Source organism: Equus przewalskii, chromosome 14, assembly GCF_037783145.1.
Source record: "Equus przewalskii isolate Varuska chromosome 14, EquPr2, whole genome shotgun sequence".
NCBI classification, from domain to species: Eukaryota; Metazoa; Chordata; class Mammalia; order Perissodactyla; family Equidae; genus Equus; species Equus przewalskii.
In genome coordinates this window covers 40,224,424-40,296,512 of record NC_091844.1, presented here as the reverse complement: position 1 = coordinate 40,296,512, position 72,089 = coordinate 40,224,424, and the positions used below count along the sequence as shown (strand labels likewise).

The 72,089-nt window shown below is 44.3% G+C and overlaps 2 long non-coding RNA genes across 3 annotated transcripts; both read right to left on the bottom strand.

The window, feature by feature from the left end:
* Nucleotides 1–8,882: 8,882 nt before the first annotated feature.
* LOC103565743 (uncharacterized) lies at nucleotides 8,883–16,660 on the bottom strand. Its single transcript, XR_548361.2, has 5 exons — nucleotides 16,302–16,660; nucleotides 14,236–14,302; nucleotides 12,478–12,568; nucleotides 10,485–10,577; nucleotides 8,883–9,552 (listed from the first exon to the last, which is right to left on the bottom strand). It is a non-coding gene; the product is annotated as an uncharacterized lncRNA (long non-coding RNA).
* Nucleotides 16,661–25,789: 9,129 nt separating this feature from the next.
* On the bottom strand, nucleotides 25,790–61,006 carry LOC139075756 (uncharacterized). 2 transcript variants are annotated; one of them, XR_011526517.1, is made up of 5 exons: nucleotides 60,536–61,006; nucleotides 58,373–59,612; nucleotides 55,256–55,339; nucleotides 29,105–29,279; nucleotides 25,790–27,465 (listed from the first exon to the last, which is right to left on the bottom strand). It is a non-coding gene; the product is annotated as an uncharacterized lncRNA (long non-coding RNA). The 2 variants fall into 2 exon arrangements; XR_011526518.1 differs by having other exon boundaries at nucleotides 25,790–27,433.
* Nucleotides 61,007–72,089: the final 11,083 nt, after the last annotated feature.

Here is a 72,089-nt window from a genome sequence, read left to right as displayed (position 1 = left end):
TCCACTCCCATCCAGGGCAATAGGCACCTACTACGTTTCAACCTTCATCCTGTATCTCCAGATTCTGTGGGGCTGGTTCAGGAGTGATGCCAGTTCATTCGCCATTTGGTTTTTCAGATTGACTTTAAGCTTTGATTTTCATTTTGTTTAGGCCTGCCGTAACAGAGTCTTAAAGAGATCAAGCACTTTATATCTGTTGATCTGACAGAAAGGAAAGTGGTGGATCTCAAAGACTATTTTAAAATGCATATGTACAGTACACATGTACGGCTGTGCAGATTATTTTTGTGAATGACGCCCTCTGGATTTGCAGAATGAACAACCTGTGCAGCTGGACATGGTGGTGCTGTTAAAATATTTTCTGGGGGCCTGCCCGGTGGCCCAGCGGTTAAGTTCACACATTCCGCTTCGGCGGCCCGGGGTCCTCCAGTTCAGATCCCGGGTGTGGACAAGGCACCGCTTGGCAAGCCATGCTGTGGCAGGCGTCCCAAATATAAAGCAGAGGAAGATGGGCACGGATGTTAGCTCAGGGCCGGTCTTCCTCTGCAAAAAGAGGAGGATTGGTGGCAGATGTTAGCTCAGGGCTAACCTTCCTCAAAAAAAAAAACAAATAAAATAAAATAAATTTCTGAAATCACACTATTGATATTGTTATTCTTGTGGTAATATTGATAACTTTTTTTATTTTAGTATTTTTTTATCTAAAGGTAATATAAGCTTGTTATAAGCAAAACTAAGAGTGCAGAAAGGTATAAAGTCAAAAGTTAAAACACCCCTCTTCCCTCACCAGCACCCCTCCATCCCTCTGCCACAGGTGAGCGCTGTTAACTCTTCCTCGTATGTATATCCTTCCAAAACTGTGTTACACACGTGCAAGAATATATTACACACAAATATTTTTACACAAATGAGATACTACTATATACACTGTTTTACTACTTGTTTCTTTCTCTTAACAACATATTTTGGACAGGTTTCTATAAAAATATAGAAACATATCTCATTCTTTTTAGGAGCTGTACAAAATTCCATTGCATCAAAGTACCATTACTTATTTAACCATTCCCCTACTGATGGAAGTTTAGATTATTTCCAATTTTTGCTTTATAAGCAACGTTGAACATTAAGCATTCATTTATATACATGTGGAGATATATATGTATACGCACAAGTGTATTTATGATAAATTACTAGAAATGGTATGTCTATGTCAACATCTTGAATTTTGATAGATATTATCAAACTGCCTTTTTAAAAAATAGTGCCAATTTACATGCTCACCAATATTGTTTCAGTACATTACCTCACAACCTAGAAACACTAGGCATTATGAGACTCTTGAAACTACCATTTAGCTAAATGAAAATGACATATGGTTTAATCTGCTCTTCAAAAACTACAAGATAATCTCTTGTATATTTATTGGCCACTTATGTGCCTTTTTCTTTGAAAGAACTATTCATGATTTTTGCCTATTTTCCTATTGGAATATTTGTCTTTTCATTGATTTGGAAGAGCTGTTCGTATATTAAGGAACTATATGTTAGAAAGATATTCCCCAGTTAGTCTTTTTGTTTGTTTGTTTATGGTATTTTTGCTATGGAGAATCAGTTAGCCATGCTTTATTTCCTTTTTTAATTCTACTTTTTTTTTTGTAAGGAAGATTAGCCCTGAGCTAACGTCTTTTGTCAATCTTCCTCTTTTTTTTCGCTTGAGGAAGATTAGCCTTGAGCTAATATCCATGCCAATCTTCCTCCACTTATATGTGAGTTGCCACCACAACATGGCTCAGAAGTGGTGTAGGTCCGCATCCAGGATCCAAATGCACGAACCCAGGCTGCTGAAGCAAAGTGCCCCCAACTTAACCACTATGCCACAGGCCCAGCCCTTCCTATTTTTATGATATTCTGCTATATGGAAGTTTAAGATTTTATCTTATCAAACTAATCAGTTTTTTCATAGCTCCCAGGATTTCATGTCATACTCAGAAATGTTTGGTCTACTCAAAAATCATTAAAAATTTCATTCTTTTTTTGTGATTGTACTTTTATGGCTTACTTTTTCTTTTTACATTTAGAGGTCCAGATTTATTTATTTTTCCAAATGATTTGCCAGTTGTCCCAACACCATTTACTGAATAATATATCAAATACCCACTGCTTTGTAATGCCCCCTTTATAATTTAATAAAGTCTCATATATTTCTGGACTTTCTATTCTGTTCCATTGCTTTGTCTTTTTCCTGAACTAGTACCATACTGTTTTTTTACTCTAGCTTTACAACGTATTTTTGGTCTGGTAGAATTTTTTTTTTAAACTAGAGTTTATAAAATGCTCAAAACCGTCATGACCTTATCTGACTTTTCCTTTCATGAAGGATAATCATACAAAGCATTTGTGTTTATTTTTTTTGTGTGCAATCTATCAGCCAAAAATATATATATATTTTATAAGAATTTGCTATAGCAGTATCTTAGAAAAGTGATAGAAAAAGATAAGGCAGAGACCCTAATCTAAAGGAATTATTTAGATAAGAAGGTACCAGAGCAGTTAAAACAAAGGACAACCCCTGTGGGTTTAAGTGATCAGAAAAGGCTTCTCAGGGATGATGACCGATGGACACAAATACCACTCACAGAGCCCTTGAGTTGTCCCAATGGGAAGGGTCACTTTTCCCTAGAGATCTGCTTACAGGCTGTGTATTTTTTGCTAACAATAAAAACTGAAATTTACTGAGTGGTTACTGTTTACCAGGCACTGCTCTAAGTGTGTTACATGCATCAACTCATTCAAACATACCCCAATGCTCTGAAATAAGTATACATTCTTATTAGGCCTATTTTATAGATGAACAAACTGATAAACTTGCCCAAAATCACCAGGCTACTAAGTCAAGCAGAATTTGAACGCAGGTTGCCCGGCTCCAGAAGGTTCATCCCTAATTACACTTCACTGCCTTCAGAGCTAGAGAGAGGGCGTGATCCAACACAGTCCCTCTGCCTGAAGCACTCCCCCAGGTGATAAAACTATTAATGGTAAGAGGCTGCCCCCCGCCCCAGCACAGCCTGGACTGCCCCTGTGTTCAGGTTGCAGACGCACAAGCTCAATGGAGAGCCTGAACTGCCTGAAAGGATGGAGGCACCTGGAATGCCGGCCCCCTGGCCAGAGTCTGCAGTTCATTCCCATCAGCTCTTGCAGCTCCTCTCCCACAGAAGAGGCCAACAGTTCATGCTCCTGCACACTCTTTGGGCCTCCGGTGCAGTCTGGTCACCTGAGTGACCCCTGCCCACCTGGGACCAAGATGGCCTCTGTCTGACCTCGTCCCAGGCTGACAGCTGGCGTCGCACTCATCCAGACGGCCAGCGCTCTGGGCTGGACAGAGTATTGTCTCCGGTCCTGCTTTACAAACGGGGGAGAGAGAGAGCAGGCCACTCCTGTTCAGCCACGGCCTCAGGGGGGGCAGGTCCTTGGAATTAAGGAGAGAGGATGAAAACAAAATGCCAGCTGCAAGTATTTCTGACTTTAAGAGAGAAACAGTGCTGATGGCCTCCTGAAGTCCAGTGCCAGGAATTGTTGGAAACAAAAGGCCCTCTGGGAGGCAGGGTCAGGCGACAGCACAAAGCCCCATTGTGAGCCTACTCTAGTGGTTCCCAACTTTTCTTTTTAAGCTGTGGAACCGTTTTTAATCCCTGAGCCATGCCCTCAACGTCTGGAAGGGCTTTCAGGTAGAGCCCATTACAGGAAGAAAACAATGGCACTCTGAACCCATCGCCAGCAGACGTGGCATTGAGACAATGGTGCAAAATGTCAATTTTCCCATCCAGTAGCCTTTCGTTCTTCACAGAGGCTGTCTCAGATGGGTGTCTGGGAGTCCCTTTTCTCTGATGTCCCTCCCTCCTCTCACTGGCCCCCTAGACTGCAAACTGGTGAGGTCCAGATGACCCTTGCTCCTGGCTCCCTTCTGGAAGGGAGAGGCTGGGTCCTCACCCTGCCCACTGCAGTCTCTCAGCTTCTACACAGCCACACATCCTCCTCTCCCCGATGCTAGCAAACCTCTGCCCCTTATCCATCATTCTCTCCCCGCTAGAGGGGAGGAAGAAAAGGAAAGACAGAGATAAGGGGACAGAAATCCTGACCCTGGCTCATCGTTTTTTCCAGAGAATATTAGATGCAGGAAGCAGGTACTGTAATACTACTCTGGTCCAACCAGGGGAGTGACTTCAGTTCCCTCCGGCTTTGAGAATAGGATAAAAGTGAAAAAGCTCGTCCACACATTTTGCATCCACCTCCAAGTGGTGCACGAACCCTCCAGAAACTCAAGGATCTCAGGTTAGGAACCTCAGGCCCAGCTTTTGAGTTATCCTGTACCGTTTTGGAGTCTATTCCAGAGACAGCTAGGTTCTCATCAAGCCTGTTTTCTCCTCTGGGCTGACAGCTAAACTACATTTCCCAGTCCCCTTGCACGTGAGTGGGGATGGGACCAATTCCTGCCGATGGACGTGAGCAGAGGTGATGTGTGTCTCTTGGCCGGAGGCAGTTAAGAGCCAGCGCACCTCATCCACTCCCTCTCCTCTGTGGGCTGCAGTTGGATGACTCCAGGGACACTTTGAAGCCACATGTTGAAGACTATGGAGCCTTTACATAGAAGGAGTTTGGGTCTCTGAACGACAGCATGGAACAGAAAGGCCTCCTCCCCCCAGCCAATCTACATAGGATTGTGACGTGAGCGAAAAATAAAGCTCTACTGTGGTAGGTCACTAAGACCTGGGGGTCATCTGTTACAATAACCAGCACAGTGACCCCAACGCAGGGCTCCTGCATACAAATATCTAGCCCAAGCACAGCCTCCGCATGCTGCCTTTCCCCTACACGAGTGGCTTCCAGCTCAGGCTGAACATCAGAATCACCTACAGACCTTGCAACCAGAGGAGGAGCTTTCGTTTCCTCAGGCGCTGTTAGGAACTCGCCCGGGGCAAGGTGCCTTCTCCACTCAGGCACCGCTAGGAGGTCAGAAAGAGCGCCAAGCCCACCCACGCCTCTCTCTGCCATTGGTGGCCATGCTCAGGGAACCCCAGACATGCAACACCGGCTGACATTACTGAACACTTCCCCTGCTACGGGCTTTGCGCTGAGCAGTTTATACCCAGGCTTTCCTTCGAGCCTCTCATGACAACTCAGAAGGTACCAGCCATATTTCCGTTTTAACTTTGACCCAGAAAGGTTACGTTGCGTCTCCAGATCACACAGCTAGAAAGAGCACCCAGTCCTAATACTTCTAATTTGTCTGACCTTCCCAACTTCTCAAATGACCTTTTCAAAGGCAGATCCTCCTGAATGGAGTCCCGTCTGAAGGCTTGACCAGATGGCACCTTGGTCATCAGCTAACCGTGCATGTGGAATTGGTTGGCACTCACCTGAGAACAAGAGGCCTTGGGGACCCCGGTGGGAAGAAAGGGCTGCCAGTTGCAGAGATGGAAGACCAGAAGGCAGACTCAGCCTACCCAACCCTTGACTGAGAGCTGGCCTGGCCCTGAGCTCAGAATCCTGTCGCAGACCACCTGTGGCCCAGGGAATGCAGGCCACAACCCCACCTGACCACACGGCTACAGTAGCCCCCCCACGACTACCCGGCGGGGAGCGCGGCCTCCGCGCAGAAGCCAGAGCCCGAGTCACGCAGCTTCTCCCAGCCTTCCCGTGCCCTGGCCACAGCTCAGAATGCCCAGTTGGCAGAACTGGGGGCGCAGGTTGCAGTGGGGAGAGAGAAGTGGCACCTCCCCCTTTCTTAAGGTCTTTGTTGAGGGAGTCTCCAGGCGTCCAAACACCGACAGCAAGCAGATACCACAGGGCATCCCCAAGTCCACGCCCGGAGATGGGATGGGGGAGGGGCTTGCGGGGGTGGGGGTTGCCCTGGGAGAGGGCTTCCCGCCAAGGATCGCTTGGACCCTCTCACATCAGACCTCCCTGTCCCCTGCTTTGCTCAGATGCTTTGGGCAGTTTTCGTCTTTAAATCCATTTCGCACGTTGTTACACATTCCTTTGTGCAATTTTTAAAAATCTATAATTTATCAAAGCTGTCATTCGGTAGGGTCTTTACTCTCCCTGGCTGGAACTTCTTCTAAAGTACCTCTCAGTGGGCAGCGAATCACTCCCCTTTGATTACCATGTGATTAGTTTGTTCAACTGATGGCCTTCTTCTCTAGGATACTCATTGTGTCTTCTGCCTCCTATGCAGTTCTTAAGAATTTAAATGAGCCGTTTTATTTCTTCCTCCAAGCCCGGAACCCACACCCCCGGCCCCACCCTCCGGCCTCCCCTTTGAGCGCACCCAATAAACAGCGGCACGGTTTCCGAGGGCCGCCTCTAATGGGGAATTTTATGTTGTTTCTGATATTATTTGTTGTGCTTCCCACAAGACCGAATGCTGGTGAAGATTGAGAGACAGTGACATAAATGTCAGGGAAACGCCTTGGCAGTGTCAATCCTAATTAGACGTTTGCACTTGGGGGACAACTACAGGTACCATAAAACTCAGAGCTCATCCTCTTCCAGAGCACGCCTGGAGTCTGGCAGATGCAGCAGCGCAGGAGAGAAGGTCCAGGAACAGGGTAAAAGGGGACCGAGAACAGTTTCTCTGGGATGCTGAACTCGATCTTAATGCATCCTCTTATTCCTTCAGGTCACTCTTGTCCTGGAAGTACCCACAGGCAAAGCCACCGCATCAAGCACTGTGTCTGGGGCCTGTGGGCTTGCCAAGGGCCAAGAAAATGTTTGAGGTGAAAAGCAAATTGGGGGCTCCAAATTACAGAACAGAAAGTGTGAAATCAAAATGATAAGTGAAGTAATAATTAACAAAGCAAATTACAAAAATTATTTTACATTTTACAGCAAAATTATGTGTGTACACACACAAACACACACACATATATAGTGAAATGTACATGTATTTTAAAGATGAATATAATGTGGAGTGAGGTTTCCAAAAGTAAGAGTGCCTTCAGGCCACGAAGGTCCTAAGGCAGCCACATCTACCCACCCAAAACACACGTCCTTGCGCATTTGTGGGTCATTTACACATAACTGGTATCACTAATGTTCAAGTTCTTCAGCACCATGACGGTACACTGAGGGCACAATAGAAATGAACATACAGTCCCTACCCTCACAGATGTTAGAATCTATTTGAGAAGATATGACTAAGCTATGAAAAACAATTCACTTCTTCATTCAATAAATATTTCTTGGGCACCTGTTACATGGAATATTCTCGATACTAAGAATAAAGCAATAAACAAAAAATACAAAAATTCCTGCCCTCATGGAGCTTACAGTACCACAGTCCTGTGGGTAATAATATAAGAAAGTACTAAGTTCAATGTAAGTACCAATAATAAAAACGCTAGGGGAGCATTTTTAATAGGGCAGAGCGAGGATCGAGGGAAATTGGCGTTGCCCAGATTGCTGATGCCCAGATTGCCGAGGATGACTGCGTGCAGCAGGGAGGATGTGAGCTGGGTCTGGTTGCTCACTCCCCTATTCTGCAGCCTGGGCTCCTCCCCAAATGTGTACAGAGAAGCAGAAGGCCTGGTTTTGCCCACAGGGAGATAACATACACATGGATGAGATACTGTGTGTGAAAAGGCACATTGTAAACCCTCAAGTGCCATGTGAATTCTATATCTTATTATGTATGTGACGTATTCTGTTTATTCACCTGAGTGTAGATACTGAAGTCACTGTGGAGAAATCCATGTTCAGTCATTTTCTACTCTCAATTTCTTCTCTCAATTTCTACTCTCAAGCACATGCGCAGGGGCTCAGCAAAGCTGTGGCGACAACGAGAGAGAGAGAAAGCCTTCTGAAAGAATTTTGTATTGGGCTTTTCTCCAAAACATGCAAAACAGAGAAAAATCAGAATTTTGTTAAACTTCTTTGCAGTACATGGTTAAGAACATAGATTCTGGAGCAATTCTGCTGTATTTGAAACCCAGCTCTGCTATTTACTAGCTTTGTGACCTTGGACAATATACTTAAATATTCTGGGCCTCAATTTCCTCATCTATAAAATGGGGATAGCAAAGAGCATATTATGTGACTATTAGTTATTATAAAAATTAAGTGAATTTTAAGTTAGTTTGGTCTATAACAAGCACTCAATAAGTGTCAGCTATTATTATTATGACATGTATAGTTTAGTATTGTTTTTATTTTAGATTGCATATCAAACGAAGATGGCTTAATCCATTCCAGGTTTAGAGTCTCTAAAACAATCTTAATATGGCCTGATGATAAACACTATGGCAGATGTATGCCTGGGGCAGTTTAGTTAAGACACCCATAGAAAGAACTCCTCACTCAGACAGCAAGACTGGAGCAGCAGGGCCACTGAGAGACAGCTGGCCAAGCCCAGACGAGAGGCTCTGGCTAGACAGCAGGTAATATAGGGCTGAGAGAGAAGTATATCCAGCTCCAGGAGAGGGTCTCCCTACTTGGGAGAATTGACAGGACTTAGTAATTGATTGGTTATGAAGGTGAGGTGGAAATTGACTTCTTCCCTACTGTTGGTTTGGACAACTGCAAAGATGTTGACACCATTCGCTGAAACAGGAAATACAGGAAGAGGAGATGAGTTCGGGGCAGAAAGGGTGAAGGAGGTGGGGAGAGCACTGGAAATGAGCTAAGGTCATGACTTCCATTTGGAGCCATTTACCTTTGGTATTTTTGTAAAACAGCTAAGTGTGAATGCTAGTAGGTAATTGGATACACAGAGAAAATAATTAAAAATTCAATAGCCATCCCTTATATTATATAGAATTCTTCTGTAGAATGAGTTGTTCCATATGGTTTTTACGATTCCTGTGAAATAAGAACAAGTATGACTATATATATATATATCTCAAGCATTTATTATACTAAGCATTTTGCATACATTTACTCACATAATCCTTACCTCAACCCGGAGAGGTACATACTGTTAGTAACCCATTTTACAGTTAAAGACTCTGAAGCTTAGAGTTGAAGGTTAAGTAGCTGGACCAAAGTCACAGGGCTGGTAAGCAGCAAATCCACAGGGTCTGTTTTCCTTTTTGACAGATGCAGAAACCGAAGGTCAAATAAGACAAGGGACGTGTCCAAGGTTACAGAACCAGGAAGCTGTAGAACCAAATCTAGCACCCAAATCTGCTACTTCAGGAGTCCAGTGATCTTTGCATCACCCCGTGAATTCAGGCTGTAGAAGTATATTATTTGCACAGGGCAAGAGTGAGACGATTATAGGGGTAGGACCAGCCAGTAGCCATGTTCAAACCATGTTCAAACAAGGCAAGAACTGCTCATTTCCCTGTGTAGCTTCGTAAGAGTAAGGCGCTTCATACCCGCCTGCTGCTGGTGCTGATGATGATGTTGGTGACGATGATGATGACGATGATGACCACGACAGAGGCTGGATGCTGCTGAGGTGGAGCTTCACTGTGCTAACACTTCAATTAAGACCCAAAAACCTCATGGCCCTAGAGTTCTTGAGGACAAACTTGAGACTGAGTATTATCTTTTCTTCCTAGATTATTCAAGAGAAGGGAACTTGGGCTGGAGTTGTATACATGTTGATTCAGCTCCGGTCAGCACTGTGCTGACATACAGAATACAGTGATGAACAAGATAGACATACTCCCTGCTCTCGTGCAGCTCACTGTCTTAAAAACCCCAGCTAGTCACCCTGGATGGCGAGTAGGAACAGTGTCCCTACCTGAAAGCTGCCCTGAGAAGCCGACCTCCGTGGTTTTTGTTGGGTCCCTCCCACTGAAACAGGGGACACTAAGACACTAGCTGTGGGTTAGGCCTGGGTTTCCAGTCCTGGCCATGCCATTGGCCATCTGGGGGATCTTGGGAAACTTACCCAGCTTCTCTGGACTTGATGTAAAATGAATGGAAGGGGAGGGTGAAAGGATTAGATCCATAGTTTTCAAACTCCTTTTAAGCTACATTATTCATTCTTTATTCACTTAACAAATATTTACCTAGAGCCGACTTTATGCAAATAACATGAACAACACAAATGTGGCCCAGGCCTCATGGAGGTTGAGGTCTGGTGGAAATCTTATGCCAAACTACACCATAGGAAACAGACACAAATGGGGATAATCCTGAAGTCGTCTGGGGCTTTACAAAACACAGTAAAAAAAAAAAAAAAAAAAGAAAAGAAAAAAAGATTCTTGGGTTCTTGTCTCCCAGGCTGGGGCACTATCAGCAGCAGAAACTCATGCTCTGCACACCTATCTCCAGTCCTACGTCAACTGAATATTTTCCGTAATTTTGTCCAACAAGCCCCAAGCGCTGAAGCTTGTCAAGGAACTGCTGCTTTGCTCCATTGGTCTGTTCCGGGGAAGCCAGCCATTTGCATGAGACTCTCTAAGGGTCTAGTTCAAACTGGACCAGGAAGGGAAGGCCATATTTTCAACTGGAGGCAGAGGATTCTCATGCGTTACTCACCAAGCACAGAGCGAGCCCTGGAGAAGCTGCAAGGGATGTTAGCAAAAGCCAGACGAAGGGGCACAGTTGTGAGTTGCCTCTTCTCAGAGAATCCTTTTTTTAAAAAAAAAAAAGAAAGAGAATGAAAGCCCACCTCCCTTATTCCCTCGCTGATTTTGCAAAACAAACAGGAGCAAATTTTCATTCATTGACTTTGTTTTTTCCTTCCAAAGAAATCCCTCCGTCCTCTCTGAGGAAGACCATGTGAGGGGTACTGCACACCGTCTGTCCACTTGGTGAGAAGGGATTTGATTTATTTTTCTTTCTCTCACCATTCTGTGCCAATGTGAGCCTGACCATTTCCAGATGAAATGCTGCCTTTACCAGAACGAAATGTTTGCAAAAAGGTCTTTAACTAACTAAAAACGTTAATTTGAAAAGTCTCCTCCGTGGAAAGAGTGAGGCTTGGAGAGGAGAGGAAATGACACACAGCCTATGGACTGGCAGACGGCTGGTTTCTCTCAAGTTTTTCGAAGAGGAGAGATGGAGAATGGGCTACATTGGGTTGGGATCCAAAATGGACCCTCACTTGGAGGGCAGCAAGGATACGGCAAGTTTGAGCTTTGTTCACACACTCGGCTTTGTTTTGCTATTTTAAATGTCTATATACACAGGATTCCCCCTAGTGAAAAACCATACACAGTCCCAGGCTCCTTCCCCAGCACCAGAAATTCCAGCCAATGCCCCACTGGCGTTACATCAAAGGTAATCTCGATGAAATTGATGTTCATGTTAACAGCAACAACCACCCGTAACGCCACCACTTTTTTTTTAATCGAGGTGTTCTTCTCCCCCCACCCCCACCATCAGTGCCACCCATATCGTACACAGGAGGAGAAAACATGAAAGTTACAGACTCTGCTTAGAGTGCTGATTATAAGTCATCGGGCAGATATAATTACAGGAATTGCTCTCCCTAGCCCAGCTGCTATTTATTTCAGCAGCTCTGACCCTTCACAAGGATCTTGCTGCCACCCCCCACCCCCAACTCATCCCCCCCGAAAAGGGCTTTTCTAACTGAAAGCAAACCCAAGCCAAGTCCTGCTCATACTCTCGGCCAGGTGCCAGGAAAAGTGTAAATTTTCGTGAGCTCCGACTATTTTGCCAGAAGTCTGCAATGTGTCTGGACACGAAAGGCTGTTCCCTTTTGTGAGGCCAGGCCTGAGCACCAGGAAGTTCTAAAAGCAGCACATGGAGAGAGATCGAGTGACCAGGAAAAGGGGCCAAAACAGCCTGTCTGCAGTATCCAAGCTCTGCTGGGGTGTCCTGCCTGAGCCCAGACAGTCATCTTATTGCCCTGAAAAAAATGTAGTCGTTCTCAGACTCAGTATTCCAGTTGTGTGCTGTTAACTGTGTTCCCAGGGGCAATCCTCTAACCCCCTCCCAGGACTTCACCTTTCCTAATGGAAATTAAGCCAGTTAAGTGTGGAGAGTGTGTATACGCACACGGGTCTGGGTGTGATTGAAAGAGACAGAAAGACTGAGCAAGGAAGGGTCTTCATTAACCTGTCTTTCAAGAGCGAGTCATTCTTGCTGTTCCGGGGCATATAGGCTTTCTACACTCTGAACCCCAAGACCTCATGGGTAAGCAGGGGTGCTGCCCAGCCCCGTGTGAGTCCCCTCCACGCTGGTGCTCTGCATCCCCACAGAATCATGCCCGGGTGAATTTCACTGCTCAGTGGAAGCCTGTGGTCTGTCTCTAGATTCCCCAGTTTTCATTCTATCCCTATTGAAAAGGGCAATAAACTTTAATGTGGAGGATGCAATGATTTGGGGGCCAAGTGTAACTTAACAAGCTTAAAAACCTCTGAATAAAAGCAAAGCCAAAGGGAAAGATACGTTTTCCAAGGGATTAAAAAGCCGTGTTATTCCCTTCGCACCCATCCTGCCCCCCCATCTTGCCCTGACAAAGCAAGGGGAGGAGACCAATCAAAGGGTTCAGGACCTTACTCACCAGATGAAGGTATTGAAGTGCCCTTGCTGCTAAGTTTCTATCAAACTGGCAAACTGGCAATGGCGAGGATGGCGCAGGGAAGAGCTGACAGCTGGAGTGACAAAAATGATGTGACCAAAACCCATAAAGGAAAACAGCTTTGCCTCAAATTACACAACAGACATATTTCATAAAAGTGAAATATAAATCGTTTTAATAAGTGGATCCACTGTCAGTGTACCAGCTATTGTTCCTAGAGGGGAAATCTTTTGTAATTTGAAAAAGAAAAAGTAGCTGCTATTTATCTTTCAGGCCAATTTGGGTTGCTAGGTATGATACAGAATGTGTATAAAGTAACGACATCAAAATAGAAGGTTTTTCTGAATTCTTTTAAATATGGAACTCCAGTTAGAAATGTAGCTGCAAGGTACATGAACTGAAATAAACTAAGAGAGGGAAAGAGAAGGAAGAAGAAAAAAGAGGAAAAGGAGACCAAGAGAGAGACAATACCCCCTTGGGTTCGGTGAATGAAGGTGTCTGTGCTTCATCTTAAAAGGGACCGAGATGAGCAAATAACATGCAGAGAAATGAACTGCCAGGCTGGAGAACCAAAGAGAGGGGGGTGTTCCTGCACAGAGAACAAGGAGGAGAAAAGGAGTGAGGTCAGGAAACATGCACGCAGGCTAGGGGTACTGGGGGAAATCAGAGACCCCAGCCAAGTGTTTGAAATAGCTCTGGGCTGGGCGGGAGACGGTGTGTGTAAAGAGGAAGGTAGGAAAAGAGGATTAGAGATACACAGGCCCCCCAACCCCCCCCCCGGCTTGTTCTCCAGCAAAGAAGATTCCAAAATAAACTGTGCCTTCGCTACCCTGGGATCTCATGGACCAGAGGTCCACACGCCATTCTAAGAGCCACAGCACCCTTCCCTGAGGAAAAAGGTCAAGTCCGTTTCCAGTCATAAAACATACCCGAGTCTTCTCTGCCTCGGGGAGGGTAACTCCAGAGACAGAGGCAGAGGAGGGAAAGTTACCCAAGAGACGCAAGAAGTGACAGCAGCACAGGAAAACTTTCAAGTCACTAATTCCTAATAAAATAAAGTTCATTTCAAACTTGCGGAGTTTTTGAATGTGTTTATTCTTTATGTGTTTTGTTTAATTTGTATAAGAGGGAAGTTCAAAGAGACTGGTACTTTTTCAGGTTATTTTAAGAAATCTGCCTCGCTGATTCTGTTATTCTTGGTTACTTGTTTAGCCCACACAGATTGTAAGGGGCCCCCTGGTATCTAGCACCCAAGGAGCTCCTCAGGTATGCAAGGCCCAGCCCCACCCCACGGGAGATTACTATCTGGTGGCACAGGCAAGTGGGAAGATCAGGCCACAGGAAGAGCCAGCACCCTTTCTTAGGGGCAGGACATTGTTCCAAGAACTTTCCCCACTGGATCTTAAAGAATCTCACAAGACTCATGGAAGTAGATAGGATTCCTGTCAGGAGGAAACTGAGGCTCGGGGAGGTTAAGTCCCTTGCCCGAGGTTGCACAGCTAGTAAGCAACTGAGTCTGGATTTGAAGGCACCTGCCGAGTACTGAGTGATGTAGAACGCACTGCGTGTGCTGTCGGTGGTCAGAGGAGAGCAGAACCCAGGCTGTCTTCACGGGCCACCTCAGCGCTGTCATGGGGGATGCGACACAGCCGGAAGGGTAGGCTGGACTCCTACCTGCCAGGTCAGGGGCTCTGCAAGGCACTGGTCCATCACACACGCAGCATTCAAGAGAAAACTCACCCGTCACAAGGCACGTAAAGGAAGCCCGTTTTTCTATCTTTAGGTCATTCTGTGCCTCCACAGCCATCTGCAGAGATGGGACTTGGTTTCATTAAACATGATATTTTTGTCAGCTCTCTGATGCTTTTTTGTTTTGTTTTCTCTTGCTTTCAATTAAAGGATTTTTTTTTCCCCTCCCAGAAATTCTTTGGGGATTTGAAACCCACTTCAAGGAAGGAAAAAAAAAAAAGGAAATCCATCTTACAGTATTAGTCACCGAGATGGGTGTGAAGACAACAGGCTATAAACTGAAATCAGCTCCATCTCCAAAAGCGAAGACCAATCTCTAACAAACTGCTTTGAATTTTAAGAACTAGAAATAATGCTGGCAAACTGGTTTGCCTTTCTTAAAATGCAATAAAAAAAAAAAAAGCTTCCAAATTAACTCCCAGTGGTTAACAACCAAATAAAAAGCATAGGCTAGGACTTCAAGCAAAAGCTAGGATGCTCCATTAGAGAAAAATACTTAGCTATGAAGAAATAAAAATATGAGCTAGAAATAAAATTTATGTCTCACAAGAGCAAATATGGCGGGCACTGGAAGTCTGGCATTCAACCAGCGGATCAAACCAGTACAGAATCGGCCAGTGGGGTGGGGAGTCGGGGAAGGGGCCCAGGCTGTTCATGGTTGGATTGAGTGTTTCCCACTTTGAAATCAGAGAAACGAGCATGTGTAGGGTGTGTGCCCTGCATGTATGACTGTCCCTCTCCTCGGCAGAGTCATGATGAAATAATCTCCCTCTTATCACAGCCCTTGATCTCACAATCCCCTTTTCCCACGCTATTAAGATATCCCATGTCTCAGCAATTCAACTTTGCGTGTTGAAACCGTTTTTTTTTGGCTCACACCTGCCCACACATCAGTGGCTCTGCTTTGCTTTATGCCTTGTCCATCTTGCAATGTTTTTATTAAGCCGGAACCTTCACTGTGGCAGAGGCCAGCTGCCACCCCGACGTGGCAAGCTCGAGCCAGCATCCCTCCTCCATGGGGCTGGAGAGGGGTCACAGGAGCAGGAGAGCTCCCAAGGGCTCCAGGCCTCCCTGAGAGAGGAGGCACTGACCCAAGAGAAGGGAAAGGTCACATTTGCTTAGCAAAGCTCCCAGGGTTCTCAGGGCCTCGCTCTCTCTGGCATTCCTGGGCAAAGGCTGCTCTCAGGAGCTTATCTGAGAGTTTGGCTCAAGAAGAGACCGCCTACCTGTATCTTGTCTTTAGCAACCATTTCCATTGGGTTTGCCTCATTGCCTTCTCACCCCCAACCTTTTGGATCCCTTCTAAGGTATCTGAAGGGACAGTCTACGATGCAGGGCCCTGGCCTGGAAATCGCCTGGCAATCCCCACCAGCCACCTTTCTTTCATCTGCCCCCTAAGGAAAAGAGAGCAAGATTCCGGAGTCAGGCTCACTCAGATTCAAATCCACCTCACTGGGGCCCCTTAACCTCCTTGAGTCTCAGTTTCCTCATCTCTAAAATGAAAATCACAGTATCTTCCTCATACATCTTCCGTGGTGATGACATTTAATCGTATGTGTAAGGTACCTACATAGTCCGGTGTCAGGCACATGATAGGCACTGAACCACAATGGTTTCTGCTCCAACTGCCCACACTTAGTTTATCTTTCCTTACAATAATAATTACAGCTGTTTATTGAGGCTTTACAACTTGCCAAGTACTGTCCCAAGTATTTTACATAGATAATCTGTTGCATCCTCAAAAATAAAATCCTGTGAAGTAAGTACCATCCTTATTCCCTTTTTCTAGGCTAGGAAATGAAGGCTCAGTGCCTGAGGTCATGCCCCTTAGTAAATGGCAGAGGTAGAATTTGAATCCAGATCTTCTGGACTTTAAAAATCCCATTCTTTCCTGTACATCTGCAGCTTTCTGTATCCTTGCAATCTTCACAAAAACTTTTGCCTGACTTGCCAACTGTGGTCTTCTCTAAAACTTTTCTCTCAACATTTCCCACTCATTCATTCATAAACAAGTCCTAGCTTGTTTGCACTAAGAAGTATAAGTGATTTTCACTTACATGATCCATGGCTGAGCACCTCCTGGAGTATTAGTAAAGCAGAGATCTCCATAGAAAGCAATTTGCCTTTTGCCAAAACTCAAGTTTTAGCCTGGGAACAAACATATTTCTTCATATTCCTTGGGACACGAAACCTGGGTCCTCATCCTAAGGCAGTATCCACTCTGGCTGCATCCTTCATAAAATCTAATTTTCATTTATCTATCCTAAGGCACAATAAAAATTTTAAAACCTTCATTATTTGCGAGTTTAGCCTCCTACACTCACCCTGCACTTTGTTCTCCAAGCCCCAGCTCAAATTCCTCTAGGCAGCCTTCCCCTGTCTTTCAGCCCAAGGCTTGATCCCCACGCCCTGATGTGTCACAGAGCTCAGAGCCTGCTCTACAGACACCATCTGGCACTTCCCTAAAATGTTTCCTAAATGTTTCACTTGTGGACATCTTGGCCACCTAAGAAGGCTAGGATCTTGTCTTCTGTTGTTTATGAAACTCCTAAAGTGCTTAACACTTTACTAGGCATCAAGTAAACACCTAGTAGAATGTCTGTGGATGTAATTACCTCCCAAAATGCTAAAAACATCAGTTGCCCCACAAGCCACAAGCATACCCCTGCTTTTCCTTTGGAAGTTATCACCAGGCCTATCTCAGTGCCCCAGCTAAGCCAAAATGATGTGTGGTCTTCCAGAGACCCAAAGAGAGATCAATAATCCCATCTCTGTGACCCAGGTGACCTCTCATCTCCTCCTCATGAAGATCCTCTGACCAGTCCCACTCAACCCAGCCTCTCCTTGCCCTGAACTCTTCATTTATAAGGAGGCACAAGCATCAACCCTTCCTTCTTCTGATAATAACACTTCCTCCATCCCAACTCTTTGGAAACCACTCTCCTTCCAACATGGCCAATGGTTCTGATGAGAGCTGAGTATCTCATCCCTCTGGCTACAATAATTGGCCTAGGAATAACCACAAGGATGAACATTCCATCTCTCTGGTAGCAACGATTGGTCCAGGAATGAGCACATGACCCAAGCTGGACCAACAGGATCTTTCCCCAAGATTTTTCAAACTGAAACTGGCAGAGAAGAACCTCCTTTCTCTCTGATTGTGTGGTTGTAAGCATGAAACTCAGGAGCTGCCTGTCTCCTTTTGGAAGAGGGGATCTGTGGTTAGAGCAAATGAAGCAGACAAACAGAAGGCAGAACCCGAGAGAGTATTGACAATGTTCAAACCCCGGCTGCAGTGATTCCTAAGGCAGCCATCTGCTGCTCTGCCTGAGATTGGGTTATGGGAGCCCAGATCTCCCTTTTGCTTAAGTCAAGTATCTATCACTTGTACCCGGAGTGTCCTCTTGACATACATACTTCCCAGGAGCGGTGTGTAAGTTAGTGCCAAGAACAGCGTGGATTAGGCCATCCTGCAGATGAAGACAAGTGAGATGAAGCAAGATTTGTGCCATGGACTCCTCATGGGCAGGGCCTTTGCTGGTCTGCAGATGGGACCAGGAAGGGTGTGGCAGGAAAAGCTTCTCAGCCCACTGTGGCCTGGGTCTTCATCTGTAGAATCAAAGGGCTTATGACCGAAACACCCCTTCCTTCCCTGCTGGCCACAATTGCTGCTGGGCAAAGGGACTCACAAACTTCCTGGTTGGACCTATGAGGGAGGGGCTCACTCTCCCTGAACTCGGAAGACAAGTAGCACTGAGAGGTTTCTCAGCAGAGGCTGCTTTTCCGTATCAAAACTGCAGCAAAACAAAACCCTAGTACTACCAACCTAGTACAAAAACTGAACTGGGAGTCAAAGCCTGAGACCTGGAGCTTCTCTGAGTCTCAGTTTCCTGTTCCGTTACTTGAGTAAAGAAATGCCTGATTGCCTCCTTCCAGGCCTGAGCAAGTGTAGGATGAGAGAATAACAATGACTGCAACTTTCTTAACAGTCACTATGTGCTGAATCTATACATGCATTAGCTCATGAAGTCTTCACAGCACCACCTGGTGCACACAAGAAAACTCTGGTTGGACTTTAAAAAAGAAACCTTACCCGAAGACACAAAGCCAGTAAGTTGCAGAGCCTGCAGTGCAAACCACATCTATAGTAACAGTGTCTGTGCTTTAACCATTATGCCAGCCCTCCATCCAGAGACAGGATCGCCAGAGTTAACAGAAAAAAAATACAGGATACTCAACTACATTTGAATTTCAGATAAACAAAAAAAATTTTTTAGTCTAAGGATGTCTCATGCAATATTTTGGGCATACATATCCTAAAAGAGTATTTGTTGTTTGTCTGAAATTCAAATATAACTGGTATTTTGTCCTTTACCCAGCAACTCTACCTGGAGATCAGCTCTACGAATGCACTTTGAAAACGGTGGAGAGCTACACAAAGAAAAGCTCTTCTGTTATCAGTCCTAACCCCCGGTCTAACTGGAGACCTGCAGCACTATTCCAGGACATCCGTGTCCCCAGAAAAAATATCCAGACAATCACCCAACCCTAGACACTTTCCATGGCCCTTTTGGAGGTCAGATAAACTCTAAGCATAACAGGTACTTGGATAAAGTTCATTGGAATTCAGAAAAAATTATATTAACCACCCATATGCCCTCCCTCACCATCACACACTCCCTTTGCTAATGGCTGGGGGTCTTTTCTAGGGCTTCTTCTCCTCCTTCCTCCACCACTTAAATACCTAGATGGCAAGGTCATCCCACTCGCTGAGTTTCTGGTCGCAGCATGCCAATCTAGTACTAGATTCTGGGGAATTTTCCTATGGAGATATGAGCCCTGCCTTCAAGGTATTACACTGTAATTGAAGAGATAGTGTACAATTAAGTGTAGAAGCGTAATGAGACAGTTCCCACTTATTGGGCACCCTGTACACATCAGGCACTGTGCTAGCTACATTCGCAGAGGTGATCTCACATAATGCTCCCGGCACCTCGTCCAGGAATCATGGGCATCCTGCAACCTGTCCGAGCATCTGGACACTACCAGGGAGCTCCCGCCCTGCTGTCAGAGGTGCCAAGCAAGGCACTGGCTTCTCATTTGATGAATAATTAAAATCACCAATTTGAGGATATTAAGATGAGAGGCTCTGCTATTTTCCATTTCTTACTTTCCTCATAAATATCACCTTATGACTGATCGAGATGTTCATGCCTTAAGGACATTTAGAGAGCCAAACTGGACTGGGTCCTAAAACATGACCCCTGTTGGAACACATGGTATGGCCAGGAGAATAGCAGAAAATGGATCCATTGTCCCTCCCTTGTTGACAGAGGGAGAAAGATAGTGTCCAAGTTTCCTTTCCTTAATGAAGGTCTGTGGTCCTACCAGCACTGTTGGCCACCACCTCCCAGATCACTTTCACCCAGACTTTCACTTCCATCCGGCTAATGGCTGCCCTGCCCTAGGTGACTAATGCCCTGCTTTTGTCTCATTATGAATTCCTAATCTCTTCTCATTCTTCTCCATAATTCCAGTTGATAATAGTAATCAACTTTCTCTCACTGTAGAAGAGGCCTTTTGAGATAATGTAATCCCTTGTATGCATAAGCAGTTGAAGGAGAGACTTCAACAAGGGTTTTCCAAGGTCTAAGGAAAACAGCAGAATGTAACAAGTTCAAAGAGGCCACGCTACTTCCAACTTCTCACACCACTTTTTCCAACTCAGCCCTGGGTACCCTGGAAGCATTATGCCAAAGCACTTTTAATGGTATCAACACCGCCAGCTTTCCAAAGAATGGTTTCTGCTCATCTTTTCCCAACAAGCTACTCTCCCTCGACCTGCTTCTCAACCTGGCCTTGTCCAGGCTCAGGCTAAAATGACCTTGATTCACCTCGCACTTAGGGAGTGCAATGGAATCCTCTGCGAGGTGCGTTGAAGCCAAGGGACCAGAAGGTTGCACACCTCTGATACTGCTAGTGTTGGATTAGGTTTTGGACCCATCTAGTTTTAGAATTCAGGAAATATGATCGACACCTTAGATAAGTGAACCCAGAAATGAGTAACAGGATCCTACTGGACTTGCATGTCCTGCTTCTATCATCCTCTGTTAATTTTCTGGAATATGCTGTTAATTGCTTCCATACTAAACATTACGTCCACTTTTAATTCCAAAGTCCTCAGTGCTTCATAGGGGATGCTCAATACAACCTTTTATTTTTAGCTTGTTCTTCCAAGGTCTTCATTTTACGCCACTAGCTTGTGGTTAAAAGGATTGTTTTTGTTGTTTCTATATTATCTGTTGGGGGTTTTGGTTTGTTTACTTGTTGTGTTTTCTTACTATCCCCAAGAGATTCCAGGATCCTAATTTTGTTTCAATATCTGCCATTTGACCTCATTCTTAGCTTCTTGCCTCTAATACTTCCTTTTCATCACCTAGGACATTCCATCTTGCCTTGGGTCTCTCTGAAACCCCCACCTGTGTCCCTATTCCTCCCCAAATCCCCCATTACTCTTCCCCTAGTTGTGAGTTCCTAAACACTCCCCTCACGATGAGAGACATTCAACCAATTCCCCTTCCCCGTTTTCATGGTGAAACAACTCAAAAATTAGATCGTTTTCGGAACTTTCTTTCAGCCCACGTCAATCACGTCTGCACTCTATACAAATGGATGGCTGATCTTGCCTCACAGTGATTTCCCCTTTCAAAGCCTGCTCCCAAAAATGTTTTCTCCCTGTCAGCTCACCACTGACTCTCTGCAAATCATCCTGTGATCCCATGTAGAAAGGACATGATACACAAATAAATTTTAGTGTCCTTTGCTTGGGGTTATAACTGAAAATAGATTGGTAGTCAGAAAAAAATGATGCATGTATAGCACAAATATATGTTTATATATATATATATATATATATATATATATATATATATATATATATGATGCTATATATATGGTGCATATGTCAATAGCCTAAATATAATATGATAATCTGTGAAATAAAACACAACTTTTGCCCAAACATTCGAAGATCTTTAAAATAAAACATGTCTCATGAATGATAAAGCTATTTAAAACCCAATTGTACTTCATCCATGTGGATAAAATTACCTCCTGTTTAGTACTCCACTTCAATAATCATCACGTATCACATATGATACTATTACTAGGGCTAACGCTTACTGAGGGCTAACTATGTGCCAGCACTCGGCTAAGAAGCCTGTGTGCCTTAACTTTTAATTCTCACCAAAACGCCATGAGGTAGCTACTCTTTATCCTTCTCATATTACAGATGAGGAAACCAAGGCTTAAAGGGAATTGGTAACTTGCCAAAGTTCCCATAATTTGGTAAGTGGTGGAGTGAGAATCAGAGCCCAGCCTGGCCCAGCTCCAGAGACCATCGCAGTAAACACCTACATGCTCCTCCTCTTCAAGGCTCCCACAAGCATTTCACCAGATCAGGAGTCTGAGGTCCTCCCACCAGGCCACTCACCAGGAGGCTAATCAGTCAGCAGTGCTATAGAGTAGGTCAAACTTTGCTCCATCTTTTGCGGAGTATAAAGATGATTAATAGCTTACATAGAAATTGATCTAACCACTGTTTTATGAAAAATGCAGGATTTCCATATCTTTAGAGGGACTTCTCAAAGAAATTTGAATTAGGGAACAAAGTAATTGAATTTTTCTGTCTTTCTTGGCATTTTTAGCTACTGATTAATGTAGAGTTCTGAGTGTCGGAAAGACTTAGAGAGATCAATAATAATATTAACTCTTATGAAAAGGTTTCTTATGAGAAAGGATTGTAGTTCAGGGTCTTTGATGGAAAACAGTCAAAGGTCAGAGTTCATGGGTGCCAGCTATATCGGCAAGGGGTAGGAGTGGGGCAAACTCTATTGCTACTATGACCTTTAACATTTCCTCAGAACCCTAGCTCTCTCCTGGTCTGAGGGAGGTGAGAGGAAAGAGTAGGGTTGATGACCACAGCCAGGCTACAATATTGGGTGTAAATGACGCCCTCCCCCATCACGCAGGCAGATCATCCACCCCCGGGTCTGTCCTCTTGAGAAGAACACCCCCTGTCTCTCAGGCCACAGTTGCTCATGAGGATTAACCCGTCCCACCTCCTCACCCCCGACCCCGGCATTCCCCCTCCTTCCAACAATCCTTTGGACAGACATGACTGACAAGAGTACCAGAGGCGATGATGTCACAAAGAGAGGGGGCAGTGTGCCCTGTTAGACCATCTTTCACTCCAGTGGACTCGCCTTCACAGACAAATTGATTTGCAAAGGTTCAGGCTGCCAGCCCGGCCTGCTTTGCATACAGAACGCTCCCTGGTGACACAATAAAAAGTGGCCAGGCTAACAGAGGAGCACAGCGGGGTCTGGCCAGTTCAAAGTCCAAACTCCACACCCCCTCACCTCAGTCTGGTTTGAAAGGTCACTGTGTGTCTGGGAAAATAGTCGCAGGATACAATGCTTTATTAAAGGTCACTATTTTTCAACAGCACTTAACACACACTTACACACAAATTGAGACTGGAGAGGGAAAAAAAAAACCTGAGGGCTGCATCGCATTGTATATTGTGCTTGCAAGATTTATGTCTTGTGGTCACCAGCAATAAACACACACTGCTTCAGTATTAAAGTTCACATTAATCCACTGATTCTCCCTTCCCTGGAAATCAGCCTCTTCTTTGCCAGGCAGACAGGGGCAACCAAGACTTTTGTTCATTTCTTCTGTTTCTTCCCCATCTTTTCCTTCCCTTGTCGTAAGTTTTGTACTTTGGTTTAGTTTTCTAAATTCTTGTTGGTGTTGTTATTGTTGACGTGCAGCCAGAGAACTCTACTCTGGGTGGTTTCCTCTCTTGACTGTGCCTGATGTGTGCCTAGCATTTGGATCCAAGACCACGCATACTCACCGTGCCCAAGACTTGGAGTACGTGTCTGTGGATCTGGATGTGTCACAGACCTTGAGAAGCAAAGGTCAAGTTCTTTTCTGTGCTGATTATGGGCATCTAAGGGAGCGCTGTAGCCAAGCCAGTGGCCATCAACTATCAAGGAGACTGCCAGTCCTGCCCATCCATTATGTTGTATATTTTATTTGAGTAAATACTTCCAATATAAGCAAAAATAGCAATTGTATTTTCCTCAGTAACAGACAGGTCATGTTTAGTTCCCAAGGAATGTTAACAATAGCAATCCCTGAATTCATAACAAAAGAGATTATCAAAGAAGTCAGCCGGAGCTGTTAGATTAATTTAGGCAAGAATTGCAAAAGAAAACATTTAGGAGAAACTCTATGAATTTCAAATAGCCAGCAAAATATATAATGTTGAGGATTCCACTCTGCTCTGTAGCACATTTTTGCAAAGCTTCTGCCAGTGATAGATTTTTGAGCTATCAAAAGCACATTAATTTTTTCTGATTAAAACAGCTGTGAAAATATACAAGTGTAACTGTGAAAAATCCGGGGCTTATTGTAATACTTTAAGCAAAACAAGGATAAAAGATTTTTAAATACGGACTTGCCAAAAGTAAAATATCTAACACGGAGAGAACTAATTCTGCGTGTGCTTCTAATATTTTGGCATAAATACTTTAATCCTCTTGTCCATCCTGTTGGCACCTCGTCTACAGTTGACTTGTTAAGAGCGAGTTCCTTTGTAATGTCGTCAGCACCTCTCCATAGTTATTGACTGTGCTCTCATTAAAACGGCAAGATCACAAAACCGGCAGAAGTGAGAAGAGGTGGGGAGGAAGCCTGCTCCTCACTACAAAGGTATTCAGAAAGGCGAAAGAACCTAAACGAGAAATGAGAAAACATGACAGAAGTGAAACTGTCTGACAAAGAGGAGGAGGAGGAGGGCAGAGAGAGAAAAAGGGAGGAGGGAGGTGAAAGAGGGAGGAGGAAGGAAGGAGGAGGAGAAGGAGGAGGAAGGAGAGAAGAGGAGGAGGGGGAGGAGAATGGGGAGAAGGGAGGAGGAAGGGGAGAGAGGAAGGGGATGCCTTCTGGAGGTGGGGCTGGAGTTTCGCGACTGTTTTCATGTTTCTATTATAAAAATACACAGGGGATGGATGGCAACTAGACTTTTGGTGGTGAACACAGTGCAATCTATACAGAAGTCGAAATTTAATAATGTACACCTGAAATTTATATAATGTTACAAACCAAAGTGACCTCAATGAAGAAAAAAGAATTTTTTAAAAACCCACACAAGGGATCGCGAAGACCCAGCTCAAGTTGCTTATGGAGTTCGCCTAGAGTTATGACATAATATCACGAATGAAGCACACACACACACACACACACACACACACTCACAGCCACATACAGCTTGTCTTCTTCTCGCTCCTTAAAAATAAATCCTTTTTGGAGGAAAGCGTTGATTTCTCTTGTCCGCACCCCTGATCTAGGCTTGGCTGGTAGTGATCTAGACCCTTCATTCCCCAATCTACTGTCTTGAAAGGGGTGACCTCACGCATAAAGTCATTGCATGATTCAAAAGCAGGGGGGAAGGGGGACAGCAGTGCATACTTAACCAAAATAAGGTGGCTTTTGAGGAGACTCACCCAAAATTCAGTCCCCCAACTTTGAAGACAACATAAAGATCAAGAAAAGAAAAGAAAAGAAAAGGGAAGAGAAAAGAAAATAAGCCCCCTTTCCTCTCTCCCCTGGGCTGCAAGCTGAAACTCAGGGTTGGGCTGTGCGCCGCGCTGACCTTCCACAGCTTCCATTCAGGCGGGAATTTTGGGATTAGGGCTCTGGGTCAGATGGTGAGGTTGCCAAGTGCTACCCATTTCCAGTGTGGAGCCCAGACCTGGCAGTCCCCTGTCTCTGAGGAAACGACACAAACACCCGCGCCCCTCAAAGCTGGTAGGAGAGGACTCAAGTTCCACTGTAAACGGAAGTGCCTGGGATTCCAACCCAGAGCCCCCAATGTGTTCAAAGGCAGCACGCTAATGCATAAAACGTCTGGGCTCAGCCGAGGCATCGCATCAGCCTCTGCAAACGAGGCTTTTAAGGACAGCAAAGGATGAAGAGCCAGATTCTGAGGAGATTAGGGGATCGCTGAGCCAGGATGGTTGTCTCTCCTCTCCTCTTGACTCTCTCTCCCTCCAGCTTCCACCCCTCACCTCTCCCCAACCAGGTGATTAATTCTAGGCCCCAGGATGGTCTCTAAAGGGATCCACATTAGCTACAGTGACACCCAGTGCTAAGGGAGAGAGGAACAAGCAGAGGCTCCTCTGTTGCCAGCTGTGGCCAGAAGCCAGCAAGTCTCCTCTGGCCAGGCTAAGCATGCCCCAGTCCCCGGGCAACTGAGCACTCTGCCTGACCCAGGATGGGATGCTGAGGGCCACACTCGTGCCACAGTCTTGGAGTTTGATGATGCCCTGCATCCCAGAAGGGCTCCTTTCGGACAGCACAGTGGTACCCTCAAGCCCTGTCCTCCTCCTCTGCATCCTGGTTCAGCCTCCTTGCCAGGACCACGCCAGCCACCCCCATCTCTGCATTCTATCCCACCCTCCCCACCCCATCCCAGGAAACCTTTGGTCAAGTATCCACCGGTACTGCCCATCCAGACCCCTTCCAGGGAAACGTCACCTCTCACTTACCTAAGGAGAGCTTGGACTTTTCCATGCCCTACAAGCCCCTGTGATTGTCCTTCTGGGTGGACAGAGTCTGGCTAACGCATGGCACAGTGGGCCTTCAGGCTGAAAACTAGCATCATTTTTCTCCAAGGCTCATGAGTTTGGGACATTTTAGTTTTTCTTATTTTTGCAGACCCCAAAGAGCTATGTCCCAGAGATTTCCTTACCCTTGCATTATTTAAGCCTATAATGATTACGTGGGAGTGTGTGCATGTGCATGAATGTGCAAGTCACACTGGGGGAAATATTCACGCAGGCGTCCTCTGGTCACAAGGCAGTCTCAGTTGCTCACAGACTTTGAAGCAGGCAGTCTTGTGTCTGCGCGGCCAGAATGTCAGCTCCATGGGGGCAGTTTTTTCCTTTTTGCACACCTAGAATAGTGCTGGCTCTACAGTAAGTGCTCAATAAATACTTACTGAAAATTTTACATGCTGCAGAATTCAAGCGTGTGACTCAGTGGTTTCTGGCATTTCTTTTATTTTTCACTGATTAAAAGAAAAATCACCTGGGTAGGAGACCGACAAGATCTTTTGTGCTTATAGGGCCTTTCTGCTGTGGCCCTTCGAGGGGAAGACAAGGAAAGCACATACAAGCATCTGTGCACATGCACACGTGTGTGCATGTGTGTTGGGGGTTAGTATCTATATTTGGGTTTTTTCCTTGCTGTGTCTGGTCCAATCCCCCCCGCTTCTTCGCTGCCTGGGTCATGCACCTGAGTTCTCTTGTAACAGTAATTACAAAGGTTTTGACAGCCTTATGAGTATAGTTTGGAAAGCAGCTGTCAGAGAAATTAGCAAGTTTTGCCAACAGCTCAGCTCTGAGGTGATGGGAGCCCAGGCCGGGACAGGAGGAGTTAACCCAGATGAGTGGGGTGTTATGCAAAGCACCAAATCCCTAAACTGCCACAAAGATCTTTGATGGCCGTGATCAATAGATTCTCAGACCACACTGACATAACCTTGTCATGCCTCAGCAAGGGTACAGTGGCTAAAAAGGCGTGGGGAGGTGGAGAGGTGGGAGGAGAGGGGGAGAGACAGAGAACAGGGGAGGGGATAAAGATATCATAGCCCTCCCTGGCTCCCCCAGCGCGCTCCTTCCCACACCCACCCCCTCTTCAACAGGCATCACACAGCAAGTGACTGGTAATGGTTCTTTGGCCTTGTACGGCTTTTAAAATCCTTCAGCTGAAGCATCTCAGCTCCAATCGCCAGCAAAGCTTGAGCACCCTTGAGACCCTGGTGCAGATAATCATCATCCACTCAGTGACAAGAAGCTGAGCGCCGCTTCGGTACCAAGGAGACCGAATGTGGCAGGGCACCAAGGTGCCATCTTAGACGCATCCAAGCAGCCACCGTGGCAGCAGCAGCAGCAGCAGCCCACAGGGATGTGTATGTGTGTGCAAGTTGTTGTTTTTTCCCCCCTTTTTCTTCTTCTTCATCTTCTTCTCCGTCTATCCTCTCACCCTTCTTAGAGCATCCTTTCGCGAGAGGGGTACTGTTAACACGGCTGCTCTTAGCAGGCTTCCCGTTACCCAGCACCTGCTGGACCAAATTGAATCCTGTAGTCAATACTGTTGGAAAGGAAAATGACATTAATTTGTGTAAAAGTGTAATCAAAAGGTGGTTGGGTGATTTTTCTTGCTTTCAGGGAAATGTGGGTTTGAGTTTATGATTATATAAAAGAGAGGCAGCCGGTCAGCAGCTTCCTGCCTTCCTCCCAGCACTTCCCCAGCGCTCTTTCTGCCGTGTGACAGCATTATAGTTAATGGTGCTGCATTATGTATACAATACACTGTGGATGGTATGGCTGGCTGGGACAGTCCTGCAGACCGGGGTGCTGATGGGTATTTACACACCAGCTGAAAGGTGGAAGAGAGAATATCTAGAAATGAAAGAAGAGCCATCCTTACTACACACACAACTCAAACCTCCAGCCACTTGGAACAGCGGGTGAATTTCCCGATCTCAAGGGCCCCCGCGTTTGTGTTCCCTTTTCCACCTCAGGCCCTTGGCTCACATTTTCCATTCACAGAGCTCCCTGGCAAACTGAAGATGGTCTAGACAAGTAACACCACATCCCTTGCACGTGTTAAAAACAGCTCTCCAAACAGCCCGAAATATTTGCATTCCATTGTCAACTTTCCATCTCACACCTTAACAAGGGGCAGTTCTTGGGGAGGGACACCTCTGGGCAATTGTCCTTTGCAGGCATGACTCTAAGGCCAAGTCACCAGGCCTGAAGCCCCTGCCAGGAAGCAGACCAATTTGACTATTAAGCAGTCACACAAAGGAGTTGCAGGCAGTGGATGTTTGCAAAAGAGAAGACGCCACTCCATTCCCGACACCGTGAGGACAGAGGTGGGCAGTGCATACGCGGCTGTGCTATCCCCCAGGGGCAAATGAACATTAGGCACTGACCACTACACTGGAAGAGGTCATGGTAATGAAGCCGGGGGCCTGGGAGAGTGGGAAGCATGGAAAGTTTGCCAGGAAGCGAAGCAGGGGATTTTAGGATCCCAGAGAGCCTGACGAAAGAAAGCTGCATCTTTAAAAAGTTATTTAAAGGAATTGGCCTTATGTGGGGGGCCAAGGAGGTGGCAGCCTGTATGTGAAACCCAGGATACAGCAGGGGCAGTCTTGGTGCCTCTCTACTCTCAGTCACCCTCCCCGCAAGGAAAAGCTGTCACTATGTGCTAACCAAAATTTGAATTCGCTTAGTTGATTCATTCATTCAACAAAATGTGTTGATCATCCGCCACATGCGGGGCACTGTGCTATGTCCTGAGAACACAACAGTGAACAAAGTGACAGAAATATCTATCTGTCCCCATGGAACTTACATTCTACCCCTCCGCAAAGGACAAAGCCCTTCATGAGACAGTGAAAGATGCAAACATCTTTTGAGTTGAGAAAGATGCCTAAGATGTAAGTAACTAAGATCCACGTTCTCTATGGAATTTTCAGAGGGGGAGGGGAAAGGAGCATAGTTGAGAGGGAAGAAGGAAGGAGGGCCTGGGCCTCCTTCCAGGAGGGAGCAAAGTACAAAAGCTGAAGGCACTGAGGCAAGATTCACCTACTTTGCAGTTTTGCTGAGCATTAGCGCTGGTAATGAGGAGGTGATCGTACAAATATCCAGGGGGTTAAATGCCAAGATTCTGAGTTATGTTTGTATTTATATTAGGCAAGAAGCTGGCAGAAATCTCCACTCACCTGCCAATAAGCCTGCATTCCAGGGCCAGGTCTAGATGGAAAACTCCAGGGCTCTCCAGTATGCAGACCAGTAGAGGAGCGTTCCCGATCTCGAGGATCCTCTAGCCTCCTCCTTCCTCTGGATTTTCCATAAATCTCTGGAATGCCTAGGAGCCCGAGCATGTCAACCAGCACCCTGTTCATCCACAAAGATCCAGCAATTTTTAAATAATAATGATTTCCCTAAAATTCTGGTGTGCGGTTCAAACTTATTGAAAAACTTAACCTTCATCCTCAACCACTGCAGAACCCAAGAAAGTCACGGATTTCACTCAAGCCACAGGTCATGCTTTCCCTGGTGTTCAGAATCACTCAGAGTCCTTGAGTCATAGAAAGGCTGCCTTGCATCTGAATCATCCTGGGGCTTGTGTCCGGCGGCTTGCTTGCCATCACGCTGTTTCTAGCCCTAACATGGAGTCATTGTCCCTTTTCTCAGCCCTGATTCCTTTGACCCCCTATCCGCATCATGATGCATAACTTGGCACTGCCCTCACTCTAGAAACATCTTTTCCTCAGTAACTGGAATTATCACCAAGTTCCTTCTTTCATAAAAAGAAAAAAAAGGCTTTCAAATTACTTCATAGGTATCAAATAGCATCCCAAAAATAAATAGATAAGTCCTTTTGCCATGCTGTGTGTACACACAAACACACTCACTCATTCACATGCAACCATCCCAAAACTATTGGCCTGAAAACTTGGCTATCCCAGAGATGTCCCCTCCGTCAAACTACGTCAAAAGAGGTCAGGTCTCAGTCTGCAGCCTGAGCTCAGTCTGTAGTCTGCCCAGAGCCACTAAAATAAAAGCTCATCCAGAGAACTGAAAGAACCAAAGTTACTCAGCACACACACAGCCTAGGGGTGCTGGGACTAGGTTAAAAATACAACCTGGCTGGGGCTGGCCCCGTGGCCGAGTGGTTTAGTTCGCACGCTCCGCTGCCGGTGGCCCAGTGTTTCGTTGGTTCGAATCCTGGGCGCGGACATGGCACTGCTCATCAAACCACGCTGAGGCAGCATCCCACATGCCACAACTAGAAGGACCCACAATGAAGAATATACAACTATGTACCGGGGGGCTTCGGGGAGAAAAAGGAAAAAATAAAATCTTTAAAAAAAAAAAAAGTACAACCTGGTGCGTGAGGTCATGTGGGATGTGAGTGCGTGGCTGGCCCAGGACGCTGACCAGCTTGCCCATCTATTGGGCACAGTTTGCTTCTGCAAAGAATCTAGCCGAAGAGAAAGACCCCAATACACAGAGAGAAAGAGAGGCAAGGAGAGACATCTAGAAGGAGCCCCAGTGATGGAGGGAGACAGAATGAGGGGCAAGGAGACAAAGAGCCAGGGAAGACAAAGGCAGTGCCCTCGTTTCCTCACGTTCCCAGAGATGAGAAGGGAAACCACAATGAATAAATCGCCATCCTGGTTGGCGATATTGGAAACTTCCTTTTTCGCCTTGAGGAGAGGGAAAGCAGATGATGTCTTCTCTTTATCCAATTTTTAAATAGTCTGCAGGGAGCTGGGGGAAAATACGGACTGGGAAAAACAACGGCAACAAGAGGAAGAAAAGAACAGTGAGTGGACTATGAACCGGCTGTGAAAGTTTGCATGGCAATCACATTGTTGTGGTTTTATGACTGCCATTTCTGCTTGCCAATATTTCTTTTTCTTTCCTCCCCCCAAACTTGTTCCCTTAGGCCCTGCTTATTGAACCTTAGACAATAGTGACTTCAGCATGGAGACATATATCCAGGCAGCCTCGGCCTGAGGCAGGAGACCAGGATGCAGAGGGCAAAGGTTTGACCCTAAGAAAAATTTCTCATGGGGTCGGATCACACTGCCTGGCCAGAGGGATTTTTTTTCGCTTGATACTGTTTTCTCTCTTCAAGTGACTGATTTTCCCAGCCAAATCTCTTACTCCCAAGCAAGAGGAGTGATGTTTGCCTCTTCTGGGTTTGGGTGTAGATTTCTGCCTTTTGCCACTTTCCATGGAGGCCATCACTTTCTTTAAACTGGGCGATGCAGCCAGGGCTGAACTTTATCAGCTTCTGCCTCCCTACAACCTTTCAGCTCCTATCCTGACTCGTGGCCCACCCCTGAGCCCTCCTCACAGGACCCAGCATCTCTCAAAACTGCCGCGTTACGTGTGGGCCAATGGGAAGGCATTTGTGAGTTGCAAATGTTCAAATTAACACTTACTCTTGTCTCTGAGTCTACAGGGAAAACCAACTCTGACTGCTAATTACCGCTTTTGGGGGTGAAAATAAACAGGAGTGCGGCAAGTCAAGGCCTTGGTGCAGAAGAAAAATGTCTTCATTTGGTTGCACCATTTTGACATTTCAGCCCCAAGAGCTAGAGAGAGGAACCGGGGGCGGAAAAGGGCCACATCCCACTGGAGGAGAAGTACAGTGTCTTCAGGCCTTGCCATTATACCCTGGCAGAGTTCCAGGCCTGCCTCACTCGTCTTTGTCAGTGTTTTGATAGTGGCAGAGTTAGGAGGAAGTTGTCAGGGGCCAGGGGAAGGGTAGCGGGAAGTGTGTGGGCAGCATCATGGCTGGTCCCTTTCTACCCTCTGAGCCCAAAATTCCTCCACTCACCAGACCCAGCAGAATTTCCCAGCCTTGCTACCACCACCTATGAAGAGGTTTCTGACTACTCCAGCCCTTGCAATCTCTTGCCCTTCGTCTCTTTGAAGTACTTTTTTCCACCACTCTTTGCCAGTGCAACTGCTTTGTGTAGTTGTCTAACTTTTAGTTATACTGCACAGCCCTGAGATTTTTCAATCTGGGAAATACTGTCTTTAGTTTTGGGAAATTCTCTGCCATTACACCCTCAAATATTGCTTGTGCATCTTTTTCTCTATTTTCTCCTCTTGGGACCCCTACTAAACATATGTTGGGCTTTTTGATCTGTCCTCCAGATCTCTTAACTTTCTTTTCATGTTTTCCACCCCGTTAGGTCTTCATGCCATGTTTGAGACATTTCCTCAGCTCGATCTTCTAGTTACATAATTCATTTTTTGCTGTGTGCAATATGCTGTTTGGCCTATTCTGTGGAGTTTAAAATATACCTGCAAATTCTTTGATAACCTTTCCTTCAAGAGTTGGAGTGTAACTCTTCTCCTTTTGTAGCTAGATCTAACTGGTCTAGTTTTAATGACTCTCATCTAATGAATAGAATATGGTGGAAGTGACAGTATGTAACTTCCAAGACTTGGTCACAAAAAGCATTGTGGCTTCCTTCCTCCTTGCTCTCCCTGTGATCACTTGTTCTAGGGGAAGCCAGCTACCACGTCATCAGAACACATCAAGGTGCGCTATGGAGAGGTCCACGTGGGGAGGAAGTGAGGTCATCCGCCAACAGCCCTGTGAGGGAGCCATCTTAGAAGCTGTTCTTCCAGCCTAGGCAAACCTTCAGGGGACTGCAGACCAGGCCAACATCTTCACTTCAACCTCGTGAGAGACCTTGAGCTAAAATCAGCCAACTAAACCACTCCTGAATTCCTGACACAAAGAAACCATGAGATAATAAATGTTTATTGTTTTAATCCACTACGTTTTGGCATGATTTGTTAACTAATACACCCATAGACTCAATTTTTTGATTCCAGAGACTATTTCTGTATTCCTGCAGTTTCTAATTTTCTTCACAGCCACCTGTTCTTGTTTCATGGCCTTCTGTGTTTATTTCCTTGTTTCTACGCCTTCCCTTATCTTTGACCACATTTAAATTATTTATTTTAAAGTCTTTTTTATGGATTGTTCTATTATCTCTTTTCCTTGGATGTTGGTTCATCCATTTGCTGAGTTTGTTATTTGTCTTTCATGGTGTTAGACTTCCTGGGTGGTTTGTAATTTTTGTTTGTGAAATCATCTTTTATGAGAACTTCCTTCTATAAATATCCAGAAAACCCAGGGCAGTCTTAAGGACTTGATACTCAGGTTGAGGCTTCCCAGCTAAAAGTGATCTGCTTACTGGCCCTGGCCCTGAGCATACAGCATGATCCCAAGGTCCTGTCATGCTGGATGGCACTTCTCAGGACCTTAGGCACAACCCCAGGAAGGAAGGCAGCGTTTTCTGCTGCCTCCCTCCTACATTTAATGAGGAGAGTGTATTTCCAGGGCTTGGCTTTCTATAGGCTGTGCAACTCCAGCCCCCACCTTTCAAGGTAATGGAATCCCAGACTGAGCCCCTTGATTAGCCAGTCCCATTCCCAGTTCCCACAAGCCTGACAGCTAAGGCCTCCTAAGTGTGGTCCATGTGTTAAATTATTTTTTGGAAACTTCTCCATTTATGACTGCTGGAAATTTCCTCTCTTGACTTAATCATGATTATGTACTTCTCAAATTTTTTTCCCCATCATTTGTAAATGTTCAAGGTAAAAAGGGGAGGCTTCAGCCTGTAGAAAATGTATTTGCCCTCTACCAGAAGTCTTGTTTGCTAACTTTCCATATTTATTTTTTCCTCTCTCCCCAATCACACCTTAAGCTTCTAAAAGGCCAGGACAGGATCATGCCCTGTTTTGCTTCTCCTCGTCGGAAGAGCAGTATGCCTTCGACATGGGAGCTGCTCTATAAATGTTTGATAGACTGACAGGTGAGGGGATGACGTGATGGGGAGTTTTGAGAGGAAAAGGAAATATAAAACTTCTCCCATATTTCATCAGGATTGCTGACCCTTGGGTTTAAAATCCCTCTAAGAAGGTGGTTCTTAAGTTTTTCTGAATCATAGACATTTTTAAAACCTAACTAGATCCTCTCTGCAGAAAAAAAATATATATATGCAACACACAAAATTCTGAGTTCTATTTCAGGGATCTAAGTAGTTTAAAAAACTAATCTTAACATACAAAAATATTTCTTCTTTATGTTTCTTAACAAAACTTCTTTTGATGCTGTGAGGTTTTTTTTTCCTTGCCACTTACCAAAGATCTTTTCTTTCTTTCTTTCTTTCGTTTTTTCTTTTTTTTTTTTTTTTTTTCCCTGTGGAAGCTTAGCCCTGAGCTAACATCTGTACCAATCTTCCTCCATTTTATATGTGGGTTGCCACCATAGCATGGCTGACAAATGGTGTAGATCCATGCCTGGGATCCAAACCTGTGAACCCAGGCTGCCGAAGCAGAGCATGCTGAACTTAACCACTATGCCATGAGGCTGGCCCCAAAATCCTTTTTCTAATTATTAGAAATAATTCTATACAGTGTCCTCTCTTCACAGACATGGAAGCTGAGTCCCTGGGAGCCTTTGTGACTTGCCCAAGCAAATCACGGTCTGACCTCTGGCTAGATGAAGCTCTAGGACCAGCTGTTTTCCACTATCTAAACTGCTTCTCCTCAGAACTTTGGGACTAGGTACACTCCTATGTAGTAGCACCACAAAAATGTTAGAATTTACTCTAATCCTGTCAAGAAATGACACTAACTTGTTACCATTATGGAACCCATACTTCACCTTGCTTTACAAATACCTGCTTGTACCTGGCCTTTTTCTGTGGATCAGTAAAGTCAACTGACACATCTGAACACAAGACCTACAATCTCAGCCCCCTCAGCCAATTGAGCTCATGTCACGCTCCCTTCTGTCATTTAAGGTCAATTCAGCCAACATTTATTGGTGCCTTGTATTTACTAGGCACTGCTCTCAACACTGAAAATACAGAAATGACCAAGTTCATACAGGGCTCATTGGATAACGGAATGATAGACATGTGGACACATAACTATAATAAAATGTACATGCTGAACTAGGGGAATGTACAAAGTGGAAGACCCTACTAACAAAGAAAATTATAATTAATTAGAAAAAGTGGAAATTGTCTAAACCACGTTCTCAATGCACCATGCAACAGATCTAGAAATTATTAACAAAAGTTATAACAGCCCCCAAAAATACCCTCAGCTTCTTTAAATTTCTAAAATTCACTCATAAATAATTTTGGTTTGGGGCCGGCCCAGTGGCGCAGCAGTTAAATTCGCACATTCTGCTTCTCGACAGCCCAGGTTCACCGGTTCGAATCCCGGGTGCGGACATGGCACCACTTGGCACGCCATGCTGGGGTAGGCATCCCACATACAAAGTAGAGGAAGATGGGCACGGATGTTAGCTCAGGGCCAGGATTCCTCAGAAAAAAGAGGAGGACTGGCAGTAGTTAGCTCAGGGCTAATTTTACTCAAAATAAATAAATAAATAATAATAATTTTGGTTAAAAATGAAAAAGAAAGTGCAGTTCAGGACTATATAGAAAATTATATACATGGTCTTATGAGATGCTCTCAAATTTATAGTCAGATATACAGCCTTAAAATATTTTCATTAGTAATTTTTTAAAGGATAAAAATAAACTAAAATTTCAAGTCAAATGACTTAGAAAAGTAAAGAAGAAATGATTAACAAAAATAAAACAGAAATTAATGTATTAAAAAAAGAATTGAGCTTATAAATAAATTTAAGAGTATATAAATATTCAAGATTAGGAGGAAAAAATATACAATCCACTGACATGAAATTACTTTGACTTATACAAGATTCTCATCTGCCACACTACATCAAATAAAAAGTAAAACAGATAATTTTCTAAGAAAATGCAGATTACCAAAATTGTGTCCAAAAGAAGCAGAAAAGTTGAAAACACAATGCCACGGAAGAAAGTGGAAAAGTTGGCCAAGCGACTAGACCCAGATGGTTGTATGGGCAAATTCTTTCAAACTTTCAAGAAATCGACTGTTCTATTTCTACCTAAAATGTTCCAGACCATATAATTTTTTTGAAAGTTCCTTTATTTTGTGTATAATTTTTTGTATATATTTCGATAATGCCAATACGAAAATCTGACAAAGACAAAAACAGCACAATACACAGTCTAACAAAATTTGGGCCAATCTCTTATTAGTAAAAGTAAAAAGATCAAAGTGTATTAAGGGCAGATTTCGTATGCTCATTAGTCCCACTGTAGCTGAATTTTTTTTCTGGACGTTTAGCCAATGCAGTAAGACAAGAAGAAATAAGAAATGCAAACATTGAAAAGGAGACCAAATTAACAATATTTGCCTAACTGATAGTCATCAACCCAGAAAACTCAAGGTCATAAACCACTGAAACTAATTACCCGGTCAACTAGAAGATTACAAAATAAACATATAAAACAATAGCTTCTTAAAATAGCAGCAGTAACTACCCAGTAAATATAATGGGTAAAGGGTTCCATTTCCAATAGCAACAAAAATACAAAGTATCTTGGAATAAGTTTAAGGAGAAATGTGCAGGACCTTTATAAAGGATGGATAAAGAAGACTGGAGAATAGCAGGTGTTACATATTGTGTCTGAAAGGTGAGATTTAATGTTAGAAAGCTGTAAATTCTCTCCCAAGTTAATGGACTTTTACTCAAAATCACAATAGGAATTTTGGAAATCTGGGGAAAAAAATGGTTTTGAATTTCAAAAATTGTTTTGAAAAATCAAGAATAATGAGGAGAAGTTGAACTTCAGCTGCCAAAACAAATTATAAATCTAGTAAATAAAACATTGCAGAACAGAGCAGAAAGCACTGAAACACGCCCAACCAGATAAGAATTTAGTCAGGAAATTTTCAAACAAACAGGAAAAGATAAAATTTTTAAGAAGTGGTTCTAGGACAACTGGGTAACTATTTGAAATAAAATATAAAATTCAGTCCTAACCTGACACGTCATGCCAAAATTCCAAATGGATTGAAAAAATTATAAAAGAATAAAAATGTAGATGAATATTAATCTGATGGTAGGTACAGAACACTTTTCTATGAATAAAATTAGGAAAGAATGAAGAAAAGGAGGGAGACATTAAGGGAAGGAGGAAAAATTAATAGATTTAACTACATGAAAGTTCCTTCCAGAAATAAACATAGACAGAAGCAAACACTAAAGGCCAATACTAACTTGATGAAAACATTTGCAACATGTAACCTATAAAGAATTAATATTCTTACAACCAGGTCTTGCAAATTTATAAGAAAAATAACAAAAATATCATTAAAAATAAACAAAGAACACAGACAAGCAGTTCAAAAAGAAAAATTCAGATAACGTAGAGGTGTTTGAAATGTTAGCTTCAATAACAACCAAAAAAATTCAAACTGAAACAAGGCACCAGGTTTCATTTAATTTCAAAAATTGAATTATCCCAGGCTGGTGAGGATACAGGGTAATAGCTTTTTTATGTATTCCCTTGGCAGAGCTGTAAATTAGTACAACACTTCTGAGGAGAGATTTAGTCATATGTATCAAAAACCACGCAAATATTCACCCCTTTGACCCAGGATTTCCACCTCTCGAATTTTACCCTAAGAAAATGATCGAAGCTGCTTACAAAGATATGCATACAAGAATATTCTCTGCAGTATTACTTCAATAGGGAAGAGTTTAAACCCCCTAAAAGGTATAAAAGGGCCCTGATTAAGTGACTTGGAGCATAACCACACGTACTCATTAAAATTTTATCTATAGATTGTCTAATGACACAAGAAAATGTTCAAGATACATTGCTAAAGAAAATGTTACAAAACAGTATGCATAATATAATCTTAACTGTGTTGTAAAATTTTAATCATGAAATTTGTTGTTTAATGTCTCTCTTGCTCACTCTCACACTACTAGAATGTTCTCACTCCTTGCTGCACATTAGAATAGTCTGGAACACTTTTACAAAATACTCCCTACTCCACCCAAAGAAATTAAATCAGTATCTCTATGATTGGGTTTCTTCTTTTTTTTCAATTTCTCCAAGTGATTCCAAGGTGCAGCCAGCGTTAAAAACACTGCCGTGTAGAGCCATGGTTCTCAAGCTGGGCAATTTTGGACTCAGGGAACATTTGGCACTATCTGGGCATTTTAATTGTTGTCCCAACCCAGAGCAGGGAGTGCTATTGATGTCTAGTGTTTTATGGCCTGAATTTTATCCCTCCAAAATTCATATGTTCAAGTGCCAACCCCCAGTACCTCAGAATATAACAGTATTTGAAGATAACGTCATCAATTAAGTTAAAACGATTAAGTTAAAGTGAGGCCTTTAGGATGGGGCCCAAATCCAGTATGACTGTGGTCCTTAAAAGGCCATGTGAGGACACACTGAGAAGGTGGCTGTCTGCAAGCCAAAGAGACAAGCCTCAGGAGAAAGTAACCCTACCAGCACCTGCATCTTGGACTTCCAGCCTCCAGAACTGTGAGAAAATAAACATTGTTGTGAAAGCCCCCAGTCTGTGGTATTTTGTTACAGTAGCCTTAGCAACCAGGGATGCTGCTAAATATCGTACAATGCACAGGATACTCCCCACAAAAAGAATTATCTGTACACGAACAGACATTTTCCCCAGGAAGATATACAGAGGGCCAAAGACACATGAAACAATGGTCACCATCACTGATTATTAGAGAAAGGCAAATCAAAATTACAATGAGATATCACCTTACACCAGTCAGAGAGGCTATAATCACCAAGACAAAAAACAACAAACGTTGGAGAGTGTGTGGAGAAAAGGGAACTCTCATACACTGCTGATGGGAATGCAAACTGGTGCAGCCACTAAGGAACACTATGGAGATTTCTCAAAAAATTAAAAATAGAAATACCATATGATCCAGCTATGCCACTACTGGGTATTTATCCAAAGAACTTGAAATCAATGATCCAAAGAGATTTATGCACCTCTATGTTCACTGCAGCATTATTCACAATAGACAACATGTGAAAGCAACCCAAGGACCCTTCTACAGATGAATGGATAGAAGATGTGGTATACACACACACACACACACATACACACACACACACACACACACACACACACACACACACACAATGGAATACTACGCAGCCATAAAAAAGACAAAATTGTCCCATTTGCAACAACATGGATGGACCTTTTGGGTATGATGTTAAACGAAATAAGCCAGACAGAGAAAGACAAATACTGCATGATTTCACTCATATGTGGAAGATAACAAATACGTGGATAAAGAGAACAGATTAATGGTTACCAGAGGGGAAGGGGGTTGAGTGGTGGTTGAAAGGGCCAAAGGGATACATATGTATGGTGATGGATAAAAATTAGACTACTGGGGATGAGCACAATGAAGTATATTCAGGAATTGATAATCAATAATGTACACCCAGAATTAAACAATGTTATAAACCAGTAAAATCCCAATAAAATTACTTCAAAAAAATAATAATAACATAGAGGTCAGTCACCGGTTAAAGAAAAAAAAAAAAAAGAATTATGTGACCCAAAATGTCAATAGCACCAAGGTTGAAAAACCCTGATCTGGAGGCTAGCTTGGCACAAAGGTAGATAATAAGCATTTTCTTAACTGAGTGAATGAGACATTTAGTAGGTAAAAATCAGCAGGACTTGGTCACCAATGGAATGTGCAGAGTGAGGGAGAGAGAAGAGCCAAGAAGGGCAAGCAGATTTCTGGTTGGGCTGGCCAGGTGAAATGGGAAGGCAGAACTCAGCAGAGCAGACAGGTTGGAGCAGGGAATCAGGGAGAGGCTGAGGGGGGCACCTGGTGGAGGTGTTCAACAGCCAGTTAGAAATAGGCTTCTGGAAATACAAACAAGGCAACAGATGGTGTATAGGGAGAGGTTTAGCTGCTACAAGGAGATAAGATTCTAGGAGGACCTAGAATCAGCAAAGTACCGACAATGGAACTTGAAGACCACCAATATTTAAAGAGCAAGCAGAGGAAAAAGGAGCCGGCACGTCAGATGAAGAAGAAAGAGGTCAGTTGAGAACCGTCGTCCGAGGGTGGCAATGGAAGCCGTGATGGTTAGTTTTGTGTATCAGCTTGGCTAGACTGCAGTACCCAATTACTCAACCAAACACTAACCTAGGTGGTGCTGTGGAGGCACTTCGTAGATGTGGCTGATATCTAAAATCAGTGGACTTTAAGGAAAGGATAATGGAAGTGAGCTTTATCCAGTCAGTAGCAAGGCCTTAAAGGCTAAACTGAGGTTTCTCTGAAGAAGAAGAAATTCTGCCTCCTGCCTGAGCTTCCAGCCAGCCCTACAGATTTCAGACTTGCCAGCGCCCACAGTCACGTGAGCCAAGTTCTCGTTGTTTCTCTGAAGACCTCTGACTGATACAGAAGCCAAGGAGGGGTCAGGAAGGAAGGGAGCTGACTGCTCCGTCCTGCACCCTTACACTTTGGCTTTGGCATATATGAGAGAAAAAAGAGGTTACTTCACACCCACGGCAAAAACTCGGGAGAGGAGAAGAGAGAGAGAAAGCACAGGAAGATTTCGAAAATGTGTGCTGCCTGTGGAAATGAGGAGGGGCCAGGATAGGGCAACATGGACAGATCAAGTCAGGACCCAGGCGCCTGGCCTGTCCCACCCTCCCCTGGCCACCAGCTGCTAAGTGGTCACCACACCTTGAGTGCTGCTTTAAGCGGTTTACCCTCCTTAACCTGCACCACAACCTTCCAGGGGGGTTCATCTTTATTTTACAGAGGTCGTGGGGCCAGCCCGGTGGTGCAGTGGTTAAGTTCACACAATCTGCTTCAGCGGTCCAGGGTTCATCAGTTCGAATTCCAGGTGCAGACATGGCACTGCTCGGCAAGCCATGCTGTGGTAGGCGTCCCACATATAAAGTAGAGGAAGATGGGCATGGATGTTAGCTCAGGGCCAGTCTTCCTCAGCAAAAAGAGGAGGATTGGCCACAGATGTTAGCTCAGGGCTAATCTTCCTCAAAAGAATAAATAAAAATTTAAAAATAAAAGTTAAATTAAAAAAAATACAGAGGTCGTGACTGGGCCTGAGAGACACTAAGTAGTTACCCTGGATATTCCGCTAGTATGAACTCAGACCTCCCTGATTTCACACTCCTGCTCTTCACTACCGAGCTGTTACTGTACAAGCAGCTTGCTGGCAGCGTTGGGAGTGGGAAAATGGTGCTGTAATGCTGACTCTGCCCTTACTGGCTGCAGGGCATTTACGAGCTGGTGGTGGGCAGTGGTAGTCCGTCTGTCATGATGGGACGGCCCAGGCTTTGGGGTCAGACACCTGGGTCTGGATCTCAAGCCTACCATTGACTGGTTGGATGGTCTTGGGCACGTTTCCTACTTGCGCATGATTCAGCCTCCCCATCTTAAAATAGAGATAAATGATGCCCACCTTTAATAGACTGTGTTTTCCGTAATAATATACATAAAGCACACGGCCTACTCAAGAAATGGGAGTTCAAGACCATTCTCAGTCTTTCTTCGGTCCTCAGTTTTCTCATCCATGCCACCTCCCACAGGGTTGTTGGGCTGGTCCAATGAGATAATAAAGGCAAATGTCCTCCATAAATTCAGGGCACCATCACTATGGGAGGACAGGAGGCAAACATTGCATTTTATGCAAAATTCACTCACTTGTTGTACAACCCTGAGTAAGTCATGTCAACACCCTGTGCCTCAGTTTCCCCATCCGAAAGGCAGGCATAGTGATACCTGTTCCACCTTCCCTAATACTCGAGCGTATGAGGACATATGAGTGTAACTTGTAATTCTTATAAATTGAATTTCAGGCCATATGGTTGTGTTGGACCTCTAAACAGTCAGATGACAACGCCAGCTACCCCCAACACACACACTTCCCGTATCCTACGATGGAAGACCAGCCCCCTCACCTCACAACGGCTCGTTTGTCTCCTCGAGGACACGCTAGCCCTAACTTTACAGAATTTTCTTTTGTTCTTTCAACTTCTGACTCACTGCACATCTCCTGCCCTGCTGTCCCTCTCATCTTCTCTCCTGGAGTTGACATATGGCTGCAGCGACATCCTTCCTCCGTTTCCTTTCTCGTTACTACATGTCCAGTAGTATTGCATAAAAGTGCTCAACGGGAAGGGTCAAGCTCAGTTTCAAGCCTGAGGTCTGGGATTACATCAAATCTGTAACGTTTATCTGCCCCCGCCATCAGCCAGATACTTCCCAATTTAGGTCTCACTCACATCAAGAGAAGACTGAATTGTCTGGGCTACAATGTGCCCTGCTCTGGCCTCCATTTTTCTTACTTAATTCCAAGGGTACAGCTCCTAAACCCACTTAGGCCCATGTAATAGTCACAGACAGCGTGGCTATTCGGAGCCAGGCAGCGTTTCTACCCGAGGCAGCTGCAGGGGCTGCTGTCGAGGAGCAGACCACCTCCATGGGGCTGGAGTGGGGAAGGCCCATACAAAGGGCTTTTTGTTTCAATTAAATAAGAAGTCGATTTGAGCCCCATTTCCAAAGTGCCTCGCTCTCCACGTGCCTTGGGCACACAATGAATTTTATTATTATATGACAGAACTCTCCCATTATACCTCACACAGCCCTAACTTGGGGGTGGGAGGATATTGGCTTGCCCCAAACACCAGCATTCTTGTGGGATTCCACCTTGGGAGACGCCCCCTGCCAGCAGATGTGGTGTCCCTCTATGTTTTCTTGTCTCTTGTGCATAAATTCATTTTATTGCCCCTAAATCTACACAAGTAATTGGGTGCATCCCCAGTGCCTAGGGCAGTGCCTGAAACCCAGGAGGCACTTTATGAATATCGGTGTGGTGGTGTGGTGAACAAACAAATGAAGGAAGCACAAATAAGAAGTTCAAGTGGAAGTTAGAAGGGAAAACAGAGTTTGGGGTTTAGTTTGGTTTGGTTTGGTTTTGTATTTAAATGAAAGAGGAGAAGAAAGAACTGTAATTTGGCTTCCAAATTAGAAGGCAACTAGATCCAGGAAAAAGTAAGTCATTTGTTTGACCATCTGGGGGCACAGCGGTCTGCCAGCAGGTATCCACTGGAGACAGTGCAAGGCACAGCTCTAGAAATACTTCCAGGTGGAAGAAGTCTCCTCCGCCAGACTCGGGGACCTCTCCCCTGCAGCCTCTGCCTCTCCCTTCGGCCTTGTTTTCCTGTCCTGCTCCACGTACACAACCTCAACAAGCTTGCTTAACCCTGACAGCTTTCTCCAGGGAGCAATTAGAGCCTTTAAGATCTTACCTATGCTTCACCAGAAGTCCTCTCATTAAATAGTTACTTAAAACGCTCCCAGGGCCTAAAACGTTAAGAATTAAAAGAAACAATTGACTGCTTTTTTCCATGCCAAATCAGACAGTTGTTTAACATGGTGAGAGCTACCACTGAGGTTACTGATGTAGAAAAAGGGGGTCATATGTTGCTGGGGAACAGAAACTTAGCAGGGAAATTAAAACCAAGACAGGCTCAGGGACAAAACGCCATCAATGTGATGACTTCAGGAGTCAGCTTTGCAGGGGTCCTGCAGCCCAACAGTCAGACCGGAACTGGCCTCCAGGACTTCCACAGCAACTTCTCCATTCTGCGTCCCATCTCCCAAAATGGTCAGACTGAAGCTGCCGGGAAGATGCATGCCATGAGGAATAGGCTTCCTGGAGGAAGAGGCAGGTGGCCTGCCTTGATGCGTGGCAAGCCAGGCAACGGGACCAGCTGAAGACAAGGTATGGTGGTGTGAACAAGGAGGTGAGAGACAGCCGGGCCCAGTCGAGACTAGAAGCTTGTTTTGAAGCAGGCAATGAAATTCTACTTTCTGATCATGCCTCACCCGGCCCAGAGAATCTCACGCTTTGTAGGAAAGTTCTTTGGAGAACGCCAGCTCATCTGTGCCTGAGTTGTGTGAGGAGTTCTTTGCTGAGTCATCTTGGAGTTCTGACTTGTGCTTTGCAGTTTAAGATAGGGGTTCCAGTTTATTCAAAATTTCTAAATGGTATCAGGTCAGATCAGAAAATAGAAATGGATGTCATCTCCTTCAAACCTGAAATTTATTAACCCAAGACAGGAAGAGGCCTTCTAAGTGGGCAACGAAAGATGAACACATATGTTTGGTGTCCAGCTCAGGATAAATGGAAAACATCCCTGGGTTCCTCTAAGTGCTTATGGGCTTCTGTTTACCAGAACTTTCTCAGAAAGAATTCTTCACTTTTCTGAGCTGTGAGTTTATGCAGGCGTCAGAATAACTCAGTAATTAAGTCCCCACACAAACCAAACTCAGAAGAGTTTTTTGCCTTCCCCGTTATTTCCCATGAAGGCCTTGTTCTCTGTGTAGGGTGGGGTACTGTCAGAAAGACCAAGCCCACATAAGCTTGCCTGGGCTCCTTCCCCTTCCCTGTGGCTGTTTGCGTGCTCATGAGGACCCCACACCCAGCATGCCCCTCTGCCATGCCTCAGTCAACATTCCTTGGTAACATTCCTCAGTCGACAGTTATAGTCCTTGGTGACTACTCTTTGACAAAGACCACCTTCCTGGGCATCTTTCTTTCCAAGGGCCTGATAAGGTAATCTAGCCCTTTGGTTCTAAGTAAGATTTTAAATTTTAATAAGGGCCTCTGGAGACATTGCTTTCAGGCAACATTGGTCATATCTTTATCAATCTTTTCTATATTAGGGGGAATTCCCGTGATATCAGTTCTGCCTCCTCAATGTAGTCACAACTCAAACTCGCACCTTCTTTTGCAACTAAGACGCAGGCCTGTTACCTAGCTCTGCCATTACACACATCCACATAAGATTTTGTTCTGGAAAAGAGGAAGCGGGCAACGTGAATAACCAGGTTTTGCCAAGGGAATCCCTTTGGCGGACCCTAGAGGCCTCAGGCCTTGGGGGACCAGGTCCAGTTCCAGACACAAAAGTGGCCCTAATGCTGGAGGCAGCAGAGCATGAAGTAGAGATGATGAGTTCCTGGCATTGAGTTCTCAGGAGATGCAATGGTGATTTCATCTTCAGACCAATCAACCACAGTGTGGTTGGGGCATTTTTCCTGGAAACTTAACCTTGAACCTGCTTCTTTCTCAATTCCTAATGATTCTTGTGAGGGGACGAAACATCACTTAATAAAATCCATTTTCTTCTTGAAACAGAATGGTTTCTGTTGTCTGCAACCAAGAATGGTGACAATGGGCATTTTGGGAGCCCAGGGGACAGGAGCCTAGGGGCACACAGACCTTTGACACTTATCTGTGCTCTGTGGGGCTCTCTCTTCTGTTGGTCTTCAGTGACAGGCTAGAGGGCAGGGGTCACCCCTTCCTGGGGATATAGGGAACTCATTCTTTCAATGCAAGGCAACCTCCCAAGTTAGGAGCGCTCCTTTCTTTGAATCAATGGTGTCTGCAGATGTAAGTTCCTTTGACGCCCACCTAAAACTACAACACACAAGAGCTTCAACACGTGAGCTCAGCCAGAGTTAAGTTTCCACAGCCTCCCTTTGCCCCCATTTCCCCGGCCCTAGCTCAATCTTTACTTCACCCCTTTCCGGAAACCCAGTTACCTCTCTCAAACCTTGCTCTCCTACCAACCTCGGTCAAACTTGCAGTCAACCCCTTTAAAGCATAAAAAATAAAAATAGCTCAGAATATTATCCTTTGCCAGAAGTATTTGCATGATACAGGAATCAAAGGATTAGACTAAAAGAACAATACTTTTGGTGAAATTTCAAGCATCAACCCAGTCAATAAGGGAAATTTGTGTTTGACATGCTTCAATTTTTATTTGTTTGTTTGTTTGTTTGTTTTTAGCCATGGGGACTTCCTCGGGGGACTACAAAGCCGTCACCTAGGAAGGAAGGACTCTAATATTTATTGAAAGGTATCACATTGGATGCTTTTTCCCACGTTGTCACATTACCCCTCTCCCTCACTACATCGGCCACACCAACCACCTCGCTGCTCCTCCCACCCCTGCACACTCCAGCCACAGCCTAGACACCCACATGCCTCACTCTCTTATTTCCTTCTGGTCTCTGCTCAAGCACCCTCAATTCAAGACACCCTCCCTGACCACCTGGCCCTGACCCCCTTACTCCGGGTCTCCTCATTCCCCCTTGCTGCGTTATTAGTTCTCCGTATCATTTATCACCACGTGACATATTCACATCTTAATTTACTGTCCAGCCTCCTCCTCCAACACCACCAGAATGGGAGTTCTGTAAGGGCAGGGATTCTGTCTTTGTTTCCAAGCCTAGAACAATCACTGGCAGGTAGTAAGTGCTCAATAAAATTTGCTGAATGAATTAGATTTATACAGAATGATGTAAACATCAATCTCATTTTCAAATAATAATGATGTTCAGAAAAATTAAATGAAGGGCTCACAGTCTCCCAGCCAACCCCTGGTGACGCCTGCACCCAAACCTGCATCTGTACAACAAAGACCAAGCTTGCTCACCCCTACTACCCTGGGCAGGTTAGTCACAGAGAGTATTAAGGGCGGCTCCCTCAGTTCCTCCATGACCTTCCAAACCCTTCCTGGTGGGTAACACTTTTATTGCTTAAGGTGAGACTGGCTGCTGGAACTGATAAACCTTCATATCTAAGTGGTTTAAGACAATAGAAGAGTCTGATACAGGTGTTTCTGGTAGGAATGTTCCCTTCCAAATTGTGAATCAGAGACCCAAGCTCTTTCTAACTTGTAGATCCACCATCTTTGACAATGGCTTACAAGGTTACCCTGGGAATCACTTCCACTTCAGTCAGCCTGAAGGGAAAAAGAGACAAGGATCACGTAGGGGTGGGGGGAGTGCACTTCTGCTCCCACTACATTGGCTAGCACTCAGTCACATAACTAACCCAACCGCAAAGGAGTCTGAGCAGTGTGTGGCCATGAGCCCAGGAAGAGGGTTCACCAGCCTGATCAACTACCAGCCTTAAGAAGATCCAAACGTCATCTTCTCTTAGTAACTCAGGTTTTAGAGCTCCCCAGCTGCTGAGTGAGGAGGCACCAGGCAAAGTGGTGAACCACCTAGAATTCATGCAGTCCAGAGTTCAAATCCCAGGCCCACCACTGACTACTTGCCTGACCTTAGTCAAGTGACTTACCTCTCCAAGTCTCAATTTCCTCAACCATAAAATGAGGACAGTAATAGCATCTACCTCATGAGGTTGTAGAGAAGAGAAGCTGAGATAATGCTAGCTGAGTATGTAGCACAGTCCTGAAAAATGGCTATTACCAGGGGAAGATGTTCGGAACAGGGCTCCCAGCTTCTGCTCCCAGTACTCTTACTTCCAAGCCAGCTGGTGGTCCGGAGAGCCACTCTGGGTCTCACAGCTTAAACAAGACAAGCTTTGTCCCCACTTGACAAGTGACCTGCGAGTCCTCTCTGTTGCATCCTATTGATGGTTTCTGACAAATCCCACAGTATCAGCTTGCATAAGTAAGTTTGAAATGCCCTTTCCATTAACAGAGGAGCTCTGCTATTAACTAATTACACTTTGGCTTTTCCTGCGTTAGCGGCTGTGCCGGGGAGAAGAGGCCAAGAGAGAGGTGGCCTCTGGCATGGAGAGAAGGCTTGTGCAGATTGGGATGGGTGGGAACTAGGGTGGGTGTAGGGGCTGCTGTTTTTGCTCCTCTCCTTTCTACAAATCCAGTTATTGGGAAAGAGATCTGTTGAAAAGAGGACCCATGGAGTAGCTGCTTCTAATTTCCCAAAGGATTTGGGGAAACTCAGTGTTTCAGAAAAATATTGATGTTCAGAAAAAAAATTAAAGGAACTGCTCAAGGTCACCCAGCAAATACATGGTGTGCTTGTGGCGGAGTCCTGAGTGGAAGAGCTCTGGTCTCAGAAACTAGAGCCCCCACTGCTGGCTCTGACCCTGTGACCATCTCTGCAGGGTCAGCTCCAGGCCAGACCAGGAAGCAGTGGTCTGCCCATTTCCATCTTCTGCTGTGCCTTCCTCTATGTTGGTAAAGACAAAAAAAGAAAAAAGAAAAAGTCTCAGTTTTGGAGTGAGTCAGCTGTGAGTTCAAATCCCAGCTCTACCACTTAAGCAAGTCATATAAACTCTCTGAGCCTCAGCTTTCTTATGTGTAAAGTGAAAATATCCATCTCAAGGGGCTCCTACAAGGATTAATTGTGAAAAAGGGTGACTCAAAGTAGACACCAAGTAAATGCTAGTACATAGGAGTGCCCTGCTCCCACCCCTAGCCTGAGATCTCTTCATTTCTGTAGGCTTGATGTCACCAACCTGTAAATGTTCTCAAGATGTTGCCCCTCTCCGAGGTATTCTCACTATAATACGATGCTGTGTGTAGCTGAGGGGCAGGGGGAGTGTGCCACACCTTGAATAGTAAGATGCAGATATCTTTGGAACACTGATGGGCTGGGCCCAACAGAAACCCATTCAATGGGGTCTGAAGAGCCTCTCTGGGGACGACTCCTCCTTAGAGAAGGAGTCGGGAAATTATGAGCTTCATGCAACAGAACGCCTTTGACACAGAAAGGGAGAAGAGAGTTGGAGTTGGAGTCACTCAAACCTACCCCTATCGCAGCTGCATGGATAGCTGTCTAGTCCTGGACACAGAAAGTAAATAAAAATAGAAAGAATGAGCTTCGCTTGCAGTTAGGATGCAGAAAATCACAACAGACTGTTGCTTCCACCCTAACAATGAGAACAAGCCAGGTAAACTACAAAATCACAATTGTTTAAAAACCATGAGAGAGCTAAAGATGTAAAGAAGTGAAAATGAACTAAATTTCAGAAAGTGATGATTCCTTCCTGGCAAGAAGAAAGCCATGATGCTTTCACTACTGGTGAAGTATCAGAGAAAGAGGAATCTGCCATGGATGGCGATAAGGAGAAACCTGACAAACTTAAAGTAGTGAGTGGGTTGGCGGGACAGATTAAGACCCTGAGGAGCCCCAGCCAGCGGTGAGTCTACACCTCCCAACTGACTCTCTCCTATTGTTCTCATCGAGGCCCAGAGATGGTATGTCAAGTCTGCAGGGTAGGGCAAGAAGGCTAAGACAGATCCCCTTGAGTGCCCAGGGACTTCCCCAGTGCAAGGCTGAAGCTGGGGGTGGCGCAGGAGATCCCAGAGAAATCCCTCCGAGGCACTCTGGGCCTCCACCAAGGGCACTGTAGCCATCCTCTAGGAGATGTGGGCAGGACATCTAGGCAGAGAAAGAACCCTCAAGATGCAGAACCTGGGGATAAAATTGCAGAGCAAAGAGAATACTCTCCAGAGAGCAAAAAAAAAAAAAAGACTCTCAGCCAGATTATCAAGCGTAAGGAATTTTCTGGAATCTCACCAGAGCTCAGATCCCAAGTCCTGTTAAAAAGAGTCTTGATTCTTTCTTCAAATTGCTTTAAGGCAGTGGCAAATTTAATCTAACTTTAGTGGCAATGAAGCCCAGACCTAGATTGACTCATCCCCCAACACACGCCTCAAAAAAAAGGATGATTCCCTTTTCTGGAGGGGATACACACATACATATAGAGAGAGAGAGATAAACTTCTGCATAGAGAGAGAGACAGAGAGAGGGAAGAAGATAAAGACAAACTTCTGCAAAAGAAAACTGTTGACTTTTAAAAACAAAGAAATTATAATAATATATTATGAGGGGGTTATAGCATAAATACAAGTAAAATATATGAAAACAAAAGCATAAAGGGCAAGAGGAAGGTAAATGGATCACTGCTGTAAGGTCCTGACATGGTTCATAATGTCTGAACATATTTGAAGGTAGATTGTGATCATTTAAAGATACATACTTTATTTTCTAAAGAGGAAATGCTGTAGAAATAACACAAAAAGTGTAGCTAAAAAGTCAATGCAAACGACAAAATAAAAGGCTAAAAAAATACTTAATTCATCCAAAAGAAGACAAGAAAAAAAGGAAATGAGAAACAAAGAAAATATGATGGAAATACCAAAATGGTAGACTTAAACTCAATCATACATTTAGTTGCATTAAATGTAAATAGATTAAAAACACCAACTATAAGGCATAAATTGTCAGATTGGATTAAAAAAGTAAGACTTACCTATATGTTATTTAAAAGTAATATGTTAAGTATAAAGACACAAACTAAAAGGAGGAGTAGAAAGAGATATTCTATGTAAACACTAAGCAGAAGAAAGCTGGTGTGCAATATTAAAATCAGACGAGGGGCCGGCCCCGTGGTGCAGCCGTTAAGTTTATGCGTTCTGCTTCAGCGGCCCAGGGTTTCACCGGATCAAATCCTGGGTGCGGACATGGCACCACTCATCAAGCCATGCGGAGGCGGCGTCCCACAAGCCACAACTAGAAGGACCCACAACTGAAAATACACAACTATGTACCAGGGGGTTTGGGGAAGAAAAAAAGAAAAATAAAATCTTTAAAGAAACAAAATCAGACAAGGACTTCAGGACAAAAGAAATTACCAGAGACAAAGAGAGCATTTTGTAATTGTAAAAGAGTCAATTCAACATGAAGATCTAACAGTCCTGAATGTGTATACACTCACAGTAGGGTTCCAAAATTCACAATGCAGAAATTGACAGAACTAAAGAGAAAAATAGAGAAGTCCACATTCATAGTTGGAGACTTTAACATCCTTCTCTCTGTTATTGGTATAACAAATAGACAAAAAAAAAAATCAGTAAGGGTATAAGGGTTGAACACTACTTTTAGACAGCTTGACATAATCGACATTTATAAAATTCTACTCCCAAAACATGCAAATGGCCATTAATTTCAAGTGCACCTAAAATATTCACCAAGAGACTATATGGGCCATAAAACAAATACTAAAAATTTATCAGTCTCAAAATCATATCAAAATATCAAAATAATATTCTCTGATGACAATAGAGAATTAAGTTATAGATCAATTACAATGATACCTAGAAAATATTGAAATATGTCAAAATTTAACTACCCACTTCTAAATAACCCATAAGTCAAAGAAGAAATCACAGAGGAAATTAGAAAATATTTCTAATAGAATAATTAAGAAAATACAACATAAAATTTGTGGGATGAAGATAAAGCTGGGCTTAGAGGGAAATTTAGTTTTAAATGCCTATATTAGAAAAGAAAGGAGTAAATCAAAGACACAAGTTTCTACCTTAAGAAGCAAGAAAAAACATTAGTTTAAAACAAATATTAAGTAGAAGAAAGCAAATAATAAAATTAATAACAGAAATAAATGAAATAGAAAATGGGAAAACAAAAAAATTAAAAGCTGGATATTTGAAAAAATTAATAAAACTCATAAATCCTTAGGGAAATTGGTCAAGGAAAAAAGAAAACACAAATTACCAAGGAGTAAAAGAGGAGATATCATTGCAAATCCTACAGATATTAAAAGAATAACAATGGGATGTCATGAACAAATGGATATCAAAATATCAACAACTTATATAAAATGGAAACATTTCTTGAAAAGTAAAACCTATCAGAACTGAAATAAGAAGAAATAGAAAATCAAAATGGTCCTATGTCTATTACTGCAATTAAACTCATAATAAAATACCTATCAACAAAGACACGCCCAGGCCCAAATGACTTCAATAATTAATTATGTAAACCTTTAAGAAAGAATTAATGCCAATCTTACACAAGCGCTTTCAGAAATCAGAGGAGGGAACATTTCCCCACTTGTTACATAAGGCTTATATAACTCTGATGTCAAAAGCTGACAAAGACATTATTAAAGAAATATAAACAAATATCCTTTATGAACATAAATGCAAAAGACCTTAACCAAATATTAGCAAAACAAATTTAGCTGTATATATATACATATATAGGAAGACATGAAGAGAGAATCTTCACATCTGATAAAAAGAATCTGATAAAGAGGATCCACAAGAAACCTACTGCTAATATCATATTTATATATCCACTCTCGCCACTTCTATTCAACATTGTAGTAGAAGTCCTAGACAGTGCAATCAGGCAAGAGAAAGAAATACAACACATGACTATTAGAAAAGAAGTAAAACTATTGCTGTTTGCAGACAATACGATTGCATAGGTAGAAAACCCTATGGGATCTACAAAAGAAGCAGCAGAACTAATAAATGAATTTAGCAAGGTCACAGGATCCAAGGCCAATATACAAATAGTAATTTAATTTCTACATAGTACCAAAGAATAATCAGAAAATAATTTTTTAAATCTTATTTACATTATATAAAAAACATTAATTATCTATAAATAAATCTGTTGAAAAATGTGCAAGACACAAAATTATTTTCAGGGAGAAATTAAAGAAATAGACTAATGGAGAGATATACCAAGCTCATGATTTGGAAGACAAATTATTATTAATCATCCATTCTGTCTAAATAGATCTATAGATTTAACGCCATTCCAATAAAAATTCCAGCAGACATTTTTGAAAAATTCACAAGCTAAGTCTTAAAAGTTATATAGGCATAGAATATCCAAAACATTTGAAAAAGAACAACAAATTCAGAGGACTTATACAATATGATTTCAAGCCTTATCATAAAGCTATAGTTTGAAATTGATGTAAAAATAGAAAAATAATAGAACAAGGTAGGGAATCCATAAATCAACCCATACATATATGGTCAATTGATTTCAACTTTTGTTAAAAAACAAAGTCTTTCTAACATATGATGCTAGATCAGCTGGGTATGTATATGAAAAACAAAGTGAACCTCGACACCTACCTCTCTCCTTACACAACAATTAATCCAAGAAAGATAGATCATAGGCCTAAACGTAAAAAGTAGAACCCTATAGCTTTTAGAAGAAAACATAGAACAATATCTTTGCAGTCTTGAGGTAGGCAAAGATTTTTTAGAACGATTGCAAAAAGCACTAATCAACAAAGAGTAAATTGATGCATAAGAATTAGTCTGAAGAAGATTTTGCTTTCGAAAAATGGCTACAGCAATACTTTCAGTCCCACATGTTCTTCTAAAACTTTGCCACGCCCCACCCAAGAAGTGGAGCCAGTTTACTGTCCTCTGGAACCAGGGTGACCTTGTAACTGCTCCAACCCTTACAGTAAAGCAGAAGTGATGCTATGTGATTTCTGAAGCTAGGTCAGAAAAGGAAAACAGCTTCCATCTGACTTTCTCTCTCTCTTTCTCAGAATGCTCTCATCCTTGGAACCTAGCCACATGGAGAGGTCGTGGTACGTATTCCTGCCAACAGCCCCATCTAAGATCTAAGCTGACAGTAAGATGGCCAGACATGTGAGTGATCAAGCCTTTGGATGATTTCAGCCCCAGACTTTAAGCCATCCCAGCTGACACCAAAAGGAGCAGAGACGAACTCTTCCTACAAAGTCCTACCAAAATTATAGATTCACAAGCAAAATAAATGTTGTTATTATTTTAAGTCAAAAGATTGGGGGATAATTTGTTATGTAGTCATAGTATATGGAGTGTTACCAAAATAAAAATAATTCTGTGCATCAAAAGACACTATCAAGAAAATGAATAGGCTATCCACAGGCTGGAAAAAATGTTTATAATATATATATCTGATAAAGGATGTGTATCCAGCACACACAAAGAATACCTAGAAATCAAGTATTTAAAAACCAACGGCTCTATTTTTAAAAATAGGCAAAAGACACTTCACAAAATAGGATATGGCCAATTAAACATGAAAAGGTGCTCAACAACATCTTGAAGTGCAAAGTAAAACCATAATTTCACACCTACTAGCACGACTAAAATAAAAAGTACTGGCAATGCCAAACATTGGAGACAATGGGGAGCAAGTAAAATGTGCACATAGTGCTTGGTGCAAGTATAAAATAGTACAACCACTTTGGAGAACTACTTGGCTGTTTCTTATAAAGTTAAATATACATCTGTCCTACGGCACAGCATTTCACAACTAATATTTACACAAGAAAAATGGAAACATGCTTCCATAAAAGAGACTTGTCCTGGAATGCTAATAGCAGCTTTTTTCATAATAATCAAAAACAAAAAACAGCTCAAATATCCATCTTTAGGGGAATAGAAAAGCAAATTGTGGCACATCCATATGATGGAATATAACTTAACAGTATAAAGAATGAACTACTGAGGGGCGACCTGGTGGCACAGCTATTAAGCTCATACATTCCGCTTTGGAGGCCTGGGGTTCGCCAGTGCGGATCACGGGTGCGGACCTGCGCATCGCTCATCAAGCCATGCTGTGGTAGGAGTCCCACATATAAAGGAGAGGAAGATGGGCACAGACGTTAGCTCAGGGCCAGTCTTCCTCAGCAAAAAGAGGAGGATTGGCGGCAGATGTTAGCTCAGGGCTAATCTTCCTAGAAAAAAAAAATGAACTATTGATACATGCAACACCATGGATGAATCTTGAAAACATTTTTCAGGTGGAAGAAGCCAGACACGAAGGAGTATATATTGTTTGATTCCATTTAGATGAAGTTAAAACTAATCTAAGATGATAAAAAGTAGAAAGTGGTTTTCCCTTGGGACTGGGGAATTGACCCTAAAGGGATATGAAAGAAATTTCTGGGGTGTTCTCTACCGTTTTTGATTACACAGGCATATACAATTGTCAACACTCATTGAACTGAACACTAAAGATCTGCACATTTTAATAAATATAAATAATACTCAATTAAAAATTAGAAACAAATGTTTCCCTAAACTCTGTAACACATCGGTGCTCAAGCAGCTCTTTGGTGGGGCCCCCTCACAACAAACGCCTCTAACAAGAAAGAGGAAAGCAGTGCCCTGCCCCTCCCCTCCTCCTACTCTCCCACAGACCTCAGGCCTCCAGTACATCAGGAGGTTGGAGCCGAGGCACTGAGCAGAACGTGGGGAGCACAGCAAGACATACAGCAAATATCAGGGTCCATCAGCAGGTACAAGCTTGTTTACACCTGATGTCTCTCAGAGAGTTTCAGGAGTACTACCGTGAGGGGCCCAAGGTCCTGAGTCATGCAGGTGGGAATAATGAGCCAATCAAATGTGTGACTTTATTCATACCCACAGGCTGGTGGGTCAGGTTACTGAGACGCCTAAAAAGCTTTAAAAATTCACTCCAATCAGACTGCTCACCTTACCGTGCTTCCCAAGACACCACCTTCCCCCGCCTCACTCACTACCTCCTCCACCCAGCTGATGAGTTCTAAAAGTTCATTCCCCCCATGTCTTCATATACACACACTATTATTTCCCAAATGTTTATTTTCCAAAATGTGTGTAGACACTGACTATTCGAATACAAAGTCCCTTAAGGACATTACTGAGTTCACTATATCTTCTCAAACAGTAAATGTTAAAAGAAGAACTTCTATCGAGAGTGTTAATTGTTTTTAATTAATAATTTTAAGGAGGTTCCTTATACTTGGACAGATAATTGGAATCGGACAGACCTGGATTCAAATTCCAGCTTTGCAACTTCCTCGTTGTGTGACCTTGGGAAAATGACTTCATGTCTCTGACCTTCATTTTCTCATCTGAAAAGATAGGGATAATGACAGTCTCGACGTCATAGGTCACCGGGGGGATTACATGATGATATGAAAGCTTTAACACAATGTGTGACACACAGTGTGTGCCCAGTAAATATTAGCATTATTCAACAGAGACCACGAGGTATATAAAAAATTAAAAAGTCCAGGACTTGGAGTCAAAGGCCTGGTTCTGCTCCTGCATCCCTACTTCTCTCTGTGATTTGAGCATGCTCCTGTAACTCTCTGGACCTCTGTTTCTTTACATGCAAAATGAGAAGATTGAGTCTAGCTGTAGTAGTGGCTTCTCATCACCATTAAGCATCTTGTCCTCCAGGCTGGCAGAAGATGCCCAAGATGGAAATGTTTATCCCACCACCAACACAATCTAAACACAATCCAAACTGCAACGAACAGCAGGGCTGGGGTGACCATGGCTGCCACTCCCTGCCAGTGGCACAGACAGTGGAGAAATGACCCAGGAAAACATCTGGTAAGCAGAGAGCTTGGATTGTTGAGCTAAGGATGATCTCTTCCTTCAGGACTGGCAAATGGGTCAAATGCAAGCAAAGAGGACCTTAGCCTTAGGAGACAAATGGATCTTTCCAGTGTGTCTGCCTCTTTCCATTCCCACTACTGCCACCTAAGTCAGTATCTTGCCTTGGGGCTATGCAGAAAGCCTGCTCACCTGTCGCCCTGCCTCATGCATCCTTCCTCCATTCTGTCCTAAATAGCACAGATCTGTCTTTCCAATGCACAGAGTCAACATGCTCTCTCGTGCTCAAAGTCCTTCAGTGGTGCCCGTCAACACTGGACCTACACTCTTCCTCCCACCAAGAATGCTTTCTAAATTCTACTGATCCTTGAAGGTCCAGCTCAATTCCTACTGCTTCCAGGAAGCTGCTGGTGGGTTCTTAGATGAAGCAGAGTGCTCACTCCCTGGAGAATCTCTAGAACTCAAGCACATGCCCATAAATCTTTATCAGTTCCCCATTTTCTGTTGAAAATCCACTCCATACAGTCCACAATATGATCCCCACTCAGATTTCCATCCCACTATTCTGCCACACGTGACCTAATCTCCAGCCAATCCTGAAAACTCCCTGACCGTGCCCACGTCTGTGTCTTTATTCATGCTCTCTCCACCTGGTACTCCTGCCCTCTGATGGTCAAAATGTGACTCACCCTTTGAGAGTTATTTCAAATGCTACCTTAACACTGCTGCTGTTCTTAATTTTATCCTTCTTCCGAGCCCCTTAGCACCTTGTTTTTTGCCTGCAACACTTAGAATCTCCTTGGCAATTCAGTCAAAGATGCACTTGGAGAACATAAGGCCACTGAGGACAGAGACTAACCTCTTTGTGTATCATGATCCCCAGAACAGCACTGTGCATGCTGTCATGAGGCTCAGGAATTATTGGGCGAGCGACACTGGATGGGCCATGTCTTGGCAGTTGTACAAGACATCCAGCATTGAGTGGAAAAGCAGGAAAAATGGCACCTACAATCCCTTCTAATTGTAATCTTCCAGGAGCCGGAGAAGGCTCTAGGAGACCCTCTGAACTCTGCTTTTTCTGAGTTCCTTTGGCCACTAGTCACTCAATTCAACATGTGATTGGTTGGTTTTGTTATTGTTGCTTATACCTAATTTTTTGCAAAGATGATACATCATATAGTTCAAAAGAAATCCTTGTAACCAAAAGGTACAAAGGACATCTTACCTACCCCCACTCCTGTCATGTGACTGATCAGTTAACCACTTTTATTAGCTTTTTGTATCCTTCCAGATTTTCTTTATGCAAATATAAATATATGTTCTTCTATTTTATTACACAAACAGGAGCTTACATTTAGTTGTTTTTGCAATTAATTGGGGAGTTGAATTTGCCTCACCAGCTGCAGTAAAATTGCTGTGTGAGGTGCGTGCCCTAAAGCTCCTTCATGCCCTGCAATGCCTACCTCGAGACTGGGCACACACAAAGGCTTACCTAAGTGCTTCTTGGTTGGCTGCCCTTCCACAACTTTCTCTGCCCTGCCTGGAGCTGAGAGCACGTGCCCCGCCTACAGCTCCAACATGTGAAGAGAGGCCCTGCACTCTCACTTCCTCTGACATTTGGAGAGAATGATTTGAACCCCAGGGGTGCAGGTCAAGTTTCAATCTGTGGTATGCCCAGCTTCCCAACACCTTTCAATCTGGTGGAAGAGGGAGCCCCGTGGACTGTGGCCTGGGAGTCAGGAGACTTGGAGTTAGCTGCAGCTGTGTACCCAGCTGGCTGTGCAACTCTGGAAAGTCATCTTTCCTCTCCAGGCCTCATTCTTCAAGGAACCTTCCAGCATCAGGGCAGTCCTCCGGCAGGGTCTTCTGACCTCAGCTCTGCAGATGTCATGTACTGTGGGCGTGAGGACATGTTTGCACCCAGGAGTCCACGAGAGGCACTTCCCCTCGACCTGTGTCTAGTGACCTGCAGATCCCAACCATGTCAACGACACAGCCCTTGCTGCAATCACAAGATACAGCATGAACATCTCAGGGCGATAGTTCCCTCCCCAGGACCACAGGCAGCTGTCTGCTCAAACCAAGACCAAACTTGTCCCAGTGAGTCCAGAGAGGCCTAAGAAAGGGCTCCATGATGGTCCAGAAGCAGACCCCAAGAAGCCTAAGGGCACATCTGGGGAGGCCAAGCTACCCATCCATGCAGCTTCAAGGCCAGCACCCTTCTCACCCACAACCTCTGAGCAGGTGGCACCAGAATGGGGAACTGAGTGGTTCCCAAGAAGCTCTGCTGGGGAATTCCTCTCAATTCCTCTCTGCTCCACTGCCCTCCCCACCTGCCCCATCTGCCTTGAGGGGCAGGAGAGAGCTGACCTGGAAGGGACCTCCAAGGCCATCTGGTCCACCCTCGCAGTTTACAGATTCAGAAACTGAGTCCGGAGAGAGGAAGTCACTCACCCAGGGCACACAGCTGCCTGAGGGGCAACAGTCTCCTATGACAAGCCAGGCAATAAGTCTCAGAAAAGTCAGCCAGGGCTCTTTCTCACCTTCCGGAGGCCACGTCTGCACATCCACAGGGAGGCAGGTGCCGCGCCAAGGCTCGTCTCTCAAGGAACAGGGTGGGAAAGTGCCTCAGAGGATGCAGTCAGGCAGACGCGGCTCACGGTTTCCTGTTCTGGCAGGATCCTCGGTTGGTTGAATCTCCTCTCTGCACCAGTGGCAAAGGCTGGCTGCCTGCCTGCCTCTGGGGGGATAATGCTGCTTATAAACTTGTTGTGACTGTCATGAGCAGGACAGGCAGGGAGGAGCGCAAGGTGACAGTTTTGTCTTCAGCTGACCGGTGTCCAGGTTGACATTAGAGGTTCATCCTGAACCCAGGCCAAAAAAGCTGTGACTTCCCTACAGGGCTAGAGATCATCAGGGCTTGAGGAGTTTCCTGCCTCTGTTAAGTTATCCCACTTCTCTCTGCCTGTCTAAATCCTCTGTCTCCTTTGAAAAAGCAGCTCAGGGCTGCCTCTTCCATGAAGTCTGCCCTGACTACAACTGCTTTCCCCTCTAAGGTCTCCGTCCTCTGAACTGGGCACCCATGATGCATCCTGGGCCACTCCTTAGAACGTGTGTACTCCCGCAGTCACACAACCAAAGGTTGAGTCTTCCAGAGGAGGCCAATGCTCTACTTCTTTAGCATCCCCCACAGCCCCCAGCCCAGCAGAACACACAAAAGGCACGCAACAGCAACTTGCTGGTCAACCGACTCCAGTTCCTCCCACTGAAGGAAAGTGAAACCAACCACGCCGTCCTTGAAACGCTTGTTTCCCTGTCAGACAACCACGTGCCCGTGCCAGCACCCCAGGCGGTTCCGTGGGGAGAGGAGTGCATGGTGGCTAGTTGTCTACAGAGCATGAGGATTTGAGGTCAGCCTTGGAACCCATTTTGACGGGCTTGACACTGCCTCAAAGACCAGGCACAGTGCCGCAGACCAGGACCTGTAAGTGCCATCTTCGGCCCTCCTCCAGTCTTCCCAAAACACACACACATACACACACCCCCCCACACACACACACATGATGTCCTTGTGTCTCCCCTTCTTTGCTACAGCTGAAGTCCCTTTTCACCCAATTCCTCCTCGATGGAGAGGTTAGGACAGGTGTGACTTACCCCGGTGCCATATGGACTTGAGTAAAAGTCGTGCCCCAGGCTACACACATTACCCGCCACCAAGCTCTCTGCCAAGGCCTCCCTGCAGCTCTGGGCAAAGCCAGGTGAAAGCAGCTCTCCACGCCCGGCCTGAGAGGGATTAGAGGAGGTAAAACCAGAAATGGAGAAACAGCAGCAGTAAAAGCAAGTGCCACCATGTCGCTGGACCTCACGGAGGCCCCTACCGACATTTAGAAAGACTCTAAAATTTCCAGACTGTTCCGGTCAGTAATAATCTGGGAATGATTTTAATGCTTGATTTCTCTCTCCCCATGATTTGTGGGGCTCGTGGAGCTCAAGATCCTTGCGTCTAAGCGGTGTTTTTGCTCATTCGGCAAAGTTGCAGGCCCAGGTGGCAGGGCTCTCTCCAGCCTGCCCCTTCCTGGCCCCAGCCTGAGGCAAAGGAAACCTCCTCGGCAAAAGCTAAGAGCCTCACAGTGACATTAATTCAGTCACATTCCACACGTGGTAATAGTCCTGAGTAGTGGTTAAGCTTGTAAATCCATTATTTATGATGCAGGATTGCATGTGCGAGGTGACGCGAGTATGTCAGCATCACCGTGAGAAACTTCTCTTTTGAACGTCCCTGCTCAGAGAGGCACGAATTTTACAACTTGGGCAATGTGTTACCAAACATTTCTTACATAGCTACCTCCATACGTGGTTCAAAGCGGCCAGTTATATTTAAATATAGAATTTCCCCTACCTGATTAGACTGAACAAATTAAAAATGGCTCAATCATTTGCATCCAAGTTCTGGGTTTCTTACCATCACCCTCGCTTCCCTATTGTAACATTGAAGTCAGACCTGAACTGTGCTTGTGAAACAAAAACACTGGAGGCCATTTCCATTGCAGAACAGAAAGTCACAGGCAAGCACCTGCGTTTCTTTCTTGCTTGCTTGGGGCTGGGTTAAGGAGGGAGGAGGAAGAGGAAGGCTCCCATTTCCATGTCTCAACTTCAAGTCAGAGGTTGGGGGTTCTCACCGCTGCGTGTCCAGGGGACACACTCACCTTCTCTGGGCCGTGGTTGCCTGCTCTTGAAAACAGCTACACTACCAGCATGCTTCAGCACTGACAGAAGAGAAGAACTCATCAGTGACTAGGGCCAATACACAGGATTATCACCAGCCCTATTGTCGTTCTGAATTGCACTGATCTGGAAACAATTCACCATCTTCCAGTGCCATGTTCCATGCAGTTGAGAACTCTAAAGTCAAACGTGTTTCAGGTGGTCATGAAGACTCCTGTGTCAAGGCAGAAGAATAGGACATATTTTAGCAATTTATTTGCTTTATTTGTAAACTTAAAACAGTTAGCAATAGGAGAGGTGGGCTTCCACTTCTACCTCTCTCCTACTCTCTCTTGGCGGTAGACTGGCTTGCCATTTCCCAGCACACACCCTTTGCTTCAGTCAGAACCATGCCCACTGACTCACTGGCTATTCCCTAAGCTACACCACTTCCTCCCTGCAGCCCTGTTCTTCTCCATCCCTCACCAGGACTGCCCCGTCCCCCATCCCTGCCAAATCTGTCCATCCTTCCAAGCCTCCTGCAGCCCATCTCCTCGCTGAAGCCTCCCCTGCTACCTTCCGCCCATCATAGACCTCCCTTCTCCCTGCGCTCCTGTAGTGCTTCCAGCTATGCCACCAGCCTTGCTCAGTGTAAAGCCTGTTTTAATCACCTGGTGACTTGTACCAGGTTGTCTCTCCACCCTAGGAGACCTCTGGGAGGGCCCCTATCCTGTGCATTCTAAATAATGCCCAACAGAATGTTAAGTTGAAAGTTGACACCCAGTAAGTAATGGCCCCTCTTTGGAGGCAAAGTTGGCAGTTGCAATGAAAACTTTAGATGTACTTGGCTTCTAAGCTAGCATCCCCACTTCCAGGCATCTAGCCCATAGATATACTTGCTCACTTACACAAAGATGCATGTTTAAATGCGTTCATACAGGGAAAGGGCTTAGAATGGAAGCCCCTTCATGGTAAGCTTACTATTCAGGATTAATTGTAGCGGTTGCTGCAGCTCTTGTTGTTAGGATGTTCCCTGCAATATCATTTACAACAGCAAAAATCTGGAAAGAGCCCAAATGGTCAGCAATAGGAGACTCACTAAATAAATGATGGTACATCAGTATAATTCTATTCAGATTTTTAAAAGAATAAAGTGGATTTATATGTATTGACATGGAAAAATGTCCATATCTTTATTGTTTACAAAAAAAAAACCAAATTGTGGAACAACATGTATAATATGATTTTATTTTTTAGGTAAGAACTAAATATATCATCGTGGTGTATATATTATACACAATCATGGAAGCAGCAGAAAGTCATAATTAAGAGCACAGATTCAGGACTCAGACTGCTTGGGTATCAATCCCGACTTCATCTCCTACTACCTATGTGATCTCGAGCAAATTATTTAACTTCTCGGTGTCTCAGTTTCCTCGTCTGTCAAATGGAGAAAACAGTAATACCTGCCGCATAGGACTAATTATGGACTAAATGAGTTCATACGTGTAAGGCACTTAGAATAGTGTCTGGCACATAAACAGCCCCCAATAAAAATTAACTGTCATCAGCATTATCATTTACACAGGAAAGAAAAAGACAAGGAATAAACACCAAACTATTAACAGTAGCTTCCTCTGGAGAAAGAAACTGGAGGAAGGAAACTTTCCTTTTTTTACCACAAGTAGGTATAACTTACATAATATAAAGATGCGACCTACTTGCCGACAGGTTTCAGGTTTGCCCATAAGGACAACTGCTACCTGAGATGCAGTGCAAGATGTCAGGATGCAGGACCACAAGCCACGGCTTCCTCATTTCTAAATCCTGATTCTAACTCCAAGCCACAGCCAGAAAATAAAAAATAAAAGATGTTATCGCCAGCTGCTGCCCCCCACATGCTCTACAACCCCACAATGTGCTAAAAAATTGAGAACATCTGTTTGAAAAAAAAAGCATCAATTACTATTTTGAACGGGAAGAAAGGGAACAGGAAGTAAATTTGGTGACCAATGTATTTTTATTCATACATCTTGAGTGCCAAGGTAGGATCTCGTGCTGCTTTAATAATCATCTTCCTGCGGTAGAAGATGGGTCTAAGCATTATCAAGGACTGCTCCCTCTACCTCGCAAAACCCTCCTCTTCCCAGACTCCTTCCAGCCAACCCCAATCAGCAGCATTCTCCACCTCTTCCCGCCTAGAGAAATGCTTTGGCCTCCTGCCTCCAGAAAGCTGTCATTCTGGTGACCCACATTGTGATTTAACATATGCGCCGCCCAGGGCCCAAGAACACTGAGAACAGGAGCCTCTCTACCTTGGGCTTCATCAGTCTCCACCACTTCTTGGCACAACCCCATCCCACACCACGAAATCCAACCTCCTTGGCCCCATCGCAAGGCCTCTGCCAGCCTAGCCCCACTCTGCTTTTCCAGCCCCATCCCTACTATCCCAGGCATGACCCCTCTCTTTCTGGAGATGCAGTCACACTGGCCTCCAAGTCCCTGCCCTCCAACTCTACGTTTCGTTTTCCACTTCTTCCTTTTGGGGCCACTGTTCCCTTTGTATTCGCCTTCTTTGTGCTATTGTCAGCATCTCCTCCCTTACTCTCTATTTACCCGCTTCCCACTATCCCTTCAGACCAACTTAACACCCCACATCCTGGTCCCTGACCAATGCCTGACGATCTCTTCACCCTCTCTGCTCTGCATGTCTCATCCTGTGCTCAGCAAATTACCCAGATCACACGGGCTGCCCTCTGAATGGGTTGAGCTTGTCGCCTCAGCCAGACTTCAAACTCCTAGAAGGCAGGACACCTGTCAGTCTTCTTTTCCTCCCTCTTATTGGGCATGGGAAGAGGGGGAGAGAGGGAAAGTTGGGAACCGGGAGAAGGGAAGGTGGGAATCTTCCCCCAAAAATCTAACGTGGAGTTTCATTTAGTAGTGAAATCTCTATTGACAGCTTGTTAACTTCCCAGGGCAACCTTTTCTTATTTGTCTTTTTGTTCATTTTTCTATCTCGAAAAGGGGGAAAAAAAGATTGTTAAAAATTAAATCCAAAACTTTCAGCTCTGATAAGATGAGTTTTCTCAAACGCCAATAATTCCACATGGCTCATCTAAAATTAGAGAGAGAGAAGTGACCAGGATTTTTAATGGATTGGCTTTCATAGTAGATGCGAGATAGTCAAAATCTATTTAAATGACTTTCTTAGGAAATTGGAGCAGCAGGCAATGCATCAGATGCCAGAAGTCCATTTAAATATTATGCTAAGGGAAGGGAATTCATTTGGTCAAGCTGCTAAAGTGAACAGGCAGGGACAGAAATGCCCTGGAGAAGTGCTGGGTGTTCCATCTTGAATCCATTTGTAAAATAAACACATTTATTTACCAAGTTTAGTACTTCGACTGCTTCCTGGAATCAGTATTTGCACAAATCTAGGCTGGGATGGCCAACTGGAATTAAAAAGTGACCAAGACTACAAAATTAATTTGACACTCCTCAATTTCCTTGTTTAGAAACACAAAACAAAATCTTAATCAAATTGGAAGTTTATACAGTATTTCAGACCGCAGCTTGGAAATTGTCACAGTGTCTGGCGAACAGCAGCCTTTAGCACCTCCAGCCCCAATGTGCTTGCGATGATGGTCCAGGCTGCAGCTGTTTATGAGCTTAAAATGCAAACATACTAACTCCTTTCTTCTGCAGGAAGAAGTTGCATTCCCACTGACACCTACTGCTGTCCTACAGATGGGCCTAGCACTAAGATTTCAAACCTTCTACAGGAAACACCCAGACACACACACTCTGCTCAGGCCCCATGCTACCCAGACACATTTTAAATTGCTTTTCCAGTAAGATCCCAGGAAAAGGTTCTGTTTAACTACCACCTGCACATGGCCAGGATGTGACTGGTTTGACAATCTATAGCCTCTCCAGTCCTGCAGGGGTCCTCCGGGTAACTCTGCCCCCGACCTGGTTAATGACACCTTACAGGCTTTGGATTGGGTGTTTGGTATCCTGGTTTCCTGTGGCCGGCAGAGGCAGGAAGACCACACAGTATCAGATATAACATCCCACAAGATGAGGTGTGGCAGAGCAGACCTACTGTGCTGGCAGCTGGGGCTGGCTGGTGAGGATGTCATTTAACAGCTCAGAAACTCACCAGCCAATTTCATCATTGAACGCCTCCCTGCTCACTCCTGCAGGCAGGTCTGGCTCTTACCCACAGTTCTCAAAGGTTACCGAAGCCCCTTCTTCCCTTGCAAACTCTTTCAGCATAGCCTGCCCTCCTCTCCCCATATTGCCAACAGTTCATAGCTAAAGCCTCAGTGGAATATCCCATCCAATTTCCCATAAAATGGGACATGAAAATAAACACACATATTGTATGTTGGTTTACATTTCCTGTACAGACCCAGCAGGGGTGACAGGAAAGACATTAAGGAAACTATTTCTAAAGCAATGGGCTACATTTTAGCAAGAATACTCTCACTGACCCTAAAAAGAAAGCCATTCACATGGCTAAAATCCCATATAATTCTTTGAAAACGTTCTTGAGCATTCCCATTCTAATTTCCAAAATCAATATGGCTTGCTAGTGCCCCATGTTCAATGACAACAATTCATAATGATGGGGAAGGAGGTATGAACATTTTTCTATTGAATGGAAAATTTGGTTATTTTTAAAGACATGATTCCAAGAGAGAAAAAGGTCTTAAGTCCACTGTACCTGACAGAGTATTGCTTTGTTCCTGGAAGGCTGGTTTCTCTTGACATCTCTGCCCTCATTAAAAAAGCATATCATGGTTATCACCTTTATGTTCTCAGTCATGGAGTTTCAGGCCCCAAAACAGAAGGTTGTCCTTTATTTTTCTTCTGAAGAAAAGGAACCCTGCTTGCATGCATGCTTAACACCAAAAATCCAAAAGAATATTCTCGTTGCGTCTCTCTAGTTCAGAGCACCTGGCAAGTCGGAGTTAGTGAGATGTCTGAATTAGAGGACAGTAAAGTCTATTATATTTCTTTCAAATAAATTCACTAACTAGATAATAATCACTTGCCATTAGCACATTAAAATTGTATGTAAGTGGTGCTACTAAAATACTAGAAAACACTTTATTCCCAGGCAGATAAATGGTCGTTCCTGCAGTCCTGTTCACACTGTTAATCTGCTCAGCAAACCATTTCCTCAAGGACCATGCAGACATCAGCGCCAGGAAGGCGCACACACAATCCAGTGCCATCTTGAGACAACAGCACATCTTCCACCACAACAGAGCCATTTTGCCACACCTAAGAACCTGAAAAAGAACAATAAAAATAAAGGAGGCATCGTGTGTACTATCATTGCCGGCCTCAGCCATGCCTTTCCTTTCCTTTGGCAGGGGACAAAATGTTAGTCCCACACTCCAACAGTCAGGAGGCACCCGGTAGCTCCCTCCATTTAACTTCCCTCCATGTCCTGCTCCACACCAGCCTGCCTTGTCACCCTCATTCTTCCCCTTCTCCCACTCCCAAGCTTCTCCCCATGATGAGAGAAGGGTGAAGAAGTGTGGAGTGCCTGGGTCTGCTGCTCTTCCCGGGTTTCATCTACTCGTACTTCTCTCTCTTAGCACCCCCACACCACTGAACCTGGGACCATTAACCTCTGTGGGTTGGCCAAGGTGAGCATCTTAGATCAACCCTTCTCTAGCCTAAAGAGAAATTTCCTCTTGGCCGGCTCTTCCTTGAGGACCTGTGATTTTTCTTATCTCAAAAGGCAAAATTGAAAGACCAAGCTCACAGTGCAGGGCTACAGCACTAAAGGAATTACTAGACTGCTTTTTGGCCAAGCCTCCATCCAGAAGGGCTGAAGGAGCCCTAGTGACCTGTGCTTGGCACAGCAGATTTCAGCAGGAGCAGGAGATTCACACCAGGGCATGAAGCCAAAGTCCTGTGGAAATCAATAGGGTGCCTTTGCCAAGAGCGCCCATTCTGCGCATCTCCCTTGAGCCCGATCTAAGATTTGATGTGTAGGATCCTGGTTAAATAACTTTTCAACTCATCACAACTGACCTAATGAGTGAAGAAACCTCCAAAAGCAGAGTAGTGGAAATTTGGAACATAAGAAGCTGAGATAACCCACACACAAATGACAGTCCCCAAATGACTGTGGGTTGACTATGTGCACATCCAGACATTTTCATAAACCAAGAAGAGTTAAAATTGACCAAAGTCTTTTGCCCTTCCTACACTGCTGATATCACTCACCATTATTGGGGTGACTGAATTTGACGTGGTATATGCAATAAGATCCACTTTCCAAAGACATTACGATTCACTGTCAGACAAATCAATCTTCCTCAGCTCTGATTAGAAACTCAGTAGGGTAACTGGTGCCAGGGTCATGAAGCTTCCCACTCCTCAGGCAGGCAAGAGTGAACTCACACTTCTGGGCGCCCCTAGATGGAGGCTGACATAGAGAATCCTGAGCAGAAGGTTGAAGTTTCCTAATTTTATTTAAAATTAATGCAAAGTTTGTACTTGACTCCATGATGTAATAATAATCTTTCCATTAATTAACCTCCCCTCAAAAACTCTTAAGAAAAATAAATGCTCAAGGAAAATCACCATGTTTATCCTACAGCCCAGAGGTTTGCCCTGCATACCATCACCTCACCCCCACACACCCCAGTTTGAGAATAAAAGCAACAAGGGAACGAAAGTTGAATTCTGAATCTTGGAAAGAGAAGTGAAAACAACGCTTGCCAAAGGAGGGGAGACCAAAAGGATACTGGTTGTATTTTTTCCATAACCATTTTCCACGGCCACTGGTAGAAAACGATTACAGTGTTACGCTGGCTTGTCGTGAGGTTTCACACTGAACTGTGTTCATTCGGCACATGAGAAGTTTTCTCCCCTTGGGACCATTAGAACTTGGCTTAGGAACAGGCTCTGAGACCACCTTGAGAACTTCGCACATATAAGCCGAACTCCTTGATCCCTTCAAACATCTAAATTCTGATGAAGTCACTGAAGGTGTCAGAGCTAGACCCAAAATCCTGAGAGACTATCAGCAATCGAGCATTTTCAGTTCACATGGAGACGTTAATTCCACTTAGCAAAGAGAAGTACAAAAAGGCACTCACTATGAAAAGCAGAAACCCAAAATGAAGACTATTATGGGTTGGTCTCAGCCGGGTTTCCCTGAATTCATTACCTTAGAAAGTTCCACACAGATTTAAGTCTTCCCCCCACGACGGTGGCTAGCGGGACGGCGTGTCTGAGCGCAAACCGCCAGGTTCACGGTGGCCTCATCACTGGGTCCCAGCTGCGCAAACCCACCAATAGGAATGATTATTGGGGAAGGAGGTCAAGGAAATCATATGTATAAAGACAAGATCATTTTAAACTTAATATTATTCTTAGATAAGCTGAAATATGATGGGAGGAGACCAGGAGGAAAAGATTGCGAGATATGGGAGAAAAAGGAAGTAAGGAGGTCAAGGAGGAGAAGGAGTGGGGAATAGTAGGAAGGATGCAAAGCCCGGGAGACGGAGAACAGGAAGCACAGGAAGAGGCCAGATGGGAATGGAGAAGAGCAGCCTCTAAAATCTTTTACTCAGGAGGCACACTTATGCCACTTGGAGGAATATCTTTGATTTGTTTTGTCTTTTTTTTTTTTTTTACTGTTTCAGAACATCTGTGGCTTGGACAGACAAACTTCTCATTTGAAAAGAGGAAAAGAGACCTTGCTTTCAACTTACATAACTTAAATTTGGCTATGACTTTAAAAGTTAACCAATTTTGGAAAAAAATTAGCATAAACCTGAAGCTTTAGAAGATAGATCTTAAATTTGATTTGTAGTTCAATCTACCTTCTTAAAACAAAACATTAATTATTATATTTCCATGGTCACATCTTCTGCTATGATTTAATTTGGGGAAAAAGTCTACAAAGGCTTGATTATGCCTCGGGAAAGTTATGGTCAACAGATTTACTGATTAGAGTTAGCAGCATTGTTTTCTCTAGTTCACCCCAAAATCAGACATCAAAGTAACCCCTCTCTCTCTCTCTCCTTCTCTCTCTCTCTCACACACACACACTTAAGCACATACACACTCCGCCTCACCCTCTCTCACTCCATGTATCTACGTTGATAGAGAATCCCAAATTCTCTTTCACCCATGCTCCACCATCTTTTCCTTATAATCTTAGAGCCATGTGTGTGACATTACAATTCACTTCTCACTTGCCAGCTCAAGAACAGGGCCAATACACAGGTTTAATTTAAAGCGTTTCTGCGTTGTCAAATTTTCAGGATGCAAACAAAACTAAATTTGACTTAGAGGGTTTTTTCCCTCCACCGTCCTGGTGAAGGTACAATGAAATGGCCAAAAGTAGGTAGACCATGCAGAACAGGTGCAGAGGGCTGGAAAATCCTCTGCTCTTGAATAATTGACAGCAGACTAGACATGCTTCTGTTCTATGAACTCCCCACCATTGGAGAGGAGGCTTCCTGAAAAGGTCTGGGCGCTGGTCAGAGAATTCCAATTACAAGGGGAGAAATTGCTTGAATGAAGAGTTCAAAGAGAGATCTCCATCTACTTGATTGTAAAGACACAAAAACCATGCAAATCTGCCTTCCAGTCCTGCCATCACTCTCTTGAACCCACTACAAGCGTGTGCTCGGGTGCAGAAAATAAAAATGGACCTGCAGTCCCTTGAAAAACTTTCCTTAATCTTGATGTTACTTTAAAGCCATCATAAATCACACAACCTGCCAATCTTGCCAAGTTTTATAAACTGTGGGGAGAGGTAGAGCATTTCTGGCCCAACGATCTCCCAGTAACAAATGCCAGTTCTAATGCTGTGGCATTTCCTCCATACCGCTCAACCTCTTAAACAGGGCTCTACAAATATATTAACTGTCATATTCTCAATTTCTTCTTTACAATGGGAAGCAATATCCTCTCATGGCTAGCTCGAGGAAGCCAAGGGCAGCAGTTGTCTGGGGACCGAACAACTGACAAGGCTTTCTTGCCCGCCAGTTACCGCCCCTACGGTTCCTATGGGTTCCCTGTTCCCTACAAGATCCCCCAAGGTCACACCCCACTGGCTCACCAGGTTCCTGCACCATCCCAGCCTGCCCCTGCAACTTGTTGCCATCCAAATGGGTGCCAAAACCAACCCCCGCAGGGGGACACTCTGCATGGCCTTCGAGATCAATCAAAAAGGCTGAACCCAGGCAAGCCCAGGGCCTGGCTTGCCTTCAGGAAATTCCGGGCTGTCTGCAGCAGCTGTGGTTCGAGTAGTACAACAAATTCACTTACTGAATGACAACAGCTTTATTGGCAAGCCAATTCAATTAAAGCCCCTGCATCCAACAAAGTCTCCGGCAGGCCTCTCTGCATAAAGAACATGGACTCATGCCTACATTTCCCTGAGTGCCCTCAGCCCTAGCTGTCCCTCTACATGAGAGGGAGAGGGATGAATGAATTAGACGCGGATGATGGTAATTAATGGCTGGCTGTCAGAGAGTCATTCTGGAGGCTCAGCCGTTGAAGGCTCCATATTAAAGACCGAATCCCAGCGCAAACTGACCAGGACAGGCTAGAACGCTCTTTCTAAATGGTAGAAGTGTCATGGGCACCTGGGGCAAGAAGGGAGGGGGAAGCAGGGGAAGGCAAAGGAGGTTTGGAGGGGAAATAGAGAAGCAAAACATCAGGCTGCTTGCATTGATCAATGCTTTTTACACGATTGATATATAAATAATATGTTCATTTTTCATTTTTACAAAATATGTCCTTTAGGCTACCATTATGGCAAACTTACTTCAGAGCTCTGACATGAGCTTATTAGAGGCAGGAGAGGGAGGGCTGACTGTAGACTATAAACAAAACACATTTTCTTATAAAATATACATAGCAAATCATTTTTGCCTTCAGTAACAAAGATAAAATAGAGTTTTCCCGATCACTGGCACAGTCTTGCCAACTAATCGCTGGGCACCTGGCGAGAAGAGGGGCATGGAGGAGGAATGTCAGGGGGCACGGGAGGGAAAGAAAATGATATAACAACTCAACTCCAACTGGCTCATTTACATGGAGATGGGCAGCTCTCACTTTGCCTGTCGCCAATGCCACCAACCGAGCCAAGTGCAGGTTAACTACCTAGCAGGAGGTAACTTGGGTAGATTGGGCTTAATTATTCCTGATAGTAACAGGCTACCATATGCACTATTTGGAGGATAAACACAAGCCAGATATTGAGGGACCAAACTGATCCTTCTCCAACAATTCAAACTGGGTGAAAAGCCAGGCTCTTGGTTTTTTCCATCATCCAAGTCCTAGTCTTAGAGGCCATGGGGCTTACCACCCATGAAATGTGGGAAATTCTGTGACTGTACTAGAATGAGTCTCTTATCTCACTCCCATAAAGAGAAGAAAGAATTCCAGTGAGAAATTCCACTCTGGGAATTTGTTTCTCTGCTCATGGATCCTCCAGAATATTTGCCTAAAACCTGACTTCAAAATTCCAAGTCCAGAGCAAGTGACAACTCTACCAGGAAGCCTTCCCAGATTCTCTCAATAAGAATAAATTACTCTCTCTCCTACACTCCTGCAGAGTCCTGCATGTGCCTCTGTCATGGTCTTTAATTCATTCCTCTTTACACCATAGTCAGCTACCCCCTTCCCTTCTCTGCCTTCCCCAATAGACAAGGGCTTCCTGAGGGCCAGGGTCTGGGCTTTGTAGATAGCTGGTACTCAATAAATCTAAGTGGAATTGAATTGAGTGGCCCTTAAGAAATGGATATAATTTGGGAGAGCCTCAGTCTTGAAGAATTATGTAGGGCCTTGTTATGACCCTACAGCCATCGAGATTTCGCTGCTGTTTTCCTCACTGCAGCCACCAAATTGGTTGCCCACTTTAATTAGAACAGAGGCCAGATGTCTGGCCAGCTCTGCTAGAACCGGAAGAACTAGCAAGCTGGTGGAGTTTCCCAGCTGGGGGCTCGAGAGGCTGGCTTCGTGTGGTTGGGTCACCTTCCCTTGCATACTTCCTTCCCTCTTGCTTGACTCCCCTTCCCCCCCCCCCACCACCACCACCCCATCTTGAGGGCAGCTGTCCCCTTTATCAGCAAAAGCCCTTTCCTGACAACACATCTGTCCAGCCCGATGTTTCACCCTGTCCAGTGATTCGGTTACCCGAGGTATTTGCATCCTTGATCACTGCAGGGGCATGAAGCATTTGTGCCCACATAGAGCCAGCAGAGGTAGAATATCTCCTTTAAGCAGCCTACCATCCACTAAGTAATGAAATCTAATATTTAAAGGGCATGACACCCCGTTCATACTAGATTTCATTAATCAGTGTTTTCATGGAAAGGATAAATCCTTTATGCATGCCTTTTTCCTGATTTTTCCCCCATTAAAAAAATGCAATGCTTATTTTTCTTCCCTGCTATTAGCTCACAGAGACCCACTACCATGAACCCCGGTTCCTTGCCTCCCTAAACTCACCCTTTCACATTCACACTGAGGGAATGAAGTCCAGTCAAGAAAACAGAGGTAGAA